Below are 68,401 nucleotides of genomic sequence, written 5' to 3'. Positions count from 1 at the left end.
ATAATTACGTAAGTCATTTCCCCTGATAAGGCCGAAAGAAATACTCAACGTCGAGTAACTGCCCGTAAAAGCCTGGCTTCCGAGCTATGGAGCCTTCTCGGTCGAAACTACAAATGAAGTTTATTGTCTTGCGGTTAGTCAAGTATCATTTAGCCCTATGCAGCTCAGTGACATGGATGTAGCTGAGAACTCTCTTTCGGAAGAGTATATTTCTCCATACAATGAGATTTCTGGGAATCAGTTCCTTCAAGGTCACTTGAACGTCACGCCACTGATCATTTTGACGATTTGAGAAAGACGGTTCAGCGCAGTCTGGCCAGTAGACAGCGTGAGATGCCCTGACAAGTAGTGTTATTGAGGATTTTATATTCATTTTGGCTGAGATCGACTTGAGAAGCTAACTACCACAAGAACAAAAAGCAAAACAGAGCTATCGAGGAGTTTTCCTTTGACTCCGACGTGAAAAATGCGGTGTCTTCAGATGGATACAGCTATGCAACAAGCGCACATTTTTTGCCAAGTAGACTTCTAGCATCAAAGAGCTATATCCTTTGTATAGCTGACGTCTCCATAACCAGATGCTGTCGAGCGTGTAATGGAGATATGCAATCGCTCTGCTTCAGCAACTGAAATGAAGCCTTTGGGCGGCGCATGAAAACCAACTTCTTGTGGTAGCCAACGTTGGCATCGTCAGTTTCTTAGTGGTATGCTATTCAAAGACAGCTAAGGTGTGTCAGTATTTGTTTCTAAATGCCGAAAGTATATGGAGGCCTCTCGACATAGGACCTTCAGGGAAACAAGTCTCGGCTTCGAAACCGCTGTTCCAGACACCCTCTATAGGATGTATGTTCGTACAGGTTCAATGGTATTAATGTATATAAAACATTCTCCTGGCTTCTTTACGGCGTATTTACTTCCGAATTCATGCTCAACATGGTTGTCTACGGTAACTTCGTGGCCGGCTGCGTTGTTGGCTCCTTCACAATCGTCATCTTCGGCTTTGGTGATTGAAACCTATATGCAGGCAGCAACTGTAATATCGCCTACTCACCTTCCTACACTGACGTCTGTCCTGCTTGCATGACAGCTTACATAGCCAAAACGTGGATCTTGTTGCTCTTCTTATGGGAGGTGATCGACTTTCGCTGCTCCTTTCTTTTAAGATACTTAAGAGAGCTAAGGCATTGGCGACCATCACTCCGTGGGGGGACAAGTTCTCTAAGTATTCTTTGCCATTACGATTGTGCACTTTTTGGTTGGTACTACAAGTATTTCCGGCGCTGTAAATTCCCCGGCTGACTACGTTAGTATTTATGCATACTGGAGTTGCTGGGGAGTGGGGAGTGGTGGTTGTTGCGATGGCTGTCTTTTTGATTGGGGGCTGAAGCCTGGAAGCGGACAACGAGGTTTCATTTCGGATTTATTTCCGTAGAACTGAATTGAGCGACGATCTACTTCCGAGATTGAAGGACAGGCTGCATGATTGATATGTTTTGTGTCAGTTGTTCTATAGCTAGTTTATAATTAGATGTTGCAACGTTGTATTATAGATATCTTTTTTCCGTTTGTTATATAATCTGTCGCGGTCATTGCCAGATACGAGTTGTCAACTACAGATGCATGCCTACAACAGTGCAAGGACATGCACCATCAAATTTGCCTATCACATATGACAAAGGCACCGCCATCCTGGGATTGGCCGGGCACGTTGCCTATCGAAAGGATTGCATTGGCTGGGCCTTGTAACAGCACTGTTTCCGCCTTTGCACCCGGCATGTTGCAGCATGTCTACGTCCCTATCTCGGCCCCGATCTGACCGCAGGGATCGGCTGTTTCTTTTGTCTTTCGACGCAAACGTATCCGTAGTGGCAGTAGTATGCGTGAGGCGTGCGATATATCATCCGATTAGAAAATAAGCTCCAATCTTAGGCCGCGGGTCAATTAGTATATGATCATCTAGCAGAATCCGAACAAGGGCAGTGGATCCCGCAGAGACAGTGCATCGCTTCTCAACGAGGAAAGCATCGAAACGGCCTCTTTTGCAATATTGGGAGACGAGGCACGCGCAGATATCACTGGGGCACCCTCTTTTTCTCTTTGCAAAACCCTCGCGCCGGGGAACAAGGCTTGGAAGCGGCATAGTGTAGGAGGATTGGACTGCAGCAAGCAGCCAAGCAAGCCACAGCACACACATGTCGTCCTATACACCCTTAAACTCCCCCAAAGGCTTCTGTTTCTCACCAATAGCATACAACTGGCATGATTCCAGCGGACAAGTACCGAGTGCTACCGCCTTGGAAAGAACGCCGGTGCAGGGTTGTAATAGTGCAATAGTAAACGGAATGCTACTTTGGCGGCTGCGGCTGTCACGAATCAAAGTCTTGGGGGACAATCCTAAATGAATACGCGCAGCCAAAAGGGACCCAAGAGGCTGCGCAAAACACGATACGAATCTCTCTCTCTCTCTTTGCAGCCGCGGCTGGCATTGCGAAGGAACAAGGTCCAGGCCCCCCGTCGGATACTCGGCCGCCAAGACATGCAAAGGGGAGTCATGCACTCATCTTAAGCGTCGCTCTGATTTCAGGGTTCCATCGTCACATGGCGGGTATCTAGCCGCAGAGCTTCATGTGATGGTGCCATACAGAAAACATGCGTTTACGCGCACTACTAAAAGGGAAAAAGGGTATACTAAGTACTGCAACAGACTGACGTCCAAACTGTAGAGTGGTATCGGGGAATATCCTCACACACACGCGCGGATCTCATCGTCTTACAAGTAGAATCCCATCCCAACCCCTCCTTCGCATCACCCTCCCCTATGAGTTTAAGAGTCAAGTTGGCGGTATGCTAGTTTGCACTCGCATAGACATTGGATTCACCGCAACTCAGCGATGTCCGCCTCAGCTCAAGATCGGTCCGTTCTTGTGCATGCTGTAGGTATTCCCCGAGCCTGAGTCATGGACCTTTTTGACATGGATGTGGCATATGCGTGTCGTTACTGCTAGCACTGCTAGTGGAAATGTTGAGCGGCATTGGGCACCTTCACGGCATAAACGAATTACGAGCGAAATACGGAACATGCTATAAGGTTTGAGTAGGTATCTCACACGATAGTCTCCCCATATATTCTCACGCATATATATATACATACAAGTAGATGTATATGGAGCAGGAGGTTGAATGCCAAGCAATCTCCCCTAGTGTAAAAGTTCGTGGAAGCTCCCCTATATGATAAATAATCAGCCCGCCTTTTTGGGCTCTACTGTACGTTCGTGAGCATAAAAGCAAGTCTTATACCCTTTTAGGCAGCCTTTACCGACCGTTTTCTACAGCCTACAATGCCTTGTAAGTGATCCATCTCCCCACTTAGCAGCAGACGGATGCTTCCTTAGACTCGTCTCAGCTATACTAGCTAGATCTGTCAAAGCAGACGAATGTCAATTGCAATCAACTTCAACTGTTCAGCAGACAACTTTACGCCAAACTTTCGGCGAAGACCACCCCTTGCCCACGAGACCTGCCGAGCGGAGTTTTGATGTTGTTTTTGTAGTAGCATTACCTTCATGATTGTTGGGCCAGTGCATTTTCGCGTACAGCATGCATAATGGAAGCCTAGCAGAGGGTTTCTGTTTATTTCACTTCTCTTTTCTTTTCTCTCAATCCTAAGAAAACCAGTCGTGTCGGCAATTGCGAACGGCATCTGCTTGTCTCGGCCTAGCCGTCTATCACTGTTAGTCAAGCGCAGGACCACATACCTATTATGAAAGCAAACTTGGCAGCCGTGATCTCCTTCAAGGACCAGGCGGAGTCCCATAATTCTTGAGCGGAGTTTTGCCTTGCAACTCGTTGACGAAATGCTATCCACAGCGTTGACAGGCCGTGAAAACAGATCAGAACAGGCCAGGGCGAGGGGCGTGAGTACACGCTCTTGAAAGAAGGCAAAAAGACAAATGGCAAGGGGGCGTGTCGAGAGCCGGGGGGGGGGGATTATGATGATCATGGAGAACATAAGCTAGGGCTGTGTCTCCCACCTTGACGGCGGGTCTAATAGCCAAGCCTATCCTTGAAAAAGAGGCCTTGTCCTGGAAGAACGCGTGTCCCTGTCCATTCGGGTCCGGCCTCAGGGCTCCATGGTAAGGGCCCCCTTCCTTTCTCCCCAATTGTGACTACTTGATTCCCTCCCAATAGCTTGGTTGGTGATCGCCCGGGCATGGGTTTTCAGCGGAGAGCGCTGGGGCAAAAGTCCCTTGTTGCGGCATGCTAGTCTCTTTTACCCGTCCCTAACATTGAACTTGCAATGGCTCTGGAAGAAAGTCTAGTACAGTAAGTAGGTCTGTTGGATGAAGAGCCTACTGTACTTGTATAGCATGTGCTTGTATGCAGCGTTGCTGCTCGTATCTGCTTCGGACAGGCTCGGGGAAGCGGCCGCCCCCCCCGCATGACGGATCAACAAGCCAGCCAGCTGCTGCCAAAAACACGCCATTTGCGCTGCCGCTGTACCTGGCCGTCGGAGGAGCTGAGAGGCTGATAGGATTTCGGCCGGGCGGCTTGCCTAGGGGGTGCCAGACCTGAGGCTTTGAAAGGCAAGGGGGATAGAGAAGGGAAACGGGGAAAGCGGTGCCGAGCCAGGGCAGGGCAGGGCAGAAGCAGCCCCAGGGCGTAAGTTGACGTTGGGCGCGAGAATTTCTATTTTTCGTTCGTCTTCTTTTTGTTTTGTCTCTTAGCCTTTTATGCCTAAAGGGTCCTGCCCCGTAATACGTGTCAGGTTGTAGCATGGGGATGGGGAGAAGCTGCTTTGAGAAGTAGGTACTCCGGCTGTGGCAACGGTGAATTACAGGATCAAAATGAAAAGTGAAAAAAGACCAAAAAAAAAAAAGTTTTGTATGTGAGCAAGTGGTAAAGCGCAAGGCCAGGGGTGGCGTGTCGTTTGCAGCGAGGTCTGAGCTGAGCCTGTCCGGGCTGTATTGATGCTCAAAGGATCTCCTGGGCTGACTACTGACCGAAAGTCGCAGAATCATGGGATTATGTGCAACGCTGTGCTGCCTGTTGCTGCGTTGCAGTCGATCAATTCATGCCAACAACTGCGGTGCGTGCTATACCGAAGCCCGAGATCAACAGGCCCAACAACCATCAATGTATCCAACAAAACGTGAGGGGTATGAAACCCTGAAGTCAGTATGCTGCAGGTTTCGCTCTGGCATTCCACCAAGTTTGATACAACAAGGCCCTGTGCTTGTAATTTGAACTCGGAAGGAAACGAAACGAAGGGAAGGTAGTATAGAGCAAAGGAGATAACAAATCGACATCTCATAAGCTCGGGCTTAACAGCCGCACAACAGCAGTGGCAAATACGACGCTGCCAAAACAGACGAGAGCCATCCTTCTGAAAGAGCGGTAGATGCAATTATGTACTAGCACTGCTACTGTGGCTGCTGGTGGAGCTCAGTGGGATGGACGTCGACGTCCAGCGTCACGTTTTGACAAGGCCATGCAGCGTCAGTAAGGCTGCTCGGGGGGAGATATGGAAGACTGCCGGCTGCAACAGTAACATCTGCATATCTGATTGGGCAGTCGTTTTAGATTTATCCCGTCACCATTCTTTTGTCATAGTATGTCCATACTTGCACATGTGTTTACTACTGATACCGGTGAGAATACGCTCACATATACGCCGTAGAATCACGGCACATACGCAGCACTGGGGCGTCTCGACTCCGACGGATCAGGTGCACAGACAGTTTGCTCTTGTTTCCCTAATGTCGATTTGCCGTTCCCAGCTATGCGGTTCAGCCACACCCCCTTCCAATTCTGCTAGTGAAGGCCCAATGGCTTTAGACAGATTCGGGAACATGCTCCGCGGCGCGGGCCCATCTCGTAGCGCCGCTCCAGGCACCGCCGGGACAGCGAAGCGACCCGTAGCCCGCCATGAACAGCTGCCTCTCTAGCTTGTATGATGATCGGGGTGTTTATGCTCTCTTTTCATGTCATTGATGCAAAGGGGGGAAAGGGGAGGGGGTTTCTCGCTTTAGCCGCAGGAAACTAGCGTTACAGAGCAGTCATGACACTTGAAGGGCTGTATATTGTTCCTGGATCCCTGCTTCCGCCATGCGTCTGGAGTAGCAGCACGGTAAATACTTCCGCTGGGAGGTGTGGCAGAGTCAGCAGTTTGATACTGTATATTTATGATTACTAGAGGCGGAGCCGGCCTTTAGCCTTTCTACCACGAGTGCCATTCTTTGATTACGTTTACAGCCTACGACAACGAGGGTAGAGTAATTTAATATCAAAGCAATATACTGGAATCGCAAATGCCGTCCAGCTTACAATAGTACGCCCGCCGGCGTCTAATGTCATTTGTTATTTTTATTTTGTCAAAAGTCCAACCAAGGCGACATGCAAAGACAGCATTGAAGGGCGCGCCGATGGTGGATACATGTATGGTTTGACATGCTGCTCAAACAGCCATCTCAGCTACTATTGCTTCTGCTAGCAGTAGCAAGAATCACTTCAAGACTCAGAACGGCGTCCGGCCTCGCCCGTGTCTCGGGCTTTACATGAACCACGGAGTCCAGGACCAGGGCCAAACCTCAACTCCGGATCTCCATGCCCCATTCGCCGACTATCCACAATTTGCGGCTCATGTTTTAGGGCCAAGTCAGTGCGTGTAAGTCCAAGTTTGCGGTTTCATTAGCCCAAAAGCGAATCAGATGCCATCCCAACTAGCCGGTGGAATTACTCGTAAATTTGTACTACCGTACTACCAGTAGTACTGCTATTCCCGTAGGGAAGAAATTGCCTTAAAAGATAAATGTGGAAATACCGAGGATGAAAACAACAGAATGGAGACGAATGCCACGAGGATTCTCGCGCGGCCCGTCGAACGAACGAGCACCGGGGGCAAATCACCGCTCTCTTCTCCATCTCACTAAACGTCCCATTTCTCCCACCTTAAATTTTGGCGTGTTGCTTTGTTATTATCCCCAGTTGCGCCCTCTTCAAACTGGTCCTTGTCGGCCTATTCCAATTCCATCGGGAATAGGGGAGGGTGTGTGCGTGAGGCACTGCCCAATTCCGACACATTTCTTGTCGAAAAACACATCCTGTGGAGCTTTAGATTTAGGGCTGCATGGGTGCTCGAATGCTGGGACGGAGATGAGTCAATTTACAGATCTTCAGCTAATAAACGGTGTGGGAGGGTTTAGTCAAAAAAAATTACGACGAGACAAGATAGCGACGAATAAACGGCAGACGAGCGCCCGCAACAGAGACCCAGGCGCTGGGGTTTTCTGTCAGATCTTTCTTTTTGTCTCTTTCGACTCCCCCCCCCTTGCCTAAACGACCAGTAGTTCTCTCTGCCTTGCAGCTGGGATTACCCATTTCGAGAGCCGCAATGATAATGGCGAGCTCTGATTCGACGCTTCGTATTCTATGCGACATTGGGTACACCTAGCGAATAGATCATCCGGAACGTTGGCGATGCTATTTTCAAACCCTTCGGCACCTGAGCGGTCCTGTGATGTGTAATGCCTCGCTAATTAACAAGCGATGCAGAGCTGAACAATCAAATATACAGGGTCTCATTGAGTCAGGCGTAGTGAATGCGCCTTCTGGCGATGCCATCTGGTGGGCTAGACGCCAGGGCTGAAGCTGAGGGGGTGGGTGGTTTGATATTCGGTTCGCCCCAAAGGTCCTGGGGCTTCAGCTTTGTGATGGAGAGGTGTTCATAGTATGGGCTTGTAGCTGCGTACTGGTTCTCTCATCTGTGCCTTGAGCTTAAATCTTGTTGCTCTTCTTCAATTTAACTCTATATGACTAGTAGGTACTTGGCTGGCCCGGCTCTCTTTCCCTTCTTTTGGCTTCCTCAGCCTCCAAATCCAAGAGAACTTGATCATCTCAAAAAAGGGGAGCCTCCTATTACAAGTAGGGCGACTGCTTGGAAGAGGTGGACAGTCCTGGCCACGGCATCCGAGTTCCGAACAGGTTCATTCGTTCAGCCGCAGCTCGGAAGTCTCGCTTGAGTTTGTCAGTTAGTGGCGGCGGCGGCAGTATCACTCCCTTGGCATCTCCATCGGATCATGCTCCATATCAAGTAAATAAGCACCTTGGCAGCGTCAATCCATCCCATGGGGCCTCCGTGGAGGCGATGCAGCAAAGCAAACCAAAGAAAACGCCCCCCCCAGTGTTCGTTCAAGCCGCCATTGCATAGGCGAAATCAGACTTTGGAGTAGCACGAATCTAATAGTACGTACCTGGACGTCGATTATTAAGAGGGGCCCTGACCACCGTATTAAACGCTTCTTCTGCCAATGTCTCAGAAAAGCTACGGCATTAAGAGCTGGCCCCCCTCCTCAATCCCATAATAGCCGCTACCAGCCTGACGGTACGCCAACATGGGCTCATCTAAACCTAAAAACTGTTCCCATCAAATCTCGCGCGCACCACGTGCGAGGCAAGGCCCAAACGAGGCCATCTCCACGCCCCGCGGCACTCAGACGCCATTGGGAACATGAAAGCACGCAGAGAAACGGTGCAGCCCGAGTCAACGCCGCATCTTGGCTAACGCAGCCCCGATTCATGGTGTCAAATCACGACTTCTAGAAGTTCCGCAGTTTCCGGATGCGCGGTTCATAGCTTGCTTGCGACGGCGTCTACTTTGCAACCCAGTGCTTGCGGCCTTCCGCAGCTTCACTTTCACTTTCACCCGCAGTTGGGGTTGCTTGTTCAGACTGTGATGACGATGATGACGGTGATGATGGATGATTACTTTGTTGCTGCTGATATGATATGCGCCTCGTCGAAACTAACGGTTGCCACTGGAAGCTGCTCAGCAACCCAGGAGAAGACAGTCCGACCGCTCTTCTCTTCTTGAGGCAAAAACTCGACGACGAGTTATCTATCACCTGGACTCGACCAACAGAAGTTGACGAAAAGCGTCGGCAATTGCAATCTGGACGGCGCAATGCGGTATAGTCGCCTCGTTTCCCTTTGGAGGGCGCACGAACTCAGGCACCGAGATTATTAATTGTCTGAGTAAGGAACCTAAGTTTGCGAACTAGCAGAGAGAGCCCAGGAATCCATTGACACGCTCGCAGATACTTCCCTTTCCCACGGTAAGCGGGCCATCGCTAACAGGGCAAATACCGCAAGCAGTTAAAATGGAAAAACAAGATGAGGATCGGAATCCAAATACTCAACCAGAGATAACCACAAAAGATGGGGCTCCGGAAAGCCACATCCTTAACCCCGGGTCTCCGTCAACACCAAACGAATGTGCCACTAACACTAACAAGCCACCACCGCGTAGCCATCACCGACTCTAAACAAGGTCCGGCCCCGATGATTCGTCCGATGTGGCCTGATTTTTGGCTTGGTTTCTTCCTTTCTTTTTTCGTTCCCCCTCTCGGATTTCTACCCAATGAGCCCAGGAAATGGTTTTCCCCCTTGCCGGCACTATATGTGTACTAGGCGCTCTGATTCGCGCTTTCGGGCTTTTGTTACCTCCTTGCAGCACGATTGGATGTACGGCTGAAAGGACGGCCGGCTTAGTCCCGCATCGATAGTCTGCTCTACTTTGGCCTTTTTCGCTGTCTGCCACCCTCTCTGCCTCTGCCGTCCATCCAATCTCGTGCTGGATTTCGTTAGCCCAGCAGCGCTCTTGGCTTGGAAGCAATCCCGAGACCTCCCCTTTGGCGCCAACGCATGCACTCTGTCGATCTAAGGCGTAGCCTATCCGTGTTGCACATCAAAACTGGAGTCCTGGCTGGGACACACCCCCTTGTCCTTGCTGCTCTGATTCCTTCTGTGTGTTGTGTGTCTCTCTCTCTTTAATGTGCCTCCAGTTCAAGTTACAAGCAGAAGCGTGGTTGAAAAAGGCCGGCGGAGATTTGGACACACCACTACGAAGTGCTCATACTGTAAAGGTGGTTTTAATAGGATCTTGCACTTGATTCTTGATATTACGAGGCTAGTAGTTCAGCTGCAATTTCTGTCTCTCCATCATCGACGATACAGGTAACAGGTCTTACCAAACTATTGCTAGCAGTACATCGGCATTTGCAAGACACATGCACGTCTGCAGCGACCAACAGCCCCAAAAGGCGTATCGTGATCCATAGCGTTATTACTAACGCCCGCTGTATTCCTCAGCTTGCTACCGCCAACGAACAATTCGGCCGGCCGTAGTTTCCAGCGTCTCCATATTTAGCTCTTCCCCAACACCCTGGACCTGGGCTGGGCTGGGCCTGGGCTCAAACGTTTAGTTCCCTTCTCAAGGCGGCTTAGCCCATCTGTCAGCTCAAACGCCGCGCCTATGGCTAGCCCAGCAGGCAACTGGAGCATCGACGAGGGTTGCCCTCCGTACATACAGTACTACATTTGTTTGATACTACTACCTACTTCCAGCTATCAACATAAGCTGATAGGCGCAGCACAGGGCCAGGGACTTTGGCAAATGCAAGTCCATTAAAACAAGCAAGAGAACCCTTTTACGACTCAAGCCCCCGAAAAGAGCGAGGGTGAAAGAACTCAGAAGCCTGCACGCCTTTAGAATTGTTGCCAACCCAAGTCATTTCTGTCTCTCTCGCGTTAGTCGGAGGATCAGCCGCTTCAGCTTGTTTTAGGTTGTAATATACGAGCAGGCACCCATGGCCCTTACCGCCCCAAGTATTAGATAGCAGCAACCTTACATGAAGTAAAAAGTCGTATAGAGAGAAGTTGGCAAGTTGAACCAACCAACTGACAAAAAAGCAAGTTTGATGAAGTAGTAACACTAGGTTTGTGTTTTCTCTCTTAGTAATGCCCTTCATGAGGCAGTGTAAGATAGATAAAAAAGCATCGTCCGTTATCCTTTGGTGGCTTTTTCCCAAACCAGCCGCGTAACTCGCCAACTCGCTTCCTGGCAAAAAAGGGGATCTCGAGGACCTCCTCTTTGCTTTTGTTACAGTAGCGTGTCCTTCTCCCCTCCATCATCGAATAAAACACACAGATATGAGTAAAAAGAAAAGAAAAAAGAGTGGTCTAGAGTCGCGCGAGATCACCATTCTTTCCGCGACAGGGGCCCTGTAGGATCATCCTCCACACACACACACACATACATCCCATGCAAATCTCTCTCTCTCTTTTTGCCCCTTCTCCAGCGCGCGGATATTTCCTCGTTCGGAAAGGTCGGGAATCGGCTCCCCCTACCGCAAACACACAGTACAGTATACATGCACCATAGGCCGATATTGCCAGTACATTTGCTGCGTTTCGTCTTTCTCGTTCTAAATACCCATGTCTGCTGCATCTCGAAAGGATTCCCCGCTTGCCGCGAATGGGGGGGACTACCCCTGTTGTCTCTTCTGGTGCTAATTCGTCCTTTGCAGCCACCTGTTGTTGTTCAAATGATACATACATCCTAGCTGCATCGTTCGTGATTCATATCTCTCACCAATAGTCGTATGTAACTAGTGTTTCCTTGATCAAAGCAACACTGCTACTATCACCTACTAGCAGTACGTACTTTTGTGCAGCAGCCTTTTTTTTTGTTTTTAGGCCATAAGCCATTACAAATGATGACTCAAAAATATCAAAGGAATTAAGCTTTTAACTTTGGGATTTAAACAGATGGCGATAATCTATGGGGACTTGCTCATCAAATCCTTTGGTACGGGGTCTTTTAAACACTAAACCACCGGAGATGGCTCCGTCGTATTCTAGTTACGCGGCTCTCGTAAAAGATAAGGGAAAAGAAAAAGTAAGCCTCGCCCTCTCTTTTCCAGGATCAATACTCGGCAGTTGTTACAACTGTTACGAGTAGTAAATAACATATGACAACGTTAACGTGCAAAGCTTTAGAGACTCACAACCAACTGCCTACAGCAACAACATCATTCAACCCTCCTCCAATCCCATTCTTCACTCTGCCTTTACAACTAGGCAGTACTAAGGCATACAGGAATGCATTGCTCTTGCATTCCCCTCATCGAAAACCAACCCCACTTATACCTGCTCGACCGGCGACCGTAATCAGTACAGTAGGGCCAACGCCTCTTCACCCATACTATTCCATACTTGTAGCTATATTTCACAACAGCCGTAAGAGTTACAGTAGCAGCAGCAGCAACAGCTGTATATGTAATCAATCCAGTCTCCCCCTTCGCCTTCGGTTGCCCGCGTTTCAAGTGCCGTCGCACGGTCCCACGGATTTTCAACGCCCAGTTCCTCATCCTTCCCGCTTTACCCGTTCATTCAAAAAGACACAACTTCACTCCTGGTAGCAAAAGGGTTAAACTAAAGAGAGGGATCGACATGGGGAGAAAAGAACAGTAGTCTCTTTGGTGCAACAGGCCTTCGGGGGGGAAACCTCGCGTAGAAAGCCGATGCAATGTATACGACGCTTGTCGCAACTTGACTTGGGGTGGTGCTACCGCTATTGTACATACAGGTCTACAAAACTCCGGCGTGTATTACAGTAGGTCGCCGTGACCCCCCAAAAAGGAGGCAGATCGGCATGGAGTGGGGAAGCCATCGGGCATAACTAATTATAAACTAAATGCTACTGTGAGGGAGCAAGAGGGAGCTATTGAGCTCCAGACTCTGTGTTCAGTGGCGGAGAAAATGTGAGACATGCGGCCGGGAGATGGCACCAGGAACAAGGAACAATCAACATCATGTCAATCAAACGAGTCAGTCACTTTCGGCAAAAGGGAGAAAAGGCGAGAAAAAGAGAGGTATCGTCAAAAAACGTAAAAAATGATCTCCCGCGAGATTTGATTGTTTGATTCTATATACATGAAATTCTTCCATTTCTCAGAATTCCGCCTCAGTTTCCTTAGCCCATGGCTAGATAAAAAAAAAAAAAAAAGGAGTAACGCCGTACTAATGCACTGCTCTGCATTTTTCTCAGAGCCTTTCCATTTCCCAAGTTACCAAAAAAGAATACAGACTGATCCCATATGGCCACTTTGTTGGGCCTTCCAGGGAGATACCAAACCCATTTCATGACGCGTCCAAATGTGACAAGATAGAAGTAGGATAACTTGTTTCCCGACGCCATGCAGACCCAAGCGCATATAAACAAAAGAAAAAGGAAAAAAGGAAAAAAAGACCAAGAAATCCGAAGCCAGTGTATCTGGTAATCTCGTGTATCTTCTAATTCCCGAGTTCCACAATTGATGTGGATGCTTCCGAGAAAAGAACAAAGAAAAGAACGGTCATGTTCTCATTATGCCTCTTTTCTGATTTTAATTCAGACGCTCAAGGGAGCATAATGGGCCCTTTGCCCACGTCAAATCCATGGCAGCCTCGTTCGTGTCGCTTCATATTACTCCGAACGCTGAAAGCTTTGCCGCATCCAGCGTGGGGACACTTGAATGGCTTCTCGCCTGTGTGTGAATGGCTGTGGATGCGCAGGCTGCTGGGCCGACTGAAGGCCTTGTTACAGGTTTGGCAGATATAGCGGTCTTGTGAGGGTGGAAATGGGATGCCGTTTGATGGGTTGAGATAGTGATGATGTTGCCACACGTAGCCGCCAGAGGGGGTTACACTGAGAGGGCTAGGTGGCGGTGGGAACGACAGGGGTAGCGAGCGCTGATACTGGAGACCTGAAGCCGGGGGAGGTGGTGGCGGTAGATTCTGCGCAGGATAGTAGTTGCTGGCAGGAGAGTGGGCAGAATGGGCAGATCCCATCACCGGCGGCAAAGGTGGCTGGGCAGTGGATGTTGAGATGGCAGGCAGAGAGGCCATTCGATATCGATGTGTGTCATGGGCCTCTGCAGGGGGCGTTGTCTCGTAGTAGGTGCTGGACGGAGCGTAGGAGACGCTGTTTGATGGAGACCGCCGAGCGTCAAATGAAGCATCTGTGGACATGGGCGGTGTGGGTGGCAGCGCCCTGTGTCGAGAAACTGGCCTGCTCTCGGCCTTGGCATAGGGTCGAGGAGAGCTAGAGTATGAACTTTCGCTCGCCATAGAACCAGCGTCGGCGAGGCCCAGGAGGTTGGAGATTGAGGGCAGTGAACATTTCGGTTCATCCATGGGGGGCGAAGGGGGTGACTGGTAGTATCCAGAGTGTTGTGAGCCGTAATGAGAAGGAGATATCATGGAAGTGACCAGAGCCATTGTGTGTGTAGTTGAGAGACTGAGTAATCAGGGTCTGTGCAGTCTCGAGGCTCTGCTGTGCACACGAGTGTGTTAAATGCTAGGCAGCTTGAGAATGGTTCGTGATGTCCCCGAGTCGAGAGTCGTCGACCGTTTCGACTGTAGAGTAGACAAATTTGGAAGTGGCTTGAAGGTTATTGCGAGTAAACAAGTGTGAAAGAGGTCTGTCGTAAAGATCTTCGATTCAAAGAGAAGAAGACTCAGCTCTGGAGCCAAGATGGGGGCTAGAGATGCTATATAAGTAACTTGAGCCGCCAGTAGAGACTCGAGTGTTTGGGTGTGGAGCGGCATATCAGATCTGTCTTCCGTCGACATTAAGTATCCCACACAACAGACTAGGAAGTGCCCCGGCGCCTTGAACCCATCGCAGATATTGGAAGTGGGCCATCCACCCTCCCCTGTTTTTGAAAGCTATCATCCCAAGGAAAGTCTGGTACCAAAGGCCAATACTAACTTGTAAGCCCGGCCGTCTAACAAGAGGAGCGTCTGAATAATGGGAAGCGGTGCAAGCGGGCGTACTACCAAAGGGTGTGTGTGGAGAGCATTGAGGCTTTCGGAATTGAGTCTGCTGCGGGAACGTTCCAGGTCAAGGGGAAAAGGGGGGAGTGCGGATAGTAAGCAGGGATGCGGTTGGCGCCACAACGCGAGGGTGTCTGAGGTGGAGGCCTGGTTGGTCATTCTCCCTGACCGGGACCGCGGATAGAGATCGTAGGCGTGGGTGGTATTGCATGCTAGCACCGCAGCGGTGGCTTGACGGAGCTCCAGGGATTGTCATCAGGGATCATTGTGTGGTCAAACGTCGTGGACAGGGTGGATCAGCGTGTACGGAGAGTATGTAAACGTGAGCAGCCAGCGCTGGCCATAACCCTGATCCATACCCGAGCGCCATTCAACCTCGTTTGGCAATTCCTTCGTTTTCAGCTTCTGGATGACGAAGCAGCTCGTGCTAAAATCAGCGCCCGCTGGTTTGATTCGTGTCAAGTAACTTCCGGCCTTCCACCGCGTCTCGGCGGCCGTGGCCGTCTTGGACATGGCCTTGCATATAGGCCCTATATCTAGGTAGCTCTGTTCAGGATGCCGTGGATAGTGCTACAGACTCCTGTCCAAGCAAGCTGCAATAGCTGCGATACTATTCGCCGGCGTCTACAGGAAACTCGGGGCCGCTCTGAGAAACCGCCCCGCGTTAGATATTTCCCCCCTTGGAGCGACCTAGCACAGCTTGAAACGATCTACGACTCGCGGCAACGCGGATCATTATCCTCTGTCAATGGGATGTCAGGCTGATCTCTTCCATTGCTTTGTTGCATTCTCAGTATGATGGTAAAAAGGTGACACGCCAGGGCCGAGAGGCCTGACTAGTAACGGCGCTGCGTTTGTTTAATATAACACTAGCCGTCATCGAGGCGTCACTAGAGCCAACGAAAATCTCGATCCAATACGCTGACACTTATTCCCCAAAAGCAAAGCAGAGAAAAGAGAAGAAAGGAAAAAGTAAAGCTGGGGGGAGAATAGCATTCCGGTCGATCTACGGCTTCATTGTCTGATGTTGCGTGAGTGCCTGATGTAGTATCACGATTGCCACGCCCTTTGGTCGACTCGTGCACTGGATACAGCCGCAAGATGTGAGGAGAGATTTCACTTCGGTGAAGCAATCTGCGGTGGCGGTCCGAGAATGACATCGGCAAACTTTCGTATGGAACTCCTGCAGCGCGCCGGCTTCTATCTAGAGCACAGCAGCAATAGCTAGCTTCGTTCTAGGCTCTTCCCAAACCACTGTCGGCGCTAACACGTAGCTCAGTCAGTGCTAACTGGTGGTCTTTCAAGCGACCAGCGCCGGGCGGGCATCACCTCGTGGCGTGGCGTCCTACACTGCTGCTAAGTGCGCCTCGCTCTCACGGTACAGGCTAATTAATGATCGTCGTGCTAGCAGAAGCCCTGTGAGCAGCCAGTAGATTTTCATCGAGTTGCGTGATTCTCCAGCTAGGCCTGTTCGACGCAGGCGCCACTTGCTGAGACCCTTGTTCGGGTCAGAGGCGTGTCATGATCTACCCAGTATCAAGGAGGGTTAATGGGGCCAGGGGGTTAATTTGCCTTTCTGTTCCGCAGTGGAGTAGCCATTGCATATGCTTGAGCTTCTCTCGGCCGTATCCTTCCCCGACTGAAGCATCTGGCTGACCGATGCGTCTTTGGACGATTCATGCTGCACAGTCTGTCGTCATGACTACGTTCTGCCTATAACTTTGTCGTGCTTCCGCCATTGTCAACCCCAAAAACACTGCAGAAGGAGATAAAAAGGACGCCGTATTCAGCCCAAGCGTGGTGCAACACGGCCACAGCCTCAGTAAACTCTGTACAGGATTATACGAGTTCCTGTATATATATTGGTGTGTATCGCGTACTAGCGTCCAGGAACGGCGTAGCAGCTCGTCGGCTGCAATGGTCGGCTACCAGCGAGCCAGTTAGTCCTTCTCAATGGTCATCGGTTCTTAGACTTCGATGCACGCTCGCTACTCCATACGAGATATGTACATGTAGACTTCGAGTTCAGCAAGTTGGAAAGCATGCTATACCACGATATTGCCCCAGGCCGGCCCTTCTCGAACAATTGTCGATCGAATTTCCTGCCTGGTACTAACATAGCAGCGGCATCCCACCCCTTGACAAGGGGTAAGCTCTCATGGCCGTCAGTCATTACGGGTCATTCCAAACTTGCCAAGGTGCACACGTCCGCGTGGAGCAAATCTGGGTCGTTGAAATGAGATACTAGTAGATGTCAAGATGTTCTGGAAGGTTGAAGCCCCAGCCCAGCCGCTTCTGATTGAAGCCTTTCGCTCAAGGAATGGAGACGGGGCGTTTTAACCAGCTCGTATACAAACCTCGTCGTAAGAAGGTGAGGTTAAAGAATGATATGCCTCAGTTCGATCACGAAGTGATCGTCATGGTAGAATGCACTCCGTGCGTCATCGATGGCCAGCCGGCTCATACCTCCAGGCCTATTCAGCCTGGAAAGTGATTTACTCTGTAAATGAGCATCCTTCGCGCACTCGTCGATTTCTAAACATTTTTGGTATTTGGCCGAGAGGATCGAAAACTTCTTACGACCTCCGTCGTACCTGAAGCACTCCGTACTGTGCTCCTTGCTCCGCACCAACTAACTCTGCTTGGCACGCGCCGTTAGCAGGGCTGCGTTAGTGGCTATAGGAGCTATTGGCATCGCCTATTGCTGCCGGTGAAGTCGTGAAACAGTAGTAAGAAACAGTCCGGAAGCTTTTGATGCCTAGGAAAGGGCTGCCTTTTGTCTTTTTTTGGCACATATCTCGCGGTAGTCGTGGCCGTATTTTGTATTGGTGAGGCCGTGGAGTTGGCATAGTCAGATCGCCTACCTCCTTCGTCCAGTCCTCGCGCACGGCAACTGATCAACGTCGAATTTAGGCATGAAGCATCACTCCACACGATCTGCCAATGGCTGATGTGCAATTTCGCAGGGCTGGGCCAACTGATCGTCCCTATTGATCAAGTAGACCACCGAAAACACGAAGTTTATGAAGCAGCGGAGCAACAGACAGGAGCAAGTTCCAGAAGATCTGCCTCCATGACGAATGACGGACCTCCCCCTGGCTAGCTAGTGCCGGGGTAGACTTCCAGAATAGTTTAGGGGGAGCTGCCGTTGGGTGCGCTGATCAGCAACGTGCAGGAAGATCCTCCCGTCCGCCAGTATCACCCATGGACGCTATCGTTGCTGCACACCTTGGAAGTGGTTAACGCCCGAGCTCCATATAATCTAAGCATGAAGCACCTACGGATGCCAATATCAAATGAGAAGCCGGCACGGGTGGTATCTGAGCTCATCACCAACAACTTGGTCAGCCAGATGGTAAACAATATCGCCCGCTCGCCAAACTCACTATATCCAGCTTAGTCTTGTGTATTTCACATGCCGACTATGCCCGAGCCTATCAAAGGCAGAGGATCGCTCCGCCCAGCCGACGGGAAGGCACCGATGCTAGCTTGAGGCCAAATGAGCACTGTCCAACCTCGTTGCAAAAAGTCTCCAGGATGATGCTCAGACGCAGTTGGGTGGTGTGGTGATCTGGCGAGAAATGACGGGTGCGCTACACGATAAGGCCAGGCAAGGCTGCGATGATGGAGCGGTGGCAATCATGCCGGCTAATCAGCCATCGGCCCCTGGCAACAGCATACACGTAGCCACGGCGACTGCTCGCAGCACTACGACGTTCTGATTGCGCTTTGCAAGACTTCGATTTGCTGTCTGAGATGGGGGTCATCTGCACGCGGCATGATCCAGCATGTGACAAGAACTAGAGAGTGGTGTGCAAGCAGGCATGGATATTAATTCATCTATCCTCTGCAATCCTAGAGATTAGAAAGAGATTAGCAGCCAGCCGAGGTAATGGTTGCTGCTTGTACGTTGGATCTCATCAACCGCTCCCTGTAAGGCGTATCAATACCACCCACCTGAACTGCGTAAGGTAGAGGCCTTTGCTAGAATCGTTCTCAAATTGCACATGTGATGGCGTAGATTCCACGGTGGTTATGCGGTAAGTGGATGTCACATATTGCGAAAATGTTGTGGCAGGGTGATGGTGGAAGGGAAAAGAAATTCAAGAGCACGAGCAGCAAGAGCTTTGCCAGCAGTTTGGAAAGCCTGGAAAGTTCCGTGGTACTCTACGAGTACGCTGTGTCCCGGCAGTAGATCAGCGTCTCTGGCGGTCGCGCTTATGTACTGCCTTGTTAGGGCTTTGATACGTGTATGACTTTAGCGGACTGCAGCCTTCTACAGCGTGCTAACTTCACTACTCGTAACTCGGTAGTTGAGCAGAATCTGGGCACAAGTCTCATTGGTACTTCAATCTCAATACAGAAAGCATTTGCCTCTTGAGAGATGCTATTTGCAGAATATTCAGAGCTTCATCCTAGGTCTGAGCCAGCGGGCTAGTGGAGTGCGGCGAAACTTGCCTTACTTGTCCACTCGCAGCAAAGAGTCGGGATCGTCGCCGCATCACGGGGAGATAATAACAGTTACCGGTAAGCATCAATCCTTACCAATCCTTGCCAATCCTTGCCAATCCTCGCCAATCCTCGCCATATGCATGCATGGGTTTCGGCTGCCACGACCGAAGTGCCATCAAAATCGTCTCATCTTACTGTGCTCCGTGCATGTGCTGTAATACGTTAATAATAGGCACCTATTCTTTTCTGGCATGAAGCCAAAACAACCAATAGAATCTGGAGAGCAAGCATACGACTAGTAATAGCCACTGTTTCTATATGATAAAAAATAGGTAGAGTATACTCTTGTGGCTACAATCTTACATGTCTACATAGAATTTCGTGCAGAGTTGATGTCATTGCACTCCTACGTCCCAATTCGGTATTTGGCCAACATGGATCTAATTGGCTTTGACACATCATCTACCTACCATGCTCAAACGCTTATGGCGAGCAGCCTCTTCTCCTGGCGGGCATTGGGCAATCTCGCCGTAATCACTATACTGAGTGTAAATGATGATATTGCATGTATCAGATCACAAAATGTGTTTTCATTATGGCTTACGCTCGGCAATAAACAGGTTAGGATGCTACTGTTTTGCCTTTCACTATAATGCTGTTACTACCTTTCCATGGTATGAAAGAGAACCATATCAATCTGAGTATCTCATCTTCCTTCAAAGGTCAAGATAACTGATCCTATAGACTTGTTCAGTAGGCTACATCATAGAATACAAATCACATGACTCGTCGGTTGCCAGAGTTGGTCGCCGTGATGAGTAGCCCCTGAAGTATATTCAGACTCTTTTACTAATAGTATTACCCTGGTGTGAACGGAAGAAGCCATGCTGCAACAATTCCTCATTGCGAATACCTATAAATGGCAATTCATCTTGATTAGAAGATGGGTTTTCTATAAAAAGGTCCTAAATATGAAGTATACGTCACGGGATTGCTTCCGAAATAGGGTACGTAGATACTTATATCCTCGGATTGGTCGCAGAAAAGTGTTGCTTTGGAAATCTCTAGAATAGCTATTGCTTCAAACAGTCGGAATATTCCATTGAATTTCCCGAATCAAACAAGCCTATGCCGCTTCCTTGATTGGGTATAACTTACGCGAATCTTCAACACCCACCATCTATTGCTTGGAGCTTCTCTTACCGCCATCGTCAACTGATGAACATCCATAGCCGGAAATAGAAACCACTCTTTTCAGCCGTCGGAAGGACTGCTACCGAAAGACGACCAGACGTGGGGGCGTAAGCCCTCACGTACAAGCAAAAAAAAACAGCCTGATTTTTGGTTTTTGCCAGCATCGGGTTATACCCTGCCTGCGGGTCTCATGGCTGGGCTGAGCGACTATCTGCGCTCGCCAACATTTACGTGTGAGATAGGGCAGACATACCCTTGGCTGCATAGGTACACAATGGAATCATTTTACCTTCCGCCATAATAGCTCTATCTTACAGATGTCACTGAGCAGTATGCCGTTGGCTTGGTGAGATATCAGCAATGAAAATGCCACCAATAGCGAGTCCAGAGATACATTCTCGTACCAAAAACGACATTTTGTACATACAAGAATGCCGTCTTCCAGCTCATTGCGAAGTTCTGTGCCCATGAGATGAATTTGAAACAGACCCACTGGTCCCCACGCCGTATTTCAGAACTCTGCCGCAGCGGAAACATTTGTCTCTTGACCGAGAAGTACTCTCTCTTGTATCCTCTGTACACATGTAGTGTGTGTCAAATTCGACTTACCATTTTCTTTCTCATCCCTGCTCCCGCACCTGAATCCAGGCTCTCATTTCTCTATCCCAAGGCCATGGGAGCAGTGGTGGCAGCAAGGACAGCTAGCGGGCTGCTTCGGAGCCCTCCGTTTTGCGACTAAGATCCTCTCCACTGTCCATGACGATCAGCCGGGATACTCCCTGCTCTATCCACGCGACGAGTGGAGAGTTTCACCGGTGGGCTTAGGAGTCCGGTGGCACGGATTGGGGGGTGGGTGTATGGCACCGCCTCCAGTCTGCGCCGTTTGCTGTGAACCGGCCATTCCAACGGACTGCCTGTGGGATGAGCTAGCTTTGTGGCTGTCGACTTTGCTTTTCAATCCGGGTTAATTTGAGGTCGGGATACCGACAACGAGGGAGCCTTTGGGGACCGGCGTTTTCGCTTGATGACTTGGGGGCCGTTAGCGCTCATTTAGTGTGATTGTGAGTGTGTGTGCATTTCGGACATAAGAACACCTGAGTAGCAAACACAAGGCAGATTCAATTTGAATGCCAGGAATGTCAAACCCCCCAGACGACGCTAGCTCTGTATGCTTTCCGTATCGAATTTCCATCGTTCGGTGAACCCACCGTTCATGGACGGAGAATACCCAGTTGTGGTAATAGCTTGATAGAGCGGGCGCTGTTTCTGCATGACAGACAGGGTTACAACGATTCGGGTGCAATCTTTGCAGTATTTCATACATCTACTAGAGCCTAATTTGCTTACCCCTCCATGTTATATCGAATGTCATATTAGTGTCGACCAACAAGCATTTTGACATCATGAAGAGACGAGTGTACGAAGAAGTATATCAACAGTGTCGGCTTTTCTGCTCGCGCCAACGATATGTGCGAGTGCATATGCCGACAAAGAGACTATCAGCTAGCTTTGACGTATTGGTAGATCCACGCATCTTCTACTGTATCTTGGCTTCTTCGTCGACAGGCAAACTACCCAACGCCAAGACTGCTGCTACCCCAAAGCATGCATTTATAAATCTTACGGCACTTGTATAGAACAGGGATAAACAGACGTACTAGAGAGGTTTAAAAGAGGTATAGTGAGCGAAAAAAAAAACATGTTCGTTCTTTATTTATGATATGTGATGGCGGACGAACTCGCGCCTGTTGACTTTGCTGCCGTCATTGACGCGAGAAGCGAAGTGCATGTCCAATTTCGGAAGCATGAATAGACCAGTTCAGCCCATCGCATACCTTGACGCAGAGAAGTATGCTGTCTCGATTCACTTGCTTGGAAAGAGTCAGATAGCAGGCACCTCCTCTCCTATATCATGAACACGTCCATTTCCCGATTGAAGTACGGATTTTGATGCTCATGAGTAACGTTTATATGTTGAGTCTGGGGTTAAGCATTGTAGTAATTGTACAACTCATGAATTAATGTTCATGTGACTCCTGGCTTTGCTCATGGCTTTAGCTGAACAGATGACCAAAACTGTAATATATGCTTCGATCACCACAACGAATGAATACCTCGGCAGTTATCAATTTTTTTTTAAAATGGTCCATACCTTTAAGATGCAGTTTTACTTACTAATGTTGGAGCATATCTGAACCTATCAAGCTCAAAACACTGGCATATGTCCAAGTCCCCAGGCATGGTAATAATAAGAGAGTCAGAAGAAACACGGAACCATCACTCGTATTGCTCGCTGCACGATCCGCACGATGTATATTCAACTTAAAATTGATTCTTCTGTTAGTATCATTATAAACGATCTCTACAGTATTGCAGAGAAGTAAGACTTAAAGACAAGTAAGTTAGTGATATTGCACTGGGGAGTTGTTTCCTTGTGCGGCGGCACGGTACATCCACACACTAGCATCATCACTAACAACAAATACGCATATGATGTGGATGGTCTAATTCACGTACATGGCCTGACTTCACACTCCTTTGAATGATATCACTGTCTTCTGTTGCCTCGCGAGCTTTCCTGCCAGAAAGAAAAAGAGACTACGACTACAAGGTTGGTAAACCCCAGTGCTAGTGCTCCAAAGACGCTAGTATATTGATGGGGAAACCACCAAGCTGCAAATCAATGGATCTAGTCTCCATGATCTGGGCTGGGCTTCCAGATATTTGGTTTCCCGAGTTTAGTGAAGGGGGGCCATCAGATAGGCCTACATAGGGCCGTTTAGCTAACCCTAGATCACCAGGGCCAAGGACCGCACGCTTGAACGAATGCGTGCTAACATTGATATTCGGGACCAACATTGGATAGCAACACCAGACTCTTAGCCTCGTCCAAGGCTCACGCCCCTTTCACCGGGAAGAAATGTCAGCAGACAGATCGCCGATGTCAGTAAGCATACCCACTGGTGATTAGCAAGGTACCCGTAATATACGACACGTTCGTGCATACGCTATGTGAAGCGAGTAACATGGCCTCTGACAACTAGAAGAAACTTCGGCATCGATACCTTGTCAACTGTATGTAGGATTGGGCGAATAAATAGTAGGCGAAACTTTTACCATCGTTTACATATCAAGACAAACTGTTGGTTTCATGACAAGGAGAGTTGGAAACAAAGACAAGTCCGACGGAAAAAGCAGTTGGTGATCTCGGGCACCACTACGGGGACTTTCCCGGGCACCACTCCGGGGATCGTATTGTGACAAGTCGACTTGATAGCACTTGGCACCCCTAGTACCGCAGTACGCTTGTTCTCGGGCTTATTTCCAACTGGTCCGTTTGCTGTATGTTGTCTCGGCGCAATTCGTTGATTCCTTGCAGGAAACTGTATCGCGTCATGCGCCGTTGGTTCCTCGGCGACCATTTGCGTGAACCATGTCATACCACATGTAGTATATGAGAGGCAACCCAAGAACCCTAAACTATAATAAGATTACTCATAGAAATCTGACAGCGCCCAGGGGTATGCCTTTTGCCGCATAAACTTGGACCATGAAAGAAGAGGTTAGTAATTACTCTGTAGCTGATTCCAGTAGACTTGTCAAGTCCGGCAGCTAGTATGGCAGGGCTCTGAATGATCTTCGCAACGAATTGAGTTATACATACGCAGTGGGATTGGCTATCATATGATCAATCTCATTGCTGTAAGTTTCTCATGCGGGAAATGTGATTTGAACTAAACGGCGATTGAATTGCCCTGGAGAGTCAAAATCCTGGGAAGTCCTACGCAGTCTCGAAGTCAGGTAGATAGCCGTTTCAGGTGGCTGCTGTTGGATGCAAGATGACTGCAGCATCCACCAGGTTTAAAAATCAGCGTCTCAATGTGTAGGATCATTAAGGGGTATGTCGTCCTCATGAATGTCCCACGTGGGTCTGCTATGCATGGTAGCCTTGCGAGAGAGGAGTTGATCTCAGTTTCAGACAAGAACAGTTTTGGTGTGATGTTGAATACGCTGCTTTGACTCTGTTTGTTCGATATCGTTAGCAACTCATTTCGAAATTGCAGTGTACGTAAGATGTGAGCTATAAGGCGTCTACCATAATGCAGAAACAAGATGATTCACGCATAAACTTGCAGTAGTAGGTAAAAGGAAGGGTTATGCGTCTGTTTGAAAAATATGTGTTCACTGAGTTGGCATGCAGATTTGTGTGAAAGTAGGCCAGTCGGATGAACAAGTGGTAAAACATACAGTAAGCATATGAACCTCAATAAGCAGCGGTGGATACGATTCCAAGTGTTATCTTCATGAGCGAATCGAAGAAGTCCGGTAAGGTATGTACTATATACGTATACACATTAGATGCGATATTATCTGAAAAATTGCAAGCGAGTGGTTGCGATCTTTTTTTTATTTCCCCGACAGTCTAATTGTACACATGACAGCTGTGATGTCCAAGGCGGACATCGATGAACGAGGTGGTATAGATAGTAACCGTTTATCCATCCTCTATTCTGCCATTTTTCGCTAAGAAATCACATAATACTTAAAAGCCATGTGTTTTATATTGAGTCTCCACGTCTTTCAAGTTAATGTAAGCGATAAGGGAAACGTAAGCGGACTGCAGATTAGCGAGAATCGAGCCTCAAGAATGCCAAGACACTACCTAGTTGAGTCTATTAATGGCTGTGCACCTTCTGTTGATAGATGCTGCTTAATAAGGTAAATATCCGTTCAAAAAAAAAAAAAAAAAAAAAAAAAAAAAAAAAATTCATGTGTAGTCGTAAATCGTTTGCTTACCTTACATTGATGAGTGCTTGATCTCGTGTCCACTTAGATACATGTACACGTGCAGAGGCGCTCAATGATGTCCCCTACCTAAGCAGCCACAATTAGCTTAATTTACTGCTTAAATGGAAAGGAAACTTCGAGGCAAGTCTCCAGTTGCATACAGCACCTCTTCTTTTACCGCACTCACAGGATCCCGACTTTCTGGTATATGCACTTACACGCGCTGTCCCATGAATATGTCTATCAAAGCTACAGCAGCTTGAGACAGAACTTCCTTCATACTGTAACTGCTCCAGCGACTAATGCCGCTAAAGTAGACCCAACAAGCGTTCGGAGAATCGGGCCTCTGCTCCGGCGCGACTCTCCCGGGGCTTCTACTGCACGACTTGCGCCTTGGCTGCCGGCCTCGGCCTAGCGCATCGTTGTCATCACCATGGCCATGTCGTTGAGATTCCCAAACGGCTGCTGCAAATAGCCAGAGCAGCTCTCGTTCTGCTTCGAATCGCCTCCCTGGCATGCATGCTGAGTTCTGTTGCTCGCCCGGCGGCCCCATCCAACGGTCTGCAGAAGCGTCGCCATGGGCTCTGTGCAACCGCCCACGAAGCCGTGCCACAACTGCCGCCGGCAGAGGCTCCGATGTGATCGGTCGTACCCACATTGCAACAAGTGTGCCGCCTCGGGCAAGGAGTGTCTCGGCTATGGGAAGCTGTTTCGTTGGACGGGCGCCATCGCCAGCCGCGGCAAGCTGGCCGGCCGCACGTCGAGCGCGCCTGTAGCGGCTGAGACCGACAACGGGAATGATGCAAGTAGAGATGCTGATGAGATAGACGCCGAGATGCTCGCTGAGATGGGTGCTGAGGCCGGGACAGAGGCTCCGTCGCCTGTGCTGGCGGTGGCCAAGGTGCGCTCCAGGAGGAGCTCGTCCATGTCGGCTAGAGTATCTATTATACCATGGAATGGCCATTACGGAAGAAGAATGTCGGCCGATGCAGAAATACCACTGCCCACTCCGTTGCCCAGGTCTCCCCATATCAAACCAAGCAGTCCTTGGGTGCTGGCCGATCCTCTGTTCCAGGATCTGAACCAATCTGACCGGTTCTATCTCAACTACTGTGCGTACAAGTCGGATCCTGTTTCTTCTTTGTAGGTTATAAACGGAATGAGCGGTGACTAACATCTCACTTGCAGTTACAACCCGCCTGTGCAAAGACCTAGTGTCCACCGACGGGCCAGAGTGCAATCCTTTCCGCAGCCTCATACCACTAACTCGTGCTCATCCACTGCTGCAGCACATTATCGTTGCGGCCTCGGCGGCTCACATGTCTAACTTGATAACCATGGGTTTGCCATATGATGACAGCGGCCTCGTAGCTGCGAATCAGAGCGCGGCTTCGAAAAAGGCACTCGACGATGCGCTGGTCGCCAAACACACAGCGCTGCGGCTAATGTCTGCTGCCATTCAGAACATCGATACAATGGATGGTGATGTCTTGCTTGCAGCCTCGCTCTTCTTCATCAACGTAGAGTTGATTGAGTCTGGAAAGCATGGTTGGAGAGCGCATCTCGAAGGAGCATCAAAAATTATGTCCTTCATACAGCTCACCCAAGCGTGGGATAGCTCATTGCGGGACTATCTCCTCTCAGACTGCTTTATGTGAGCTCTCTCTTTTATTTTATGTCTCAACTTCTCATCATTTGCGTTGTAATCGCATGAAGAAAATCCCTTCACTTGCTGACAGCCACTCCCAGCTACTTTATCCTTGCCTCGGCATTTATGCCAACAAGATACGCAACGTCTTTGAGCTTTGAGTCTTCACAGATTCCCTTTGTCCTTGGCAAGACGGTTGCGAATAGCTACTTGTGCTGCCCACCAGAACTGATGGAAATCTTGCACACTGCCTCCCAACTATCGAACAACGCAGTTGATGATCAGCCCAACGAGGAAATCACCATGGCTGCTACAGAGCTGGTCAAACGTGCTCAAGCCTACGACATCTATGGATGGGCTCGCGACACAGCGAAAGTCTTGTCTTTGTCAAATGAGTCGATGCAAAGCCGCATGCACGCAGGATCGGCTCATCGCTTGGCTGCTTGTATATACATTTTGCAAGCCGTGCCGTCTGTCGGGGAGAGACTTGGCCCAGAATTCGTGACCTTCTTAACCGATGATTTGCTGGCGCATCTGAATATGATTCCAGTAGAAGACCCCAACTTCAAGGCCACAACGTGGCCAACCTTCATCATTGGCGCTGAGACTAGGAACCCGGAACGACAGAAGCATATCATGGAAAGACTACGGATAATGACGACAGTATGTCCATGGGGCTTCATCCACACCGCCATGGAGACGCTCCAAGTCATCTGGAACCTAGCGGCAGAGGAAAGAGGGTCAAAGAGTTGGGTCCAGACGCTCAGAGACCCAGAAATGAACTTTTTAATCGTATGAGTCGACCTTGTCCCAGAACGGAGGGAAGACATTTTTGAGAGCATGGGCTAAGGATGATACGTTATTGGAGGGTTCTTTCAACATCAATTCAGCCACACTTCCCAAGAATTGTCCATCATTTCCCTTCATATTGCTGCCTATCAATCCAATTCATGATGGCTTAAACTAGGGTAACAAGGTTAGCATCACCCCACCTCATAGCTTTCAGCTGTTCCCGGATGACTCATCACGAACGAGGTAGACTTGGCACCCACTCATGATATATGTTTACTGTCATGGCCGAAGCTTGTTGCAGCTTTTTTTCAAACGATACAGAGACACTTTGAACTAGTTGAACCAAAGCATGGAACCTATTTGGCCGGATTTGTTACTACCTGCTTCGCCATCACGGCGATGCCTTGATCGCTTCAGCCTCCTTGACGAAGAAGGCGCGGATGGCTTGGTAGCGTTCTGGCCGCTGCTTGAACATATACTAAGCCAACCAGTCAATACCCTGGCTCAGCTTATAGATGTGCTCGATACCGTCGCTCATGTGAACTGTGGCTCTTATGGGGCAGCACATGACTACGGTATACTAAAGGAAGCTGTGGAGCAGCACAGCGATACATTCTTCTCACGATTATGGCCAACTATTGTCCAGCTCGCTCTTATGCTACCTGATTTGTTCCCGGCACGAAAGATTCCTGTACTGCAACCAGGGGAGAAGCTGTGTCTTACAACGAAAGAAGTCTCATGCCTTGTGGCTCACCAGTTTCTCTGCACATATCAAATCCCTCCCTGGCGAGAAGGATATCACGACTTTAGCATTTGGTATGGTCCTGGACAGCGGCATCCGCAAGCGATACGAATGTATCTCACGGCACTCTTTTCATACTTTGATGAGTTCAGTGCAGAGTCACGGATGATGAACCTCGGAACGTCTCTTGACAGCCATGTCGGATTCTCTTTACATGCTTTCGACGACCCAGAAGCCTCTTTAGCATGGGAATTCGACCAATCTCGATTAAGGAGACTAAGTATTGTCCATCTGGAAAAATTTAGCACTGAGCCACAGGAAACTGTCTACCAAGGAGACAGCGGCGCAGTTGTGGTCTCTGCTAATAAGGATATTGGTTTTGGACAGTCAGCAACTCAAGAGGAATTATACATGGGTAACTGTCCCGAGGCTTGTCCTGCAGTGCTCTTCACACCCACGCTGCAAGACAACCAAGTGCTTGTTATTCGTGGGGCACGTCCTATGCTGAGAATCCTTGGTCAGCGTCGTGATATTATTTGGGAGAAACTTGCGTCAGAGGAGAAGCAAGGAGGTCGAATGCTGTTTATGGACGCGCTGGAGCTTGACGAAGCAGAAGGCTCTACAATGCTACCTGATCTGAAACAGGAACATATTTTGCGGGAGATTCGAAAGGCGTATACGGCGTTTTCATCATGGTCAGGCGGTGCGAATCCGACTGTGTGGACGGGACTATGGGGCTGTGGCGCCTTTAACGGCGACCCAGCGACTAAAGCAATCTTGATGTGGATGGCGGCTTCATTGGCCGGTAAAGAGCTGCGATTGCTCGTTGATGCTTCTCAGAGAGATTTTGGTGTAAAATTTGGACGGTTTATTGAAAGAGTTCAGGGGGCTTGGAATGTAAAGGATCTTCATGACTGTTTGAAAGCTATACCCCAGGAAATTGGACGTTGGAAAACAACGGATTGGCTACTTGAAAATGTACCCGACTGTCTATAGGGGATGATGATACCACAATACGATAGTATAATGCTATGTCTTGCTGATAGCACACTATGATACTGGCAAATGTCTGCCAAGTAACTACCAAGAGACGATATTCTTGTATCTCCTGCAGGGATTGTTACAAGTGGAAGTTTCCCAGGTCGGTGTTTTATGCAGTATATTCACATAAATGGCGTTAACTATGTAGTAGATTCACCATAACAAACCGCATTTCTGGGATAGCTTCTAATATCACTCCCCTCTATTAGCCTCACCGAATAGCAGGTGACAACCGTTGGATTGGTCAACATAGGTATTCATATTTGGTCGCTGATATTTGATAAATACTGTCAGATCCGGCTAAAAATCGCCTACAAACATATACACCAAACCCGATGCCAGCATTGGATGCTCTTCTTTCCATCATCATCAGGCAGCTTCTACTGAGTTAAATATGCGACTGTATAATTAGACAAGCAAACAAAGATAAAGACATCGTCTTTACATACCTCCTTGTTTTCATCGATCTTATATCCATATGTCTCATTGCTGAAGTCGCAGACACTCTATTGCGTACCAAAGTCCTCTGACGACTCTTTCACTGTTGGCACCCAGCCAACAATTACTATTACAAACACGAGGGGTGTTTACTTTGCGACGCATTACCGGTCCGTTTGGCTTGATGGAATTCTATAAATGATAACAACTTAATATATCTTTTAGAGACATTCGGTATGCGGTATATGAGCCACTGTTGGACGCCAGTCATCATGATCTATGGGACTTGTCGGTCATCACAACTCCCTACACGCTTCTGCAAACAGGATAGTGCACGATGAAGAATTCTCTACATGAGGATTCAGCAATGAGAACTACCAGTAATATACTCTTATTGTGATAACTGAGATATAGTTGGCTCGGCGATTTTTGTCTTTGAACAAGACCAGTTAAGGCTACCTCTCGGCGCATTTAAGCTTTATGTTACAGGAACATGTCTGTGCAAATCTTTGTCACACGCTCGTTGCGGACAACATGTCACTTATGCGACTGAATATTATGCCACAGAACGTTCTACTGGTGCGCTACCTACGTGCCCTTGACGATTAGGGCATTCAGTAGACGAACAATGAAAGGGCAAACAACTATGGTCGGGCTGTATCCTGAAGCTGGGATAAACACCAAGGTCGCACCAGTCACTGATATCGCTTAATGCGACATTTCACTAGCAATACTTGGCTGGCTTTCCACGTCACAACCTCGGCACATATAAACGACAGCGATCAGTGGCATGCTTGCTTTGCTACTTGCGTCTTGGGTTGATGACGAAACACGCTGCAGCGTAAACGAAGAGAGAGATGCTGTGTCGCAAAGGTGCAATACAGGATGTTGTAGCGCCAAAGCACAAAGACAAAGCAATTTCGATAGGCCCGGATTAATGTTTCAGTAGCGCAAGATACAACTCTAGTCACATGTAGAGGCGCCGCTGTCACACCGCAGCTCTATCACCTATCGGTTGCTATGGTCTCAGCGGCGGTCATTTGACTGGTTGATATTTGAAACGGAAAAAGTACTTCAAGTAGCTCTCAGGAGGGTGTCCTGGACCAACGAGAAGCGATTCCATAGACTTTGAGGCCGAAGAAGTTCCATCCAGAGAGGGTGTGAAGCCTTGTTCTGGAATAGCCCGACGAAATCACCCGGGGTACGTAGTTTAAGGTAGCGAATACGAAGAATCAACAGAATGTCTGGTAGAAGCGAGTTATTTTAGCACGTCTCGCATTTTCTCCAATCTGAGCGGCCATGCACGTATATATTGCTGTGGATGCTCGACGCACATGGCAGATCTTTTCTCGTTGCTCTTGCCAAACCAGTGGAAAGAAGTAAAGCTAAAAGAGAGAAAAAGCTTGTCATGAGGCTTTCCCGTGGTTACATGGCGTTACCAATGGGATCAAACTCCTGCAAGCTGCTGCAAGCCGCGCAGCCGGCCGGAGGGTGATTTGCATAAGGGCCGCTGCAGAAGATCCCGCGTGCACATCTGATGCAAGGCGGGACGGAACAGATATGGCTGTAAGGCTCGATGCAGTGCTACTTAGTACGCGAAGAAAGGCTATAACTTATTCTTGCATGTAATGCAGAATGATATACCTGTTTTGTATCATGTTAGCATAGAAGAAAATGAAACAAATGTCTCGTCCCTCAAACAGATGTTTGCATATTCATCCCATACACTCAGGCGGGGAAATACAACCATGGAACGCCGCCGCCAGCCAAAGGAGTAAGCGAGTAAATTCAGACATGTCAGATGTGACGATCGATAATGGACCAGATCCCAGCGTCGCGGAGAGGAAAGGCAGGGGATTCTAAAAGTATGGGAAGAGGAGAACCTCGGACAAAAGGGGAGGGTAGAGCGTATCTCAGACGGGCTCTTGCATGTGTCTGCGCACACCCGTCGCATGCAAGATTCTGGCGCATGGGTCAAGACAAGGCACCAGGCTGAGAGGCATCTTGGTGTACAGCCACAGTTTGGCGGATTGATAATATAGCAAGGCCCTATCAGGGCTTCTGGTCGTACCGCGGAACGGGCGATACCGCCTTTCCGTGGCGGGCGTAACATGATAAGTCGTTGTTGGAGGCATTGGAGTAATATATTGAGATGGAGGTGAGGGGCCTTTTGCATTTGTGGCTGGGGATAGAAGAATGGGTGGTTGGACAAAATGTCGCGGCGGCCAGAGGCGTTTTTGGGGTCTTGAGGCCTTTGGAGCACGGATGTGGTGTCTGGTAAGCGAAGACGTTGGAGACGGGAGAAGTTGAGTCCGGCCCGTAGCCCAGGATATTGAAAGTTGGAAGTCATCGTGATGGAAAAGAGAAGCACATGTGCCAGTAGACGTGGAAGACGATAGAAGAGGTGCAGCTACTATGGCAAGAGGGGAGACGCTCTTTCCCCAGTGCTGCGGAGGGGCCTCAACCCCTCGTGATCGCCTCGACTTTTTTACTGCCCTCGAATGTTTTTCCACTCCTGCTTTCTCTCTTTTGGCCTGTTTGCTCGTAATTAATTCTTCCTCCCAGCAGCGCTAGGCGCTGGCCGACACACACCATCTTTTGGCCGTTTGCTTTCTGTCCTGGCTCGATCCTTGGCTCATTCCCAGCTGCCTTTCCGGTCGACGATAATCGGTGTCTTAATAACGTTGGTTCCGGCCTGTTCCGCCCCTGTTCCCAAGAAAGACGCTGACGGGCGCTTTACAGCGCCTCAGATTGACCAAGAGCAGTTCCGCATCTCGCAGACTGATCTATTCCGACCGCCATCTCCAGCCAAGTGAGCGTCAACAAGCCGACAAGTCTCGGGGAACTTCCAGCTGAGCTTCAGCTTCAAGCAACGACAAAACTCGAGCACTGTCTTTACATTGCCGACAACCCGGGGTCAGCATCCTGCGATACTTCAGCTCAAAGTTTCAGCCTTCTAGCTCGGCCCCCCTTGTTCAGCTTTTTATCGATGATCAAGAGAAACGCGGTGCCAGGCCAAAGTTCATCTCGATGGGCGGAGTTCCAAACAGCCCCCAAAAACTTATTACCCGGCGTGCAGCGGTTACCCCTGCAGTGAATGCATGCTGGCAGCCGTCACCGATCAAACGGCTTGGAGCTAGATATTCGACGACGCTTCTAGAGCCATGTGATTGGTAGCCATTCACAGCCATTTGAACTCTGAATCCTAGCCGCATAAACATGATAAAGTAGCTCCCGCGGCATACAGCCGGCTGACTTCAAAAGGGGTCCAAGATTTGATACTGGCTGGCTTCGTTCACCAGCTCCTTTGCTGCTTGACCTTGACATCGCAGGCTGCTTAACTACAGACTTGCACTTACAGATATTAGTGGAACGCGGGGTGGCTACAGTGAGATACAGGTCGTACCGCTCATTCACCCTGGCACAGATATTTGGCCGCCCGCGCCGCTGGAATTGGGGCAGCTTTCAAACGGGCCATGGCCGTAGGAGCCGCCGCTTGAGCATCCGTTTGATCAAACGGAGAATGCAGGGCCGTGAATGCGTTTCTTTCCATCATCAGCTTACGTCGCCATCGTCTTCGCCATCACCGCCGTCGCAGATTTTCAGCCTCTTGACTGTTGCGGCTCTAACAGTGACAGCGCCCATCAGCCGCCGGCCGAAAACAACGACCGCCTTTCCCCCCCACGATCCTGATTCTCCAATCACAAGCTCCTTGCTGCACCAGACAGATCCCAGGATTAAAGGCCCGCGCCAAAACCTGGCCACACCGGGGGCTCGGTCTCAAACCACTCGCGCGCCGCCAGCTCTCAATCCAACCTGCGGCGTTATGCACATCACTGCCGTCATCATCCCGAGACCATGAGCCTCTGTGCATTGAGCTTGCCGAACCAGACGCTGCCGTCACTGCAACGTTCATGCACCATATTATCCTCTCCCTCCTTTGCAAACCTCGCCGTCTCGCGAAATAGTCCATCTATCGTCCTTTATCGCCCTCACTACCAACACCGCCGTCGTCCACTGCGTCAGCCCCGACTCCAACACTACAGCTATCCATCTCTCCATCGCTGCTGACCTCGTTACGGCCACGGGTGGCTCTCTCTGTCCAAGAGGCGCCGTAGCGCCTCGCTCGACAGCCAGCCATGGCCACTTCCAACACAATACCAGATACGCAGCTAGGGCTCAGTGCCGAAGAGATCCAGCTACTTCGGCAAGGTCAAGCCGCGTTGGGAGGCGGCGCAGGTTCAGCAAGCTCTCGGGCCGCCAGCAGAGCCAGCAGCCAGGGCCTCTTGATGCTAGACAGCTCGTCACTTTCAGCTCTGGGGCGATACTTTGATCGATTAATGGCCGGCATCGAGCAGAACATCCGCTACCTCAGCGAGCAAGCCCAAATGTTTACACAGGTTCAATACGACCGAGCCGGCAACATCATCGATGGCGCCGACGCCGAAATCGCACGATATGCCGACATCTTACGGCAACTCGACGAGCTCGAGGTTGATTTCGATAGGATAGCCCATATCAAAGAAATTGTCAAGGGATACAGATCAAGGGTTGAAACACTCGAAAAAGATTTGGAGAGTAGCGGTGGCGGCTCGTCAAACCGACACAAGCATTCGTCATCACATCACCACAAACACTCCCACAAGCACAGTTCATCTCGCCACAAGTGAGGCAAGATTGCCATTGCCACCACCTTCTTTTTATCCACCAGGCTGGAGTCAGCGCCGGCCTTACAGACAGATATCATCAATGTCGAATCATGCGCAGTGTGCGGGTGTCTACCGCTTGGTCACCGACAAGTTATCAAGGGAGGTCCCATAACAACCACACAAGAAATCTCGGTACAGGGTTATCAATGGAAAGGGAAAATGGATATTGCAAAAAGGGAACAAAAAATTCGTCTTGAGATGCCTAAGCTGGCAGGATGCAGCTGTTGTAGAGGGGGGTTTGTATATTCTCGAGGTTGCGGGACTACAGCCGCGAAATTTCCTCAAGACGGGTGAGGCCTCGCGGCTGAGCAAGAAAGGAAAAAGCCTCACGGCTCGTCATTTCAGTTTTAGGTTTGGGCATACTTGGCTTTGAGGCGTTGAGACTTGTGATTTCTGCTTTTTTGGATTTTTTTCTTCTTTACTCTTTTCTTCTTCGCTACATTGCAATCGCTCACGCCGCATGCTTGGGTTTTCTTGGTTCTAACAATTGTTTTATTATGCTTTTTAACTGGTATTGGGGAGCTGAAGATTTTGCATTTATGTATGTTTGGGAGCAATTTTGTTTAACAGGAGCGAAGAAGAAACAGGAGTCTTTCTCTCTATGATACCGGAATACGGCGTTTGTGGTCATTTTACAATCTGCTCTCTATACCCTTTGGAAAGATTTGGAAAGATGCTGTTTTCTTGCCGGGTGTCGGCAGAAACAGAGAGGCACGAGCCTACTTGGGCCAGGCTTATGGTGTTTGGATTGAGGCACGAGCAACAGCGCAGCGGCCTGGATGTGATGCAATGCACTCGCCTCCCCGTGGAGAGAGACCGCTGCTCGGCCATGCAAGCAGGCGAGGCGGTATGCATCAAACACGCAGCTCCAGAGCCGTGCGCTGTGAATCATTAGCATTAGCAGGATTATTAAGACGTAATACGAGTTGGCGCAACGGATCCCGTACAGGGCGACAGCGCAACTTTTTACCATTCTCTCTTTCCCGTGCCCCCTCTTCAGTTGGTGACTGTCAATTTCGGTGTAGACCAGGTTACTGGTTGGTTGTGGAGATTCAGTCACCGCATCAATAGCTGCATGAATCACTTGAGCCGACCCAACGGACTAGACGACGTGTCTCTGTTGACTGGAGTTGGGAAAATATGGCTAAATGGATAGACGGATGTTTCGCGGTGGTTGGCGATTGGGCATTGAATGGGCAAAATCAGAGCATTTGGTTCGTTCGTCGTACTTCACTTATCTTTGCCTTCATTTCAAAAGAGGAGGCGTGTGATGCATTCTGCATGTCTTGAAGACTGCCGATAGCCTTGACTTTATATCTCGCGGCCGTGGAGATGATTAAGCAATGGTTAATCCAATGCCTTTTGCAGTTCATATCTCTCTCTCACACACACTCAATTTGTCTCGCTCAACTCTTGCCTAAAATAGACCAAGATAGGAAAGAGTATCGTTGATTCGTCATTGTCGCGAATGGTCCGATGCCGATGAACATTTGGACAGTGCAGTACAGCCAATAAAAAACCGCTTCAAGAGATCATGGTTCAAACCATTCAAGGAGTTTATATGTGCGTTCTATCTAAAGCCATCCGCCAAGCTAAAAAGTCATAGACATGGTTTCGTGATATATGAGGTCCCTACATCAAACACCTCCAAAAAAAAGGGGGGGGAACAAAAAAATTAAAAGCACAGGCAGCGAGATGACAAAACAGATTTCACAATACTTTTACTCCCCTAAGTTTTTGTAGAATGACGTTTGTGGATTGTATCTCTCTCTCTCTCTCCTGTCTGTCATGTCTCTCCTGAAAAACGCCCAAGCTAAAAAAAAGAAAAAAAAGAAAAGAGATCAAACCAAAAGACAACCAAAAGCCAACCAAAAAAACAAAAGCATACGCCAGCCAATAAACCAGCCAGCTTGACAAAATTCGGACCCTCGCGCCACATTTCTTCATAACGGGATACAGGAAAAAGAGGGGAAAACACACAAGACTCAAATACAAGAGAAGAAGACGAAAAAGAGGGGGAAGAGAAGAGAAGAGAGAGAAGAGGAATAAATTGAACTCCACTCCCTGGGGAATGTGCTGTCCGCTGAATAATTTCCGCGTCTAATGCGTCTTTTCACTTCTCGCGAAGGCGAAAAAGAATAACGAAAGAACCAAATCAAACGCTTTTGTTTGGATTGCGGCTCCGGCTCGCGTCCTCAAACTCGTCTTGGCGCAAAAGGCAAGAATGAATACGAAGAACGACCATAAAAGAAAGAAAGGGGCAAATGATTAAACGAGGTAACACACGGGTTATGAACTCGTGCTGATGCAGGCTTTTAGCATGGAAAATGGTTCCGTGCTAAAAGAGGTGGAAATATGCGTGTCCCATCGTTGCTATTGCTATCAAGTATCGTAACGCGATACACCAGCCGCAGTAGCGGCAGCAGTAGCAGCAACAGACGAGATCAATGGTAATGTACGGTTTCCATATATGTGTAGTTTGGGGTATGATGTCGATGATCAATCGGTGTTGTGCAATGCCATGCATGAAAAAGAATCCTGAAAAGTCACCCCCTAGACCAATTAGGGGGCTCAAAGTAGATCCCAAGCAAAACAAGAAAATCCAACCAGTCGTTATAAAAATTGGGCAAAAGAAAGGAATGTTTTTTCCCCTTATTCTCGCCCTCTTTTTCTATCTTTTTGTAAATCCTTCACCACCGCCAAGCTGCCTAAACCTGCGCGATGCGTCGGGTCCGAACCAGGAAGGGACTCGGCATCTCGTCTCGCTCCGGGTCCCACACGGCCACCGGCTCGTGTCCGGAGCTGACTACACGATCTCGATGTGGCTTCGTCGAAGCCGCGGCCCTCTTAGAGCTCACGTTCTCGCCCAGCGGTATGCCCGGGACGCTCAGGGGGCGGCCTCCAGCACGTGCCTGCTGCAGCTCGACCAGTGTCCGGCCCTTGACGTCCCTCTTAGTGGCTGTCACTTTGCTATGCGCAGAGCCGTCCTTCTTAGATGACAACCTGCGAGACGTGCTGGATGACGCGGACGTGGGCGACGGGGTGTTAGCCTCACTGACATTTTTCGTCCCCGTGAGGTTAGCGACGGAGGGAATCTTAGTCAACCGGCTGACTGGAGAGCGCGACCGTGTGGTTGGAGCAGAGGTGACGGCGGCTTTGGAGACGAAGCCGCTCGACTTGGTTCCGCTAGTTCTCAGACGAGAGGTAATGTTAGAGGCCTTTTGCGAAGAGAGAACCGGCCGATCTTTGTTCGTAAAGGGATTGTTAATCGATGAACTGTTTGTTGATCTGTGTCGCGTCGGCGAAGAAGGAGTAACGTCGTCGTCGTCTGAGTCTTCAAAGGCTTCTCTCATCAGATCCCAATTTTCCGCCCTGGAAGCCGAGTTCGCCGCAAAGATGTTACCTTGGTGCGTTGGAACCTTGCCGCGGCGGCGCGGAGACAGCGATAGCGAGGCAATGGCCACAGGGGGCGAGTCCATTTCGATATCCATGGGAGTGCCGTGGGGGCCGGCATACGTTTGGGCCCTGCTATAGGGCGTCCGCGCTGTTCGTTTGACTTCCTTGTTGAAGTCTGGGCTTTCGGCATTGTAAGAAAGCTCTGTGATGTCGGTGGTGGAAGGGAACTCGTCGCCGCTCCCGTCAGCAGACGAGTTTTGCGGCTGGTCAGATCTCGCGGCAGGAGAGTCGATAATTTGCACGTCTTCTGTTGGTGGTGATGGTGCTCTCTTGCGGCTTTTTTCCAGCTCCCTCTCCACGCGGCTCCTGACCTCCTCGTCAAACTGCTTCTTCAGTCTCTCCATTTCTGCGTTTATCTGTCGATCGATTTCCAGTCGGGCTTTGACCTCCCACTCTCTTCGTATAGAGGCGTCCAGCTCTTCGCGCATTATGTGCTTCTCCTTATCCATGCTGACCAGTCGCAAATTCAGTGTCGCCTCCTTCTCGCGTAGGATCTCCTCACGCGCCTTAAGCGCTCGGTTCAGATCAACCACCTCCTTTTCTTTCCTCATAAGCTTCACAATTGGGTTGTTGAGCAGCTGCGCGGTATCCGGTCTCCTATCGGGGTTGACCTTGAGGCAGTCTTTGATGACGTGGTTGAGTTCGGCAGAGTACATGTCCGGCAGAGGATTAATCCTGCCGTCTTTGATCTTCTGAATGAGTTGGAAATGCGTCTTTGCGTTGAACGGGGGCTCGCGAGCGCAGAGTTCGTAGATGATGCAACCCAGTGACCAAATGTCTGACTTGAGGGTGTATTTCTCGGCCGCGCAGATCTCGGGTGACATGTAGAATGGGGTGCCGACGTAAGTGGAAGCAAAGTCCTGCGACTTGATCATCTTTGACAGGCCAAAGTCACCCAGCTTGACGGAGTTGTCTTCGCCCAGAAACACTATTTAACAGAACGGTCATATCAGTTAAATGCTGACCTCCAACCTTTGCAACAAGCTTATTTTCTGCTCTCACCATTTTCAGGCTTCAAATCTCGGTGTAGGATCGTCACGGCGCCCGCCGGCGGCTTCGGAGCACCGGTTCCAGACGGATCGAGGACATTGCCGCCAACCTCCGGAGGGTCTATTCCATAATGACAGCGATACAGCGCCAGAACCAGCTGGCTGAAGATGCTCCAGACGAAGCTCTCTTGCGCCCGCTGGCCCTTTAACTGCAGATCCTTGATGACGCGCCCAAGATCGCCGTTGCCGCAGTATTCCATGTATAGATGCAGGTCCTGGCTGGCCTTGAGGTGCTCGCGGTGGTAGTAGGCGACGATGTGCGGATGGCGGAGATGCGACAGGATCTGGAACTCGGCGTGGAGCTGCTCGCGCTCTTTCTGCGACATGCGGAGGTAGGAGATTTCTTTGCGGCACATGATGAAGCCGTCGGCCTTGCGCCGGACCTTGCGAATGATGCCAAAGGAGCCATGGCCTGGATAATGACGCAATCTTAGCTGGGGGCTCTGAACGGTCAAAAGCAGCGGATATCATTCATTCATGCTCGGAGCCACTCACCAATCTTCTCCAACGTCTCGTACTTGTCCTCGTATGACATGGTGAGCGTTTCTCACGGTGGTACCAGCGATGGTTTATCTGTATTCGAGCCCCATAAAGGAACCGTTCTCGACCACACGACCGGGAGAGGAGAGGAGAGGAGAGGAGGATGGAGGGGGGGGGAAAGTGGGTAGGATGGGGAGAGTATAAAAGAAGCCAAAAGAAAAAAGAAAAAAAGATGATGCTGCTATTGTTCTTTCTCGTACTGTTGGGTTAGTTGGTACCAAAAGCAAAGATGCTAAGTGGAGGGGGGAAAGCTTGTTCTGGTGATGCTGTTTCAACGGCGGAGAGGGAAAAGTTTACAAGGGAAAAGGTTAATACAATGAATGGACAGCAGAGCAACGAGGCTTGAACCACCGAAATGGGGCGTCTTCCAGCTTAGCCTCTCGTACAGTAAGAAAAAAAGGGTTCCAAACCCAAAAGAGCTGGAGCGGAACCACCAGTTGCTGCTCTGGCTGCGCTGAAAACAAAAAGGCAGCGCTCGTGCGTGCGCTTTTGCTTTGGATGCGCCCAAAAAGGGACCCTGGTTCCGCCAATTCGTCGGCGCTAGAGGACCGGGGGCCCAAGTCAGTTGATGTAAACAGTGCACGCGGGTGCCATGGCAACGGGCCCAAAGAGGAAAGACCGCGATATAGCCGCCTATCGATAACGCAATGAAAAAGTCACGGCGCCACCTGCCCCATTGTGTGGCTTGTCAGGCAAAACGTGGCGCATTATGAGATGCTGTGAAGCGGTCTACGAAACGACGGGAAATTCATCAATGAGCTTTAGGGTAAGACAGGCAAAAGATGAAATAGTTACGTGGTCTATAAGTAGCATTATGTTATGAGACGAGTAAGCATGTATGATTGATGTAAAATACAAGAATATCTTACACCAAACATCGGTGGGCCCTTTGGCAGCTGCGATGACACCCAAGATAAGCGGCAAAGTTATCTCCGTCCAGAAGCATTTCGCCTTTTTTAGCCACTTTACATAATCCTCACTTATTGCAACTTGCTTTTTTATAACACTCATAGCGACATTGCATTCACCCTCCATATCATCCAACTCTCTTCCTTGCATTGCCCTTTTCTTTCTTTTTCTCTTTTCTTCTTTCAAGCTTTTTAAAAAAGTGAAAACAACTAGTAAAAGATGGTACTGGGAAAGCATGAGCTGGAAGGCAAATTGGGCGAAGAGAGCCTGCTGATAAAAAGCGGCGTGCTGCGAGACGAGAACCCCCTCGACACGAGTGCGCAGTTTCATGAATTCCTGCTGGCGTGTCGGCAGGGCGATTTGCAAAAATGCCAGCAACTCATCTCTATGGGCGTCAATATCAACGGCAAGGACAAGTTTGATTACACGCCGTTGATTCTGGTGAGTCTTGCGTTTTGTCGGACTTAACGGCGGGGAGAAGTTGACGATGAGGAACACCTTAGGCTAGTTTGTGTGGGCATTATGAGTTGGTCCAGGTTTTATTAGAAGCAGGTATGTCTTATTTCATCTTAATCTGCCTTGTTCTAGTTTTTATCAATTCTCAATCTTTTGCCATTACTCCTCATATCATATCCCACCGAACCCCTCCTCAAGCATAACTCGGCACCATGAAGAGCTCACTCACTCATACATCTCACCCACCACAGGTGCCCTCGCCGAGAGGAACACATTTCAAGGCGAGCGCTGCATCTACAACGCCCTCAACGACCGGATACGCAATCTCCTCCTGCAGTACGACTTTTCCAAGAGCTCAGATCCCTACGTGTATTGGTCATCGCACATTTCCACCCTATTGGGCCGGCCGGCTCCGCAGACGGCCGACATCTCGCTCGACGCCGGCAACCGGTCCTTCAACCTGCACAAGTTCCTGCTGGCCTCACGGACGCCGTATTTCCGCCGCAAACTGGAGGTAGCACCGGAGACCACGTTGTATAAGCTGTCGTCGTCTATTCCTGTGGAGGCGTTCCAAATTGCCGTTCGCTACATCTATTTGGGTGATTTACCCAAGGATCTTGCGCCGCCGGGCAGTGCCACCACCGAGGAAGAGGTTGCCAAGGGCTTGGATAAGATCAGCAAGCTGCTTGAAATCGAACAGCTGTGGGAGGCCATCTTGGTGGGCAATGACCGCAGATTGGCGCGGCAGCGGTACGAGGATGAGGTTGAGAGAGCAAGGAATCAGATAGGAGACTTCTTCCAGCGGAGTATTGTTGGACACAAGATGGTTGTGGACATTGATAGGGTCGACGAAGTCCGATGGAAATACGACAACTCCATCTTTGCAGACATATTGCTGCGAGCTGATGAGCCTGAAACCGCGGACGAACAAGCCGATGACCTCAAGGATTCATCATCGAATGGCTTCATCAGCGCCGGCATCCCCATTGGCCCATCACAAACAACCAACGGCACCAAGAAGACGCGGAAATCAGTGCTATATCCCGCCCACAAGGCCATGCTCATCCGCAGCGAATACTTCGACAAGATGTTCTCAGGCGATTTTGTCGAGTCCCAAAAGTCAAACCACCTCCACGTCGTCACTGTAGACTGCCCGCCCGCCGTCCTGGAACTCATCCTCTCATTCCTCTACACCGAAACAGCCACATGCCCCCTCGAGCACGCCCTGGACCTCCTTTACGCAGCCGACATGCTCTTCCTCGACAGCCTCAAGAACAAGGCTGCCGTCGCCATCAGCACCCTCGGCAGCGGCTCCAAAAACGCTCTGATCGACCGTACGCACAACATCAATGGCGAGAATGGCGATATCGTAGAGGTAGAGCCCATCAACATCTACGACGTGATCCACGCGGCTTGGGACTTGAGGGTCCAGCGCCTGGAAGAGTTTGCGGCGCGATACCTGGCGCACCGTCTAGAGTATTACATTGACGAGCCAGACTTCCACGAGCTTATCAAAGAGAGCGCAGAGCGTATCCAGAAGCGTGAAGAGACAGACACCATTGAATTGCTAGATGACATCCGGTACTACCTCTCAGAACGCTTTCGCCTGCGCTTCGAAGACGCCGGCCTGGAAGACATGATGGACGAAGAAGGCGAGATCAACGCACAACTGGCTGCGGCCCTGGCAGATGGCACCCCAGATGCTCAGCCTGAAGAAGCAAAGAACGGTTTGGCAACCGACGCTGCCGTCAATGGCGAAACGACAGCTCCTCATCAAGCTGCTGCTGCTGCTGAAACAAAGAAAAGCGAGGATGACAACGACCAGACTGGAGAAGGAGGAGGAGAAGCCATGCGGACGTTGGATGGAGAGACGGCAGAAGATGAATTTGCGTCGGATGCGATTAATTATCAAATTCTGCTGCAAAAGATTGATGCCATGTTGGAGGGCTTGAAGCTGGATGCATAAATGGGTGGCGCACATGTGCATGATTGCATTTATACATGGGATACTGAGTCGATTCATACAATGCATATATATTTTCATGGTGTTCTCTATCTGTCTGGATCATCGGGCGATTATCAATACCCCTTTGGTCTTCTTGCTGAGCTACGTGTAGAATCTGTATACTTCAACTTTACAAGTGAACGAGAAACAGCGCCTATCGCTTATCATCAAAATCACAAGCGTCTAATAATACATCTCAGTAAACAAAGAGCCTCGCTCATAATTCCACTATAGCTACACACTAGATCTAAAGCAAAACTCGCTTTAATACTTCACAAGCTTCACCTTCGCCTGCAGCCCCTCCGGCAACTCCTCCAACTTCACCAACCCCAGCTGCACACAATCTCCCCAGAAAAACATGGCTCGCTCCTGCGCATAGCTCAAGTAATCAAACTCGTCCGCGCCAGGCTCCTCGTCAGCAGGATTCCCATCAAGACCAGGCACCTTGGCCTGCACAATGCCCCAGGCAATCCACTGCGCGCTGTTCGCCGGCTGCCACAGCCGCGCCTCGTCAATGAGCTCCCGAACCTGCTGGTCAATCTGCTCCTCGCGCGCCTTTTCGACTGCGCCCCAGTCTCCGCCGGGGTAGCGAGCGTCGAGCATAAAGTCGACAATGGAGCTGCTGGACGCCGTCGCCTGGAGAGATGGCGTCGCCGTGCCACTGGGAGTGCTGCTATCGACGGGAGTCATGCGGGGTGTCGAGCTGGCGAGCGGGAACTTGGGGCGGTGGTCTACATATGCCCTGATGAATCGCTTCTGCTCTTCCAGGCTCGGATAACGATCGGCGTGGCAAGCAAAGGGAGCTATGGGATCGTGGTAGTTGTACATCCATTCCGTGAAATGATTGGCAAATTCGTGTCCAGCTGTGTTGGGACCTGCGTACTCGAAATCAATGACGACGAGCTGTTTGTGCTTGTTGGCAGGCTGAAGGAGTGGTGATTTCTCATCATCGGGCCGGATCCTTAGAATATTGCCGTATTGAGTCTGGGGAAACGGGTTAGCTTTGGCAAGTATATATAGGTTAATATGAATGAAAAGAGAGATCCTTACATCGTTGTGCGCAAAAACAAGGCGGTCTTTGAGGGCCCTCTTATCCTTGTAGCAGCCGTTCAAATAGGCTCTGTACCTAATCACCACATCTTTAAACTGTTCCCAAGGCACTCCGCACACATAACCGTTGGCTTTCCAAGCATGCGCAGCAGAGGGTCCTCTCTCTCCTTCTGGAGTATTGTCCAACTCCTTGTCCAAGAAACTGGTGATGCGGCCGACGTTATCCAGCCACTGGTCCCAGTTCTTCCAGACAGAAGCACCATTCTCCCTTTCGTGCACCAGTACCTCAATTCCCTCGTGCAGCTCCCTCATACGCTTCGCAATCTGCCTCGATGTCTCTGGCTCTCGCAAGTTCAGTGGGGTAAGCGTAATAGCGTTGAAGAACTGCTCGAACCGGCCATTCTTAAAGGTTCCCAGCAGGCGCGGACCAATCTTCTTGCGCGCAAGTCGCTGCAACACTTGCAGCTCATTCTCTCGGTCGATGAGATGCTCCACCTGTGGTCCATACACTCGAAGTAAGACTTTTGTCGGAGGCTTTTTTCCATCAAGCTGCGAGATCCCAGCCGGCGGAGTGACAACGTATACAGCGTTTGTCAGAGCACCGCTCAGTCGCTCAACCGCCATGGCCTCGCCGCTACCAAGAGGAATACGGCGCCAGCCTTTGAGCCTCAGCGTGTGAGCTATCCGCAGGATCTCATTCTTGAAACTAGTCCATGCCTCCTTCTCTTTTTCAACCTTGACCGAAAGATCCTCCGCGCTGGCGCTACCTCCAGTGTAGCTCATGGTCTTGGAGTTGTCAAGCCAAGCGTCACAGCTGGGAACGATAGCATCGCCATCCACATAGTCGGTGTCTGAAGAGGCCGTGCGGTGCAAAGACGTACGAGAACCTGGTCGGCGGTGCTTGGGGCCGATTCGCGGGCTGTATTTCGGCAGCGAATTGAGTCCCAGAGAAGCCATTGACGTCTCCAGAATGTGCTGCAAGCCGTCAAAAGAGATATCGCTCGACTGTGAGCTCGTGGAATTCGATCTTTCGCGCGAAGGTTGGCTGGGAGACTCAGCCGCAGCCGCATCTGTAGCCGCGATGGTCTGGTCGGACGGCGGTGATTTCGACTTGCGCCGACGAGGCTTCAGCTTCCTCGTGGCAATCTTCTTGCGCTCTCGCTCCAGCCATTCTCCAACCTGCGCCAATATCCTCTCGCTCTGGTGGTTTCGGCGGTGACTATGGTGATGCGACGTCAATGCCGAATCCTCCACGGGCCGCAGAGCTGGCGAGGCGCTTGCAGAAAGCCGGCCGCTGAGTCGACGAGTGGGGGCTGTCTGCAGACTACGACGCTGCTTGCCGTGATGCGAATCATCTTCGATATAGTCCTCGGGGACAGGGTCCGCGATCTGCACTGCTGTGACGAGTGTAAGCCCAGAGCCGGCAACGTCTTTCATATCTCCATCTCCCGAATTTTACCTCATCGGCCTACGATAACACGACGAGTAAGGCACGCAAAGGGAATCGCACGCAGAGGTCCATAACGTATTCACCCCACCAGCTGAACCCCGCTGCATCAGGCGAGCTTGTCATGGTGTAGCAGCATCGCAACACCCAAAAGCCACCCAAGGTCCCCCCTTGAGGCATTGTCCAGTCCACAAACGAGTATTTTCCGAGTGACCAAATTCATAGATCAAGGCGACGTATTTTCCTTCGGTTCCATTGGCTGCGAAATCATATTGTCCACGTACCTTTGAGAGTGCCGCTAGCAGGCGGAGTTCGAACTGCTTCGTCGTCGGCCTTGAGAGCCGAGCGCAACGGCGTCGGAGGGTGCGTGCCTGGCGTGTCGGCCATTTGAGCGAATGCAAAGGAGAGATTTCCTGCAGAGGTCGCGAAGAGGGAAATGCGGCAGCTGTGTGTTTTGGGCTCCAGAAAGATTCTAAGCGAGGGCGCGAACGAGTTGTCGTGGGGGTCTCGAATGTCTCAAGCCTCAGAAAGAGAGGGTCAGAGGGAAAGTTGCAAGTGGCAACAAGTCGTTAGTTCTAGACAACCGCTAGATCTACTATGATTATCACCTAATGGCAATAATAGAAAGAAAAGAAAAGACAAGCAAGACTGCGTCCAAGAGAAAACGAAAAAAAAAAAGATAGAGAGGGGAAAGACCGAATGTGTGGAAAAGAGAAAAAGGCCTGGGAGTACGAAAGCAGCGCTCGTGACCAGTGACGGCAAGTTTTGGCTGGGGGTTAAACAAGCTCGACAAAAGGCCTAGGACGGTCTATGCGAACGCCACGTTCTTCTGTGTTACCCAAAAAAAAAAGTCCTGATAAGGGATCCAGGATTCGACTAGGCCTGACTACAAGAGGAGGGATCCTCAGGAGGCTAAAGCGTGAAGGGACCAACCAGATGACGTACTGGCAGCACCGTGGCTTTGTCTCTGCGCCGACTTGTTCACACGTTTCTCTCTTTTACTGGCTTCCACGTTGTTTACACGCTATGACGATATAATGTTTCCATCCAGAGAGTTTGCGCCGTCGTACCACGGCCCGTTGCGCTGCCAAACTGCAGGTGTAGGTTCAAATGGTGGCAGGCCAACAAATCCATTAATAGAGTCCATGTACGTAAATGCATCCAGCCGCAGACATGTTGATTTTGGGGGTCTCTACATGGACCTACCCAAGACGGATAGAATCGTCCAATAGTAGCACCATCCAATTCACTTGATCCCAACAAAACACAAACTCAGCCTCCTTTATTCCTCTCTTCTCCTACACGATGCATGTTCAATCGACCAATAGCCCTGACAGCCTCTTCTCCCTCTCGGTCGCCGCAAGAGGAAATCTCGTGCGTGCCTCCAGGCGCTGAGGCCTGTCCCCCGAACCCACTTTCTTATCTCGGCAAGGAACGGTTTTGCTGCTCGCGTGCGCACTATTTCCCACGCCAGCCCATCAGTTCTGTTTCGTTCTATTGGCTCTAATGCTGTGACGGCTCTAATTAGGCGTAACAAACAGTAATTGTATGCACCGAGACAAGGACCAAAGCGACGAAGCGAGCTCCCTTCAGACCCAGTCCTCCTCGCTAGCAGCCAACCAGTCCCTCGTCACCTCCACTCCCTCGTTCCTCATGGCCCATGCAATCGCCTCAACAACATCGTCGACAATCACCGCAGGCTTGTACCTCGGCTCTCTCTGCGCCGCCGTCTCTTTCCACACGCCAGTCTTGACCAGAATCGAGATCCACTGCGTGCCGTCGTCCGGCGCAAACTCGTTGGCGCCGCGGATGTCGCTTTCCGGATTGTCGCCAATCATGTACACTCTCTTCAACGGTCGCTTCTTGTCGCCTTGGTCGCGGTGGTTCAGCAACCTATCGTGTGCGTACTGGTAAGTGTGTCGGAATGGCTTGCCCAGGGCGCTGAACTGCAGCTCGGCGCCACCCGTCGATGCGGCCCACACGCCCTTGAGCGCCTCGACAAAGGCGCCGGTGCCGAATCGGTTGACGGGGTACTCCGTCTTCCATAGCAAATCCAGGTTGGAGATCCAGAGCTGTGGCTGGCCGTCTTGCTGCCATCCATTGTTGGGGAGTGAGGAGTTGCCGTTCTTGTCGGAGATGGTGCCTAGATAGCCGCGATGCGAGATGAGCAGATCGTGGATCACCTGGATGTCCAGGGACCAGTCCCTCGGGTCGTTCCAGACAAGGATCTGGTCAATCTTGAGCGCATTTGCCGGCACGTCCTTGCTGTAGGGGTCGATTGTGTTTGAAACAATCTTGCCGTCGGGAAGAGGCCTTGATTCCTTGTGAAGGCTCTCTCTCAAGTTGTCAAATGGATATACCTTGTCATTGGCTTCGATAATGTCTGCAGGTGTCACGGCCCTTTCGAACCCGTATCTGCGCCCACCTACTGTCAGTATGTATAGCTCTTTCACCCGGACGTCACAAGGGGGCATGGGTTAGCACCGACTCATTGGCTACCCTGCGAGCAGTCTCTGGGTAAGATCCCGTAATCAGCACCGTCCCTTGCTTCTTCGCCTGCTCATCCCACCCTCGCATTGGCGTGTGCGACAGGATGATCCTGTTGCGGATGACGTCCTCGTCTTCCGACATCCCAAGCCGCTTAGACAAAGATCTGTACTTGGCATCTTCATGGCTGCCGCCGCCATTGGTTAGGAAAACGTATCGGGCATCGTGCGCTCTAATTTTCCTCAACATCTCGCGAGCTCCTGGAATTGGCCTTGAGCCCTGGTATAAAACTCCATCGATGCTGTGAATCCGCTATAATTAGTTATAAGCCTGCAACCGGTACTCTGTATACGGCACTCTGGATCATAACGGGGGCAAGGCATAGAAGGGGGAGTTTGGAAGAGAGCTTCATACTCAAAGGCAAAGGCAATCTCCGATAACGCCTTGTGCGCATCGCCATTCACTGCGCCCTGTTTCACAACTGATGGAGGCGATCTAATCTTTTCGCGTAATGACGTTGAAACATGGAATCCTCGCTTGCTTGCGCTTGTCCGAGTCGCGCTCACGCTGAAGCTGGTGAGAGCCGGCGATGGCTGGGCAATAAAGCCAAGTTGCGACCCAGGGATCAGCCGGCATCGGCTCAATACCCTCGCGCGCGACATTCTGGTGTATAAATCCGCTGAGTCTCAATCGCAAAGAAGTCAACAACAACAGATGCCAGGGCAGAGTGATCGCTGAAACTGTGCCAAAGACCTGGCGCCGTGAAAAGCAGAATCTCAGTTGTAGTTGAAGCAAGTTAGAGAAGCCGCAAAGTCGCAGCCGCCCGATGCTGGCCGGGGAGCTCCGTATCTCCACAGTCTTTAAGTCTCCCCGCGATGGCGGCTGGAAATAATCCACGTCCGGCGTGACTCAACTTTATATAATAATTTCTATAATCTTTTGGGTTATTCGTCTAATGTTCACTTTTGCTAAGAATAATGGTATGTTCGTTATATCAAGATTGAGTGGTTAATTGCTAAGGTAGATAAGCATCCTTCATCCTTCTATGGCTTAGTGGTACACTACTTTTACAAGTCCTTTTATATTTCGCTTTTCCTTTCCGTCATGGCATCAGTCATTCTAATGGTTCCTCTTCCAGTCATTCAAGTGATCAGTCAACAGCTTCGCACCCTCTTCTGGTGAATGCTGTCGTCCCAGAGCCTCTACAAAGTCGCCATCTGGATCCATCAGGTAAAAGTAGATGCTGTGATCGACCAAGTAGTCCTGTCCAGGCTTGACGTCTCGTGGCGTGCTAAAGTACACTCTATACTTCTTGCACATCTCTTTAATTTCATCATAGGTACCCGTCAGACCAATCAGCTTGGGGCTGAATTCAGCAAGGTAGTCCTTGAGCGCTGCAGGGTCGTCGCGGGCCGGGTCGCAGGTCACAAAGATGGGGAGCAGTCCGTTGTTGGGGATCTTGGCATCGACAATCTCCAGCATGCGGGCCATCTTGTCGAGCTCTTCCGGGCAGATATCGGGGCAGCGCGTGAATCCAAAGTAGACCTGACAAGAGGGAAGCGAGTTAGAGTCCCATCACATGTTGTACTTGCTCAGTATTTGCTTGCTTACCAGTGAATGCCTGCCGCGCATCATTTCGTCGGTAAATTTCTCGCCGTTTTGATCAATCAGCTCGAAGGGTCCGCCAACTTTAGGACGGCCAACGCCCTTTGTGGTCTCTGCTACTCTCTTTCGCTGCATGCGCTCTTTTTCGAATTCAAAGTACCACACCAGTCCACCACATGTAGCCACAAACAAGATGGCTGCCTTCCACGAGAAGGGCTGCGCGAGAAGTCAGTAACTCTGTAGCTCACATCATTGGCTTGAAGTCGCCGAAGCTGCTCAAGAGCCTATAAGAACCAAAAGACTGCTCATACCCCTGTGCTATACCGACTCTTTGCTTGCTCGATTGTCTTGTATTTCGTTCGCTTCTGTGTAATCGGCTGTCGGGACTGAACAGGCACTCGCGGGAGGACAGGCCGAAGCTGTTTCGGCTGGAATGCGCTGCTGGAGATGCATCGCTGGCATTGTCGCGCAGGCAGCTTTCGCAGGGCGCCTTGAAGGGCCCTTGACGAGGCAAACATTGAGTGCGACATGCTTTCCGCTCTAATTGTCGCTCTGCGCAGCCTCAATGGAAGAAGTGAAGCCGAGGAATCCTGCGCCAGCTTCCTAAATATCGTCAGATGCTGCCCCACCACCGCTGCAATTGAGCAAGTTGTTTAATAATGCGACCAAGATTTACCTACTAACGCCGGATATCTGCCGAAGTCGATCCAAGAAGCTTATTGTGGCGCTTAGTCAGGCCGAAATTCCATCTCTAAACTAGTATATGGCTTTTGCTGGATATTGTCCCCTGCGCATATCTCAAAAACACTAATGTGAGGCGATTGTTATAAATTCCTACGGCTATATACAGTATTGTCGATTGAAAAGATCAATGTGGTTTGATTGTCCGTGTTAATTTTATTGTGCACCTATTGTACGGAGACCAGGGTGACGCAGCAATTGTTTGTTGGCTGGGGACAATCCATCTACAGGCGGCCATATTCTCATTTACAACGCCTGAATAATGGAGCCATCCCGGGGAAGCACGGGGCCCTACATCATGGAAACGCGATTCGAGCTTATTGATGAGGATATCAAAAGCGAGAGCGCGGTGAATTCACCGATGCCGCCATTTTCTGAGACCATCCCGCCGTTTAAATCCTCGACTCCCTTACCTTCCACAGAAACAGCAGAGATGACAGATGATGCACCACCAATGGCCGGCCCAACACCCGCTGCAAAAAAGAAGAAGGGGACGGCTTCGACCGTCAAAAAGGCCCCCAAGCGCCCCAAATCAGTACGGGAGCCCAAAAAGCCAAAATCTGCAAAGTCGACGGAAGCCAACAGTACCGCGGCAGAAGACGCATCCGATGAAGACGACGAGTCTGATAACGGACCATACTGCCTCTGTAGAGGGCCAGACGACCACCGCTGGATGATTTGCTGTGAGAGGTGCGAAGACTGGTTTCATGGAGAGTGCGTGCATATCGCCAAGGACGTCGGCGAGAGTCTCATTGAGAAGTTTATCTGTCCAAACTGCACGACGGACAACCTCATGACACTCTACAAAAAGACTTGCACTCTGGGCTCGTGCCGCAAGGCTGCTCGCCTGAATCACAGCCCACCCAGCGTGTTTTGCTCCGACGAACATGCTCAGACATGGTGGGAGCGCATGCTGGCTAGACTACCCAAAGCGAAAGCCAGAGCTGCGCTTAGCGACGAGCTCTCGCAAGAAGAATTCATGGCACTGCTGAGCAGCGATCTTGCGACGATTGATGGGGATGGAGCCTGGACTCTGAGAGCCCCTTTTTCAGGTCAAAAGTCGGAAATGAATGGCGATGAGACTGGTGAGTGCTCGTACCGCTTTTACTATCAAAGTTTTCTCCCCTTGCTAACGACTCTCACAGCAATTGAAGAACGTTTGGCTCAAATCTTGACAGAAGAAGAGAAGGACTACCTGGCTAAAAAAGCCCATGCTAGATTCAAGCTGGCCGAGGAGACACTTCTCTGCCAAAAGATGATTACCCTCGTCGAATTGGTCCAAGAGCGCCGTCGAGCCGCCATCAGCGCAGGTCTATTTGCGGAAGACATTTGCGGCTACGATCAGAGACTTGATACCATTGGCTCACGAGACGCTTTCGCCGCTTTTGTCAAGTCGCCCGAAGGCGAGGCCATCTTCCAGGCATCAAAAGTCGGAGATCCTCTCGGAGAGGGCGACGAGGTCAGGGGCATGTGCGAGCGCAAGCGGTGCAAGATCCACAGCGGCTGGCATAAGATGCTGGTGCTGGCTGTCAAGTATCAGATTAAGGAGCTGTCAGATCAGGCAGCGGAAGTTGGTGAGAATGAGAGGATTCTGAGAGAGGCCGCTGAGGAGAGATGGAGAAGACGGCAAGCCGAGCAGAATTGGGTTGAGGTGCTTGATGGATAAATGGAGAAGGAGGTGCCTCTCTGCATGGCTTTAACGAACGGGGACTGGGTCCGGTTATAGGCGCTTTGGTGTTCTAAGCGAGAATGAATAGGCCGTTAATGAAGCCTTTTATCACTGGTTTTTTATACATATAATAATACGACGTAAGGTGTTCTATGTTGCACCTAGGATATGAGCATTCGAATTCGAGTCATCAGGACGTGATATCCTTGTGGCCGATAACAGCACCCATAAATGCACTCGACACTGTGAAATTCTCTTGTGATCATATGATCATATAGAGCACTTAGAGAAGAATAGATGTTTTCTAAATAGATACCTACCTGGGATTAAACTAAATTGTACTTTGCAGTGTTCGATCTCGCAGCGAATTAGCCCACTTCAGCTCCAAGTAGAGCAGCCAAATTTGGTGGGGTCTGAAGCCTTACGTCGGTACTGTACTTTTTGGCGGGGGAGGGGTCGATGGCGAAAAAAAAAATCCGAACCAGCATCAGGAAGCCGAAAGATTCTGCTTATCAAGCAGGAAGCAACTGGGCAACTCCTTCCGGAAACCGAAACACTCTCGTTTGGTTTTCTTTTCGCCGCTGGCATTATCATTCGCATATTTATACCCTTTGCCAGATTCTGCCCTCGCCCATCCCCGATTTCTCACAGCTCAACGGTCGCATCGCAGCGCATCGCATCGCAAACATGTCTGCTTCCAACCACCCCGAAGATGAGATGGACGACAACCTCCTCGACGCCGAGGAGGTGGGCGAGGAGGTGGCCAACGAAGACGATCTCGCCATGGACTCCGACAACGAGGAGCTCATCCTACACAACGACTCCATTGCCTTCTTCGACCTGGCCCAGGACTCGCTCTTCACCATTGCGCAGCACCCTGTCCACCCTTCTCTGATCGCTGTCGGCGGTTCTGCTGGCGAGGCCGAAGATGCCCCTGGCGCCGGCTGGCTATTCGACTCCTCGGCCGCTCAATCACGGCCCGTCCTTCCTGCGAGCTATGCCAGCGATCCCTCTGCCCAGCAGCCCCAGACGACTCAGCTCGAGAGCCTGTATTCTCTACAGGGTCACACAGACTCCATCAACACCTTGGCCTGGACGCTTCCTCAGGGCGAAGTCCTGGTCAGTGGCGGCCTGGACGGCAGAATAAAGGCTTGGAAGACCGACGTTCAGCCATCCGCGGGCCTCAAGGTCACTCTGCTCGGAGAGGCGCAAGAGGTTGAGGAGATCAACTGGATTGCGCCCTGCCCTTCGCCTTCAAATCCCAACGCCATCGCCCTGGGCGCCAACGACGGCTCCGTATGGGTCTACACAATTGATCCCTCCGATTCATCCAACCCTCTTCAGATTGTTCAGTCCTATTTCCTGCACACAGCCTCTTGCACGGCCGGAGCGTGGACTGCTGATGGCCAGTTCCTGGCTACTGTTTCCGAAGACAGCAGCTTATACGTCTGGGATGTATGGGGGCAAGCCGCCGCCCAGGGTCTTGCCAACGACAATGGCATGACGGTAGTATCACTAACCGGCGAGGATCAGCGTTTCGAGGTTGAGGGCGGCTTGTACTCCATCGCCATCGACCCCAAGGGCAACTTCGTCGCAACTGGTGGTGCTGGTGGTGCCATCAGGATTGTTTCTCTCCCCCGTCTTACAAGAACGGCTCCGGCCAGATCACAAGGCCGGGGCGGCAAATCTGCCGCTGACCCCAGCACTGGTGGACAAATTCTAGCCGCGCTACACGCCCAGTCCGACAGCGTTGAGTCGCTTGCTATATCAGTTGCTTCAACGAACCCACCTACTATCCTGCTTGCTGCTGGCTCTGTTGATGGATCAATCACCGTCTTTGACGCCACACGTCGTTTTGCCATCAGAAAGAACCTCGTCGGAGCGCATGAAGAGCACTCTGTTGTCAAGCTCGAGTTTGTGCCCAACTCATGGCTGCTCACAAGCTGTGGCATGGATGGCGTGGTGCGAAGATGGGACCTGCGCGTCAGTGGAACAACAGGCAGTGCTGAAGGAGGTGCTACGGGCTTGTTGAAGGAGTGGAGAGGCCACAGGGGTGATGGTGAGGGAGGTGGCGTCTTGGGATTCGTCCAGGGACAGACTGGCGAAAGAGTGGTGACTGCTGGCGATGATGGTGTTTCATTGGTTTTCGAGGCATAATTGGGATGGATATACACACTGCTGGATGTGGATAGGATATGAAATAAAAATGCGTGCCATTTATACTGGCAGCTTTGATGACTGATAACATTTTTCTCCCTATAAACAAACAATGAGTCCTTTGAATTATTTTTTCCTAGGTTAAAATATCTATATGCTCAAACAGCTCATTATGAAGAGTCCATTACATTTCACTTGCAGCGACAGGATCTATTTACATCTGATTACTGCCTTTGTTGCAAGAAGTGATCTCATATGTTGACAGAGCATGAAGGCAGATGCATGCTTATCGATTGTGTCCGGGGTTACTTTCTTCCCACAGCTGCGCAGGTGGGGTCAACAAGCTAGGCCAGGATTACATACGCTGAGGACGTCAGGCAGGTGCCTCTTGCGTTACCCACAGCAGCCTTGCTAAGTCGCATCAACTGAACAATCACCATCTTCATTCAGGCCGGCCAATCCCAATTCTCGACACAAGGCGCTATATCCTGAACACGGCAACTCCCTCGAATTCGCTTCTCTTCTTGTCCTCGAATCAACGCCACACGCCGCCACAATGTCGGAGGCAACCCTCAAGCCCGAGAAGGACTTCTCCAAGGAAGTTGATCAGCAGCTTCCAGAGGCCGAGACTCTAGCCAAGGTACGGCGTCTCAGCTGAAGATTGATGTGTGTCTGCTATGAGCTGACATTATTCGTGTAGACCAACCTTCAGGGCGCAATCGAGAAGCTTGCCGCTCTTGAGAAGCAAACCCGTCAAGTAAGCCAGCTTTACCACTGCCAACCCCAGCTCCCAAACAGCTTCCCTGACACACCGACAGGCTTCGGATCTTGCCTCGACATCACGGGTCCTTGTGGCAATTGTCACACTATGCAAAAATGCCAACGACTGGAGCTTAATGAACGACCAAACGCTGGTCCTGTCGAAGAAGCACAGCCAGCTCAAGCAAGCCATTACCAAGATGGTCCAGACCGTTGTCGGCTTCCTCGATGAAACTCCCGACATCAAGACCAAGCTGTCCGTTATCGAAACGCTGCGAACGGTTACCGAGGGAAAGATCTTTGTTGAGGTTGAGCGCGCTCGTGTCACCAAGATCCTCTCCGACATCAAGAAGCAGCAGGGCGATATCAAGGCCGCCGCAGAGATTCTATGCGAGCTTCAGGTGGAGACCTTTGGTTCCATGGACCGACGAGAGAAGACCGAGTTCATCCTAGCACAAGTCGCACTTTGCATTGAGAACAATGACTGGACACAGGCGGCCATTCTGGCTCGAAAGATTAGCACAAGATACCTGTCGCGAAAGCCCAAGAAGACGGCTGAGCAGCTAGAGAAAGAGCAAAAGGAACGTGAGAAGAAGAAGGCTCGTGGAGAAGAAGTTCCAGAGGAGAAGGAGGACGACACAACAGACCTGAAGCTGCGCTACTACGAGCAGCAGATCACATTGGCGAAGCACGAGGACAAGTACTTGGACGCATGCAAGCACTATCGCCAGGTTCTCGACACAGAGGCTGTCGAAGAAGACCCTGCAAAGCTCCATCCTGTAAGAATACCTTGACGAATTTCTTCATATCCCCTTCAAACAGCAACTAATACTTTCTTGATAGGTCTTGCAACGCATCATTTACTTTGTAATCCTCGCTCCCTACGACAACGAACAACACGATCTCCTCCAACGCATACAACGAGACTCTCGAAACACACAGGTTCCTCTCGATGCCGAGCTCCTCCGGCTTTTCACAGTTCACGAGTTAATGCGGTGGCCGGAAATCGCCAAGAAATTCGGCCCGCACCTGTGCAGCACCGATGTTTTCGACGCCCAGCCCGGACAGTCTGCAGATGAAAAGGCTAACCAGAGATGGGAGGACTTGCGAAAGCGTGTTATTGAGCACAATGTCAGGGTCATCGCTAAATACTACACCCGCATCCAGATGAGCCGCCTGACCGAGCTTCTCGACCTTGCGGAAGATGAGACGGAGAAGTACATTAGCGAACTAGTCACATCCAAGACTGTGTATGCGAAGATTGATCGACCAGCCCGGATTGTCAGCTTCGCCAAGCCGAGAGATGCAGATGATGTCTTGAATGAGTGGAGCCACAACATGAAGAGCCTACTGGGGCATTTGGAAAGAATCGACCACCTTATCACGAAGGAGGAGATGATGGCACGTATCCAGCCAACAGGATCTAAATAGACGTTAGAAAGGGGAACGGGGGTCTGCGCGGTGCGTTGAAGGACAACAACATTACAGGGATGTTCGCAGACATGGCTTCAATGGGCATTTGTGGCTTGTAAAGATTACAGGTCTAAATAGTCTCGGAAAAAAAAAGAATCTGAGGTTATATAACGCTTATGTGATGGCTTGTATCTATGTCCCTATATTCCCAATTCTCATCTTAACCTGCTCTTGTAAAACAAAATCACTCCAATACGTCTAAGCTCTAGCTTGTGTCTATCGCACAACAAATCCAATAACTAGCTCTTTTTCATTTCTCTCCTGGATGATTGAGTTTTACTCTGCCTCCTGGCCGCTGGCATGTTTTTTTATGAATCCAGCAAGAGGCATCACCCACTCTTTAGATACCGGGACATAATGGCCGCCAGGGTGAACTACAACGAGCGGCTCCTCGCATCGATCCACCAGTCCTTGACTCCGGCTCTCATCGACAACCGTATCCAGACTGCCAATGTAGTGCAGCGTCGGAGTCTTAATCTTTGGTTCGTACAGCCACTGCAGCGAATCCACAGCAGCATAGAAGCCCGAATACGAAACGGCAAACTTGACAGGCCGGTTGTCATTCGCCTCTCTCAGCTTGCGCGCCCATTCCCCCGCCGGCCCTTCCAAAACAGGCCTCGAAGGCTCCAAAGCAGCAGCGATGAAGGCCGCCATGGCACCGCCCTGGCTGAAGCCGCAGACGGCATCGATGCCGCCGGCGTCGCGGATGGCGGAGGCGATGACGGCCATACCCTCGTCGAAGAGGCGGTACGTGTTGGAGCCGTCGTCTTTGCGGAACCAGCCCCAGGTGTCGGGGAGGTCTGCCGGGTCGGTGATGGCGTCGCCGCCTTGGGATTCGGAGGAGACGAAGCCGGGGATGTCTTGGGGGAGGAGGCGGTTGGGGCCGGTGGGGTAGAAGAGAACGGGGAGGAGGGAGACGGGGGCGAGGGTTTTGGCGAGGAGCTTTTCGAGGGCGCGGGTTTTGGCGCGGAAGAGGGGGCCGGATTGTGTGTAGCCTTTTAATATTAATAGTTAGTTGGATGTTTGATATATGAGTGATGAGGTGAGGTGAGGTGAGATGAGTCAAGGGGTGTGTAAGGCTGTCTTTCTTTGGATAGGTGTATATGGATAGATGATGTGGAAAGATGCTTACCGTGAATCATTAATATCTTGACTTCCTTCTTTCCGGCATTCTTCTTGGCCTGCTGCTCCGGCCGGGGAGTGCCAGTTGGTGTAGCTGACGATGACATTGCGCGAAGAGTGAAAGTTGAGATACGAGGTGGTATATAAGCTGATGTATGAGATATAGCCAAGAAAGTACACTGTCTAGATGTAACAGCAGCAGCACGAGACAAAAGAAATCGCATCTATAGGGAGAGAGTCTGAAAAGTTTGTACCGTGTAAGTGGCAAGTTGAAGGGTGAGAGTGAGAGATAAGGCTGAGTTGGGAATATGACTTAGTAATCCGTTGATTGGTGAGAAGGAAAAAACTAGAATTCAATGGCGCTACTGGTTTGGTGAGTAACCCGGCCAAGCTTATGGGATCTGTGAGTCGGTGCAGGCAGCTTATTTCACATTTGTAGTTAAATGAATGCTTTCTGCTATATGGGTTTAATTCTTGTAGATTTGAATTGGCGTGCTTGCATTGAGAGACACGCGCATTGATATGAGTTTTAGTGAGCAGCATTTTGACCGAATACCGGGTAGCCAAAATTCGATCTATAAAGCGGCATGGCATGGCATTGCATAGAAAATCAGGAGCAGCCATTCACTCATATATTCACCAAACTTTTACTGTTTGTATGTCCATACCAAATGTCCATAGCTTTCGTCTCTTGGTTCATCACAAAGGTCTATTAAGCCCTGAATGCGAGTCTATGATACAGCGCAGCGAAGCGTCTCGGCCTGCATGCTCTCCGAGTCGTCCCGAGTATATATATCCCCTTCTTCCACTCAACTTTTCCTGCGCACAAATCCCATACTTTTTGAATTCTTCATGTATATGCGTAATTTAGTGAGCCTTGTTGCCGCCCTGCTTGGCGTAGGGGCTGCGAGGATCGTTCTTCCACTCGTCGGCTATGCAAAATAATGTCAGTCTCTTCTGTGGTCCCAAAAGCTCGCGGCGGGGTATTTCGGGGGGGGGAAAGTCGTACAGGCCATCATGGCATTCTGGGCAGAGTTGGCGCCATAGGCGATAACGAGGCCTGGATATCCCATATTAGTCGAACTATTCGATTTTCGCCAACATAAAATGTCCTTCAATTGCGAGACAATCCGAGCGCAGTCGGGCGCATAACCGGGAGATTCGCGTTCGAATAAAACTGATCGAGGGTACCATTAATCACATACCAGCGGCGAAGAAAGGCCAGTAAGGCTTCACTGTAGTCTGATATTAGTCCCAATGATTCTGCGCATTTTGAAGGTAGGAAGCAATTGGTCCCGCCGGATGCTGAGGCCGGTCGAAACGTACAGAAAGGAGCCGGGAACTTCTTGAAGGGGGCGACACCGAACCAAGACATGATGGCGGTTTTTGTGAGGACGAAGCGTTGAGTTGGCGGAGGTGGGCGAGGTGAGCTGGTGAGGTCTTCAAAACGAGCCTTTTTCCCTTGGTCCAACCAGAATGCTTCCGAGCGAGTCTGCAGCCGGACAAGGGTTTGTCTGCCTAAGGCATTGATCACAAGGTACATAGGTACCTCTGCTTATCTTATTAGCCTATAATCACGTGATACACACTTACATAAGACATCTCCTCACCTTGGTGTGACATCATGCCGCTAATCCTGCTTTTGGTGCCTGTCGGGCTTGCTCTCCGCACCGAAAAGCGGAGAGCCAGAGCCGGTACGTACCGCCTCCAGCTCCATTTCCCCAGGTTCCTGAGACTCCTCGCAGCTTCAAAACTCGACTTTGCTTCAGCATCTGCACGAATTCGTCCAATTGTCTGCATTCTCGCGTGTGACAGCCGCCATCTTTCTTTGTCACCATCTACTTCAAGCTCTCATCGCTTATACACGAGTCCAGAATCTGCCTGCACGCACTCTGAGCTTCCAGCCAATAACCGCCGTTGCATTAGTCCGGAGCAGCCTTGATCGGGCATTTGATGGTGCGGGGTGAAGCTCCCTCTGCAACGTGCCTTTTTCGCTGGCTGCTACTCTGAGCTCCAGCTCGCTTCTGGGCGGCGAATTAACACAGTATCCAATCGGCCCTTAATCTTGCCCTCCATCATACCTTGTGCCTTCCACCACTGGTTGCTCTCTGCTCCGTCCTTATCGACAATCTCCCGGGCCTACTGCGCCTAACACCGACACACACCTTACTCTCTTGTTGGCTGTGACGAAAGCTTGCGACTCGACATCTTACGCTACAGCTTTACAAGAGGTTCGCCATTTGCTCTTTGTCTTTTTTACTGCCTTTATTGTTTCTTCTCCCTCCTACACCAACGCGACACACGTCATTATGCTTGCTCAGAGGTTGTCTCGCCGCGCTGCTGCGGCAGCCCCGCGCGCCGGCGTACGAGCTCTGGCTACGACATCTTCGATGCAAGTTCGAACACCGTCGATGGGCGACATCAACCCTTCCCCGGCCTCGATCGAGCAGTTCAACGAGAAGCAGAGAGCGTTCAGAGAGCATCTGGCGGAAGCACAAAGGGAAAGGGGAGCTCGTGCGTTTGGATCCCAGAAATTTCCTGACTCCGACACTCCTAACCAAAGCTCATCTCAAACTGCTGCAGGAGCTACAGCCGAGGCGACCAGCAACGAGCCTGATCGCAAACAAGGACCACTGACAAATCTCATCTACGGTACGAAAGAAGGCAGAGAAATGGAAGCTCAGATGGAGGCCAGCTTTAGTCAGGTCCTGGCTAGAGGCAAATATGTCCACTCCATTGTGTTCCACGAAGTCAAGCCCGACAAAGTAGACGAGTATATCCAGCTCACGGGAGAGTTTTACCCCAAAATGGCCAACACGCCCGAGAACAAGGTTCACCTGGTTGGAAGCTGGAGAACAGAGGTTGGCGACTGTGACACCTTTGGTAGGATAAGCCTCTACGCATGCTTTGTTGCTTTGCTTGTTCCTAGCTAATGTTATCACTTATAGTTCATATTTGGGAGTACCAGCGATACGAGGGTTACCACGAATCTCGACACTCCATCTCTCACCATCCTGAGTTCAAGGATTTCAACACGAAGCTCAGCAAATTGATCAATTCTAAGAAAATCTCTCTGATGCAAGAATTCTCCTTCTGGCCTACAACTCCCCCACGTGAGCTGGGAGGTGTTTTCGAGCTTCGTTCATACACTCTTCATCCCGGTAACCTGCTGGAGTGGGAGACTCACTGGAGGAGGGGACTCAAGGCTCGAAGAGAGGTTATGGAGGGCGTTGGCGCCTGGTTCGTCCAGATTGGCGAGCTGAACACAGTCCACCACCTCTGGCAGTTTGCCAACCTGGAAGAGCGACGGGCACGCCGAGAGAAGAGTTGGTCTGTTGAAGGCTGGAGTGACACGGTGCACAAGACAGTGCCTCTGATCCAGTCCATGCAGTCGAGGATCCTGATCCCCATGCCCTGGTCGCCTGTACAGTAAGCCGCGTATTATTCTGCTTTGGAAGTCACATCTCTTCAGTGCGTTGGATTCAAGTTTTAGTTGTTTTGGCGGCGTCAAGGTGGCTTCATCCATGTAGGAGTCGGCATTGTGTATGCACAGAGATAGCATGAGAAACTCATCATATATATATGTATTGTTTTCTCACCACCATTTTCAATCGCTACATGCTGCTTAATCTATGATCCAATAGATCTAACTGGAGACGCAAGGGGTATTTCAACTGTATATGCTACCAAAAACAATATCCCCTTCAATGATTAAACGTATATGTACAGGGAAATGATCTCCATCAATGCTCTATGATGAAACTCATACTGGTAGCTACTTCGTATATTCTTTAAGCTGCAAATTCATGACGGCATCCAAATTCCGCCGCGCCTGGTCTAGCAAGATGCTAAGGTATCCCAATTTCGAATACAAAGAGATGAGGCTGGGGTCTGCGCTCTCAACGCGGACTTTTTCTCGCACGTAGACTTCCTCCAGCTGCGAATCTGCCGTCTGTGGTCTTGAAGCAGCCGGCGGGTCAACTGTGTGGTTGGCAGAAACCCGCTTGGTATCAGAATAATCATCGCCCCCGGGCTTGTACTTGAATATGACGTCCATCTCATCGTGCTCGAGGCGCCGGAACGTGCCGATAGCGAGGCCGAGCTTCGTGCCGAAATGCATGGGGGCGTGGACGGGCTCGAGGGCTCGCATGAGAAGGACGATGCTGCATTCCTGGAGGGTGATGTAAAAGCTGAAATTTTGCGTCAAGGGTGGTGTAAAGTGCGAGGGCGGGCAGGACTGCGTGGTCCAGCTTGTGTCTGCCTCGTTGAGGGGCGGTCCCTTAAGAAGAGCGATGGAGGACGTTATGGAGTCTGCGAGGAGGCGCATTCCCGATGAGAGGGCCTGGGCTGCGTTTGTGGTGGAGGAGGCATTGGTTTCGGAGGCGGAGTCGGATATGCGATTGTTGGAGAGGAGCAGGCCGAGGAGGTCGATTGACTCGGTTAGATGGGTGTGGAGGGCGTCGAGGCCGTGGATGTGGACGGGGAACGATTGCGAGAGGGTGAGCGTCTGCGGCGCAATGGTTCGGAATTGGAGGCTGAGGGTCTGATTTGTTGTGCCGTATTAGCTATATAATTCGTAAAAGATTCGCAAAAAGGGTAGATGAAACTCACTCCCTTGACAATGCGCGTGCCGACTCGAGTGATGGTGCCCTTGACCCGTTCGTTGCGCGGCGTGCTCATGACCAGCGTGCTGCCAGGATCAACCGGCGCCAGCAGCGCATAGCAGTCTTCCAGGCCATGCTTGAGGTCCTCGCAGGCCTTCAACGTCCTCCCGACAATCCATGCCAGCTCGCGTTTCTTGAAAGAGATTAGCATTCCGCCTGGTTTGTTCTCGCCTCCCTCTAGCAGAACCCAATCGCAGTCCTCTGTCTGCTGCGCCATTGGGTAGTAGTAGTAGTAGCTGGCTTGGGATTCAACCAACCTGGGTTTCAGCGACTTTTATCTTGAGCTCGGCTGGCGAAACGGGAGGCCAGATGTCCAGAGACATGGCTGCTCGGCGGGAGATTCGGGGGTGAATGGTCGGAGCCTGGGATACAGGCAGCCATTCCCTCTGAGAGAAGAGGCCAGTTTTTGTCTTTGAGATGTTGAAGCTCTGAGAGTCAAGCTGATGATGACGTTCCTTAGCTTAGCGACTGAGTGCGCCGTAGAGGTCACTGCTGGTGGGGTCAGCGATAAACAGCGCCCGATAACAGAAAAAGTGGGCTGGGCGAGAACTTAGGAGCAAGAGCCAGGCAGTCATGCTTTTCGATGAAAGTCTTCTTTCTCAAACTACATTGAGAATTGACCAAAGACGGAGTATCTTGTTTTGCTGAATGCTTTTCTACTAATTTCTTGTTTTCTCATAAACGTATTCCTTTTTATTTGACTGATACGATTTTTTTTTCTTTTTACCCATGCTCCAGCTGGCTATTCTGTGCACTCCTTTAAATCAGCCACCGCCGCCGCTTCACCATGACCCAACTAGAAGATCGTCCAGCTAAGCTGGTGCCTGGAACAACAAGGAAGATGCCACCAATTCCACAAGGTAACAAAGGACACATTTACAGACTCTTCTCATATTGTGAAGATTAAAGATTATCTAACAGCTGAATTCTAGGCTCCAAGATTCAGAAGCGTCCGCTCACTCGGCGCCAGCTCCCAGCGTCATCCAAGACGCCAGTCATCTACGTGTCTTCAAAGTCTCCCTTCATGTCCGTCGTGAAGCGGACTAGGAAGTTTCTGGACAAGGCCCTACGTAACAATTCTTCTTCCAAGAACCTGTCGTTGCACGCTCGCGTCGAGGCTTTGAAGCGGGACAGCAACAGTGACACTGCTCGTGGAGCGGTCGTGACGGTGATGGGCACCGGTAAAGCTATTGAAAAGACGCTCAGCGTTGCAAGCTGGTTTGAGCAACAAGGAGACTGCATTGTCAAAATCAGAACACGGACTATTGGGACCGTGGATGACGTGGTTGTTGAAGACGCAGACGACGCGTTTGGAGACGACAATGAGAGCCGGCTGAGAAAGCTAAACTGCTTGGAAGTTGCCATCAGCCTAAAATGAGTCGTTTGGAAAGTCTACATGACAAGAGACATCAAGGGGCAACAAAGGATGTTTTAGAGAAAGACACGAACAGAATCACTGAAAGGCTGCTGCTCCTTGGCGATGTGATCAAGTAAGCTCAAACTCTTACGTTACCATGACTCAAACTCGCTGACCAAACAGACCGGGCAGCATCTCATCGACAAACGCGCATTAGCGAAAGATCAACACATCTCTTATTAAATCATGAGAGCGCTGTCATCGATGAAGCAAACTTCACAAACCAAAACCCAAATGCCATCGATACGAGGCTCAAATTAGCAGAAATTCCAATCGCTTCAAGTCTCCCCATGCCTAAACCCCCCATGCCGTCTCATTAAAGAAGAGAGAAAAAGAGTTCAGTTCCGATACTCCGATCCAGATGCAACCATTTACCGCCAAAATTCGAATGATCAACCCCGATAAATCCAAAAACTCCTCGCTTGCATCAAAACGCCAATGGTCCGTCCTCGAACAGCCAGGTGTTGTGAATCCGCCATACCGCTTACAGAAGACAGAAACAACAAAAACAAAATCAAATCAAATGTCATCCGCCTGCGCCGCCTTCCCTATGCTCATATCCGTCTTTCAAAATCAAGATTCTTTTGTTTCAAAAGAATGTCTTTTCATCTCGCCAGGCTTCGGTTGAAGAGATCGATGGCTCGTGATGTTTAGGTCAGGCGATAGGCGCTTTGAAACCGGTTAGCTTTACGAACTAACAAAAGCAGAATCACAGTACGGAATGTGTGACTGTTTACTCACTCGATAATCAGCTCTTCACCTCGCCACACACCACTTGCAACCCAGAGTCCGCAGTTGACAAACTCGGCGTAGCGTTTGTCTGCGGTCTTGACAGTGGCAAAAGTCCGAAAGCCGTATTGACGGGGGTCGATGTTGTCCTTGGACTCCTTTGCGCTAAGAAGAGTATCAAGGATGTCACATGGGCCCGATAAAGAACCTCTCGTTCGCATTTCCAGCATAGCCGGAGGCTGGTCGGTGGTTTGCAAGACAAAAGCGCCCTCAACAATGCGAATCGGGCGAAAACCGCGTGCCTGGCCAAGATCGTATCCGCCTGCCTAATGATTTGTCAGCTGATTTTTTTCTTCACCACGGGTCGGATTCGGAACGGATATGGAAATGTCCAGGGTGCAATCATACCATGACTCGACCATTGCCAAACGATCCGGACCATCTGCCGCCCTTGATGGTGGTGATCTCCTTTTGGACACGGTTCTCAATTCGGGAGGGCTCCGGGTTGAGTGCGACAGCGATGCGAAAGTCAAACTCGAGAGTAGGCATGGCGAAGGAGATGCTCGGACACGGAAAGTGTTCTAGCGCACGCTTACACGATTCCTCCACGCTCCTGTAGGAGGATAACAGATTGGATGTTAGCCAGTAATCGGAGCTCGGCCTCCGCTTCAAGGGCCTTTCGCAATCGTCAGGGTTAAGGTTAAGCTGAGCGACGTACTTGCCCGTCACCGTGGCATCGCCTCCCTGATCCTGCTGTTGTTGAGGCGATTGTGTCTGGTGCTGTGGGCTCGTCGCGGTGTTGCTCGGTCCGCCTAGGGAGAAGTGAAAGTTGGGCGTGATGCTCGTGTCCCACTCGTCGGCGCTCCATTCTCTTTTGAGTCCCCGGCACTGATGTTCATCTTGAGGCAGGCATGATGACCCAGCGACCTCTGTAGGGGCCGTCGTGGTCGGAAGAGAGAGCGTCTCGGTATCGGTTGCCATTTATTCCAACTTATGGGGTGAAACGGAGTAACCCGCGTCGACCTCTGCGATTTCGAAAATTCCCAAAATTACGATTTCCAAGACGCGAGCAAATTGATCGAATAGTGCGCGATTCCAATACGGAGTGATGTCGTCGTCTCTGAGGAGTATATGTGTCGATGGCGTGAAAGTCAAATGGTGATGGGATGTCGTCTCTTTTTGATAGAGGGGGGGTGGACGAAGGCCTGTCGACAGCGGATGGATGGGTATATGAATCTCACAATCAGGCTCCGCTTTTGGATAATCCAGGTGGGGGGGTATATTCGTGGAAAGTACACGAGGGTATGTAATCGGTACGCCCCGGAGCAGACAAAGGCCGTACTTGTACGGACAAAAGAGGAGCTGTCGTGGCCGCTGAGTGAGCAGGCAGCGTGTGGTTGGGTAATTGGTAATGCTTGGATTACTTAGAGGGGGCAGGCAGGACTATAACGAGCTGGAATGGGAACGGGGCAAAAAGTCGAAGGGCTATCTATTCCCGAATGTCCGCCAAACCCGGCCGAAAGAAAGAGACTCGAGGGCAAAAGAGTGTGCGAGAATAGAGGAGGAGCTGAGCAGCGAAGGGAAGTTTAAAGAGGCGACTGGGACTGGGACTAGGTATTAGAAGGGTGTGTATGATTATGGGTGTGTGTGTGTGCGCGTATGTATGGGTGAGGGTGAGTGTGGTGGTCTAAGTCATGGTGTGGAAATGGAGCCGGGCAAAGGCAGCGGTTTAATGAATGACCAAGCAGCGCAACCAGGAGGGCATTTTATTTCCTAAGCAGCGGCAAAAGGGCGACTCATCCGAGCCAGAAGAGCAGTCGAAGGCGACGCTACGTGCGTAACGTAATGAGGCAAGGTACATGTACTGTACAGCCTAGTGAGATAAGGTACAGTAAGGCAGATGGAAGCCGCCGGACGAAAACGAGTGCACGGAGTACAAGGCTTGTACCGGGACAGACTAAGCGCACCACTTTTGGGCTGGGCTGTCTATCGGCTTGATTTCAAATGCGGGTCGCGGATTCGCGCGCTGGCAACAATAAGCGAAACTAGGCGCTACCGGGCAGTGTCAGGATTCGGCAATAGCAGCATTTCCGCAATGAGGCAACTGGAGAGAAGGGGAAAAGGAAGCTGAAGTCGAAGCTTTGGGAAGTGGTTGATTGATGCGAGCGATAGTGGCGAGCTTGGCTCTGCAGCGATGGAGAGAGAGGCTGGAGGATAGGACGTTTATATGGCATGATTCCAATCCGTGGTGCTACTGTTGCTACTGCTACGACGAACAGCAGCTGTTTTATTCCGTCGCTGGGCTGAGAAGGACCCGTCAGACTCGACTCGAGTACCCGCGAGGTACAGTACATGTGCGGTACCTTGATCTGTACCATTACTCTACGTGCATACACTTTACAGCAGGGCAGGCAGAAAAAGGAAGAATTAAGAGCTGGCTGGTGTTGTACATGGCTCCGCACTCCGAGTGGACGGGCTGCGGGAGCGGGATAACCAAGAACTGCGAATGGCTAACGCCGAAAAAAGAGAGACAGCAGATCCTTACAGGCAGAAACAACGGGAGTACCGCAGGAAAAGAAGAAAAAGAAAGTTTACAGCAAGAAACAGAGCAGAAATTGTTGCCACCAAAAACGATGCTTTACAGACAAATAACTATGCGGACACCGCCATATGTCCGAAGCCTTGCGAAAAATCCCAACGCGAGAACGAGAACAATACCAAGCGGCTACGACAACCCACCGGTACATGCCGCAAAAGACTAACAGGCGGAAATGCGCTTTGCTCGTGGCGCGGCCACTTCGGGCACCGAACCGGCGGGTGCGAACCGAGGCTAAACTGCGACGGTACAGTAGAGGAGGATGGAGTTTGCCGATAAGTACGGTAGACACGCTAATTTTGGGAAACAAGGAAACAAATGACATGTTTGCTTTTTCTTTTTTCTTTTGCCATTTTTTTCGGCTTTGATGCCCGGCATTGATGGCTTTTTATTACAGGTAATGGCTTGCCGGGGGCGGAGAATGGACTTTTCATGGACAAATCTCGCTATGGCGCGGCTGCTGGGGAATGGCTAATGAGGGATTCAAGGTGCCGAGGCGGCTGCGGGCATGGAGTCGCCGGGCTATGGTCCTAGAGAGAGAGAGGGAAAAAGAACAGCTGTAAAAGGAGAAAAGTCGGCAATGATGCCTTCAAACATTGTTCTCTTTACAGGTAGTAGTCAAGGTAGTGGTGGTAGTAACAAAGTAGGTAGGCCCAGGAAACCGGTGCCAGTTTGGACCCAGTCGGCAGTCGGACATTTCCATGTCAGCGAAGAAAAAGCGAATAAGCTCTCTCGACCTACGTAAGGTACGGAGCGGCATTGGTTATTACTACTAGTAGTACTGCCTGCAGCTGCAATGCGCAAAGTACCGCGGAGGTACTTTTCGATGCTCCCTCGGGACCTTGATCGATTCCATCAAGTGCCCTGTGGGTGGACATTTGGAATAAAGAGGGGGAGCGGCCAAAGGGCTTCCAGCGCTGCGTTTCGGCGCGATTGTCGACCCGGGCTAGTGGAAGTTGGCCTTTGGAGCGCGCGCGTGCTGTGCTGGGGGCAAAAGGTTTTTTTTCTATTCAGGCGGGAAAAGGAAGCGGTACGCAGGGAATACTTGACACGAAAGCCGTTTGTCCAATGCGAACAATGCCTGTGGTGAGCTGGGGTTTGATGCTTAATCCTTTTGGTTGATGTTAATTTCTCCGAAGCTTGCGCGGGAAACATTGCTGCGTTTGTCAAGAGTTTTTGTGTTTGACTAATTGATACTTATACTTGGCCTTCTTTTCTCTTCAGTTGCTGGCTACGAGCAAAGTGCAGCATACAACCATGACTACGAACATCAGCCGCTGTTTTCAATCAAAGCCCGAAGCAAAAGCAACACTTGAAGAGAGTTGGAATGTGGGCGTGTCTGCGAATCGACAAACGCGCAGTGACATCTTTGCCGGAGAATGGTGCCTTGTCTGGGGTGCTATCTCCGCAAGGTTACGGAATCTGTCGACGCTAACTCCCTGCGCTGCACTTATACGATGTTACGGAGCATGTACCTGTTGCGATGGAATCCTATGGGCACACAGGGCCTGGTGGACTTTTTTACGACTTCCGATTCCCTTGTTTTGCCATCCCGTTTCATTCTGGCACGTCTCTTTTTATTGATGCCCTCCATCACGATTTGGGGTGTGT

The 68,401-nt window shown here is 50.5% G+C and overlaps 17 protein-coding genes across 17 annotated transcripts; 8 read left to right on the top strand and 9 right to left on the bottom strand.

The window, feature by feature from the left end:
* Positions 1–13,236: 13,236 nt before the first annotated feature.
* TGAM01_v210969 (hypothetical protein) lies at positions 13,237–14,097 on the bottom strand (the record flags this gene model as incomplete). The annotated part of the gene is made up of 1 exon (XM_018807613.1): positions 13,237–14,097. The coding sequence occupies one exon, from the start codon at positions 14,095–14,097 to the stop codon at positions 13,237–13,239; it is 861 nt and encodes a 286-aa protein (XP_018659098.1).
* An 11,569-nt stretch (positions 14,098–25,666) lies between these two features.
* TGAM01_v210968 (acriflavine sensitivity control protein acr-2) lies at positions 25,667–27,535 on the top strand (the record flags this gene model as incomplete). Its single annotated transcript, XM_018810841.1, has 3 exons — positions 25,667–26,201; positions 26,278–26,743; positions 26,839–27,535. 3 exons carry the CDS (start codon positions 25,667–25,669, stop codon positions 27,533–27,535), a joined length of 1,698 nt encoding a protein of 565 aa, XP_018655932.1.
* Positions 27,536–33,889: 6,354 nt separating this feature from the next.
* TGAM01_v210967 (hypothetical protein) lies at positions 33,890–34,420 on the top strand (the record flags this gene model as incomplete). The annotated part of the gene is made up of 1 exon (XM_018810842.1): positions 33,890–34,420. One exon carries the CDS (start codon positions 33,890–33,892, stop codon positions 34,418–34,420), a length of 531 nt encoding a protein of 176 aa, XP_018655933.1.
* A 2,747-nt stretch (positions 34,421–37,167) lies between these two features.
* Positions 37,168–39,499, bottom strand: TGAM01_v210966 (NEK protein kinase; the record flags this gene model as incomplete). The annotated part of the gene is made up of 3 exons (XM_018810843.1): positions 37,168–38,843; positions 38,918–39,376; positions 39,460–39,499. The coding sequence occupies 3 exons, from the start codon at positions 39,497–39,499 to the stop codon at positions 37,168–37,170; spliced, it is 2,175 nt and encodes a 724-aa protein (XP_018655934.1).
* A 1,133-nt stretch (positions 39,500–40,632) lies between these two features.
* On the top strand, positions 40,633–42,835 carry TGAM01_v210965 (hypothetical protein; the record flags this gene model as incomplete). Its single annotated transcript, XM_024550941.1, has 3 exons — positions 40,633–40,854; positions 40,917–40,965; positions 41,121–42,835. The coding sequence occupies 3 exons, from the start codon at positions 40,633–40,635 to the stop codon at positions 42,833–42,835; spliced, it is 1,986 nt and encodes a 661-aa protein (XP_024404318.1).
* Positions 42,836–43,138: 303 nt separating this feature from the next.
* TGAM01_v210964 (hypothetical protein) lies at positions 43,139–45,758 on the bottom strand (the record flags this gene model as incomplete). Its single annotated transcript, XM_018810845.1, has 3 exons — positions 43,139–43,858; positions 43,925–45,321; positions 45,656–45,758. The coding sequence occupies 3 exons, from the start codon at positions 45,756–45,758 to the stop codon at positions 43,139–43,141; spliced, it is 2,220 nt and encodes a 739-aa protein (XP_018655936.1).
* A 1,202-nt stretch (positions 45,759–46,960) lies between these two features.
* On the bottom strand, positions 46,961–48,270 carry TGAM01_v210963 (hypothetical protein; the record flags this gene model as incomplete). The annotated part of the gene is made up of 3 exons (XM_024550940.1): positions 46,961–47,786; positions 47,860–48,170; positions 48,211–48,270. 3 exons carry the CDS (start codon positions 48,268–48,270, stop codon positions 46,961–46,963), a joined length of 1,197 nt encoding a protein of 398 aa, XP_024404317.1.
* A 707-nt stretch (positions 48,271–48,977) lies between these two features.
* TGAM01_v210962 (hypothetical protein) lies at positions 48,978–49,993 on the bottom strand (the record flags this gene model as incomplete). Its single annotated transcript, XM_018810847.1, has 3 exons — positions 48,978–49,403; positions 49,470–49,679; positions 49,775–49,993. 3 exons carry the CDS (start codon positions 49,991–49,993, stop codon positions 48,978–48,980), a joined length of 855 nt encoding a protein of 284 aa, XP_018655938.1.
* Positions 49,994–50,466: 473 nt separating this feature from the next.
* On the top strand, positions 50,467–51,870 carry TGAM01_v210961 (hypothetical protein; the record flags this gene model as incomplete). The annotated part of the gene is made up of 2 exons (XM_024550939.1): positions 50,467–51,289; positions 51,350–51,870. The coding sequence occupies 2 exons, from the start codon at positions 50,467–50,469 to the stop codon at positions 51,868–51,870; spliced, it is 1,344 nt and encodes a 447-aa protein (XP_024404316.1).
* A 690-nt stretch (positions 51,871–52,560) lies between these two features.
* Positions 52,561–54,030, top strand: TGAM01_v210960 (hypothetical protein; the record flags this gene model as incomplete). Its single annotated transcript, XM_018810848.1, has 1 exon — positions 52,561–54,030. The coding sequence occupies one exon, from the start codon at positions 52,561–52,563 to the stop codon at positions 54,028–54,030; it is 1,470 nt and encodes a 489-aa protein (XP_018655939.1).
* A 556-nt stretch (positions 54,031–54,586) lies between these two features.
* On the top strand, positions 54,587–56,220 carry TGAM01_v210958 (26S proteasome regulatory subunit N5; the record flags this gene model as incomplete). The annotated part of the gene is made up of 4 exons (XM_018810849.1): positions 54,587–54,670; positions 54,731–54,787; positions 54,849–55,568; positions 55,633–56,220. 4 exons carry the CDS (start codon positions 54,587–54,589, stop codon positions 56,218–56,220), a joined length of 1,449 nt encoding a protein of 482 aa, XP_018655940.1.
* A 318-nt stretch (positions 56,221–56,538) lies between these two features.
* TGAM01_v210959 (hypothetical protein) lies at positions 56,539–57,491 on the bottom strand (the record flags this gene model as incomplete). Its single annotated transcript, XM_018810850.1, has 2 exons — positions 56,539–57,257; positions 57,395–57,491. 2 exons carry the CDS (start codon positions 57,489–57,491, stop codon positions 56,539–56,541), a joined length of 816 nt encoding a protein of 271 aa, XP_018655941.1.
* Positions 57,492–58,251: 760 nt separating this feature from the next.
* On the bottom strand, positions 58,252–58,759 carry TGAM01_v210957 (F-type H+-transporting ATPase subunit J; the record flags this gene model as incomplete). Its single annotated transcript, XM_018810851.2, has 4 exons — positions 58,252–58,316; positions 58,394–58,444; positions 58,590–58,619; positions 58,711–58,759. 4 exons carry the CDS (start codon positions 58,757–58,759, stop codon positions 58,252–58,254), a joined length of 195 nt encoding a protein of 64 aa, XP_018655942.2.
* Positions 58,760–59,693: 934 nt separating this feature from the next.
* Positions 59,694–60,817, top strand: TGAM01_v210956 (hypothetical protein; the record flags this gene model as incomplete). The annotated part of the gene is made up of 2 exons (XM_018810852.1): positions 59,694–60,267; positions 60,333–60,817. 2 exons carry the CDS (start codon positions 59,694–59,696, stop codon positions 60,815–60,817), a joined length of 1,059 nt encoding a protein of 352 aa, XP_018655943.1.
* A 342-nt stretch (positions 60,818–61,159) lies between these two features.
* TGAM01_v210955 (hypothetical protein) lies at positions 61,160–62,371 on the bottom strand (the record flags this gene model as incomplete). Its single annotated transcript, XM_024550938.1, has 3 exons — positions 61,160–61,927; positions 61,996–62,256; positions 62,306–62,371. 3 exons carry the CDS (start codon positions 62,369–62,371, stop codon positions 61,160–61,162), a joined length of 1,095 nt encoding a protein of 364 aa, XP_024404315.1.
* A 464-nt stretch (positions 62,372–62,835) lies between these two features.
* On the top strand, positions 62,836–63,426 carry TGAM01_v210954 (hypothetical protein; the record flags this gene model as incomplete). The annotated part of the gene is made up of 2 exons (XM_018810854.1): positions 62,836–62,908; positions 62,981–63,426. The coding sequence occupies 2 exons, from the start codon at positions 62,836–62,838 to the stop codon at positions 63,424–63,426; spliced, it is 519 nt and encodes a 172-aa protein (XP_018655945.1).
* Positions 63,427–64,202: 776 nt separating this feature from the next.
* On the bottom strand, positions 64,203–65,175 carry TGAM01_v210953 (hypothetical protein; the record flags this gene model as incomplete). The annotated part of the gene is made up of 2 exons (XM_018810855.2): positions 64,203–64,520; positions 64,603–65,175. 2 exons carry the CDS (start codon positions 65,173–65,175, stop codon positions 64,203–64,205), a joined length of 891 nt encoding a protein of 296 aa, XP_018655946.2.
* Positions 65,176–68,401: the final 3,226 nt, after the last annotated feature.

The sequence above is a fragment of the Trichoderma gamsii genome (assembly GCF_001481775.2).
Source record: "Trichoderma gamsii strain T6085 chromosome Unknown Scaffold_80.2, whole genome shotgun sequence".
Lineage (NCBI taxonomy): Eukaryota > Fungi > Ascomycota > Sordariomycetes > Hypocreales > Hypocreaceae > Trichoderma > Trichoderma gamsii.
Note: the sequence above shows the minus strand (reverse complement) of the source record. Positions and strands in the feature narration are given on the sequence as shown.